Genomic DNA, 69177 nt, shown 5'->3' with positions numbered 1-69177 from the left:
GCCTCTCCCCGCTCCTCCTCTGCACACGCACCCGCCGCCCCGGGCCGAGCGAGAGGCGGTGCTGCCACCTCGCGTGGAGCCGAGCGCGAGTGGGGCCAGGGGCCATTGTGTCCGGTCGGCGAGGTAGGTGCCCCGGGCGGTAGCTCGCAGCCCCGAGCGGCAACGGGACGGGCGGAGGGGTGACGCAGGCCTCAGCTTCGCGCTCGTTGGGACGCGCAGCCCAGGGCAGCCCTCCACGTGCCGTCGGCGTTTGAGGACAAGCGCGAAGGGGACGCAGGGCGCAGCGTGCCGGGGGACGCCTGGCCTGAGGTACCTTCGCCAACCGCACGGACCCCTCCCGTCACGCCGGCTGCAGCCTACGGCAGCTCCCGAAGCCGCACGGGTTCTCGAGGAGTTGCTGAGCAGCAGCGGAGGATCAGCAAGCGCAGGTTGTGAGTAGCGGCTCGGGAGGAGCGTGAGGCTGCCGCGCTGTCACCGCTGCTGCCCAAGCCATCCCGCTTTAAACACCCGTGAGGGGAGCCTGGGCCGCTGAGTGACAAGCGGCCGCCCAGACTAGGTTGGGTACTTTGGGCCTCAGAAGAACCGCTATCAAAGGCGACTTTTAACTGTGTCAGCGGTGCTTGAAAACAAGTGCGAAGGCGACCCTGTTGTGTGTGGTGGTGTTTGCAAGAAATACAGGATAGGTAAAAAGAAGATGTCAGGTCGTCGTGTCGCCGCGGCGTGTGACAGACGTCAGCTACCACGGGGCATGGGGAGCATGGCCTCCCCCCTCCTCGACCCACGTCCACTTCGACTACCGTTTCTTGAGGCTGACGTGAGTAGGACTTTGGGGAGGGTGGCGGTGCGCCCTCGGGACAGGCTCCCAGCCTGCCCATAGCCCCCCCCACAGCTGGGCAACACGGGGCGCTGGGGAAGGCCTGCAGGCTGAGCCATGCCGCCAGCTGCTTGGCAGCCTGCTCACGGCCCCCTGTTCGGCAGCCTGCTGTCTCAGCGGAAACACCGTTTCGGAGCTTTGCCGCGGGGACACAAAAGAACCCCGGCCGGCCCCCTGCCCCCCCGCCATCAACCGCCCTCCTGCCGGGAGCCGGTGTGTCCCCGCCACCGCGGGCCGCTCGGCCACCAGGGCCTGCCGCCCGCATCCGCCCGCAGCGCGGCTCTGCCAGCCCGGGCCAAGGCCTCGGCCTCCCCGGAAGGGCGCAGGGGCAGAGGCTGCCCGTACCGGCAGCGCTGCGCGCCGCCCCTCGCGGCCTGCCCTGCCCACCCCGCCCGGCCCGGCCCGGCGCCCCCCGCCCTCCCGCCGCTCGGGGGCTCCCTGGTCGCGTCACACCGTCACGTGACAACCCCCCCACCCCCTTCTTCCCCCGCCCCGGGCCTTGGCGTTGCTCGGGCGCGCGCCCGCGGGAGGCGCCACGGTCATGTGATGCTGCGATTCTCTCCTTCAAGAGTCGCCTCCAATCGATTTGCGGGCGCTCGATGCAGCAGCCTTCGCGGAGGAGCATTCTGCGGTCCCGGCCGCCGCCGCCGCCTCCTCCCCTGCCGCCGCCGCCGCCAATCGATGCGCTCAGGGCTCCGGTCGCCATTTTAGGGGGAGAGCGAGGGAGGCAGAAGGAAGGGTCGGTAGGTACCGGGGGCCGCGCCGCGCTCGCCTTCGGCCCCCGCTGCCCGCGCCGGGCCTCGCCCCCACCACCTCCCGCAGCCCCCGCCCGCCGCTGCCCGTCCCCGCCCTCCCCCGCCGGCGGCCGCAGCCCCGCTTTCTGTGACCGGCTAAGCACTCCCCGCCCTCATTCAGTCCCTCTGCCCCACGCCCCCTCCCTGCCGCTCACTGGCCTCGCAGCCCGGCAGCGACTCGGCGGGCGGAGGCGTGGGGAGGATGCGCCCCGCCGGGCCGGAGGCGGGGGAGCGGTGTGAGGGGGCCAACCCTGGGACCGCCCCGCTCCTTCCAGCCCCGTCGCCTCGCCGGGGCCGCCGCAGACGCCGCCGGAACCATCCGGTAGCCGGGGCCGCGGAATTCCTGGCCTCTCCCGCTCCCTCCTTGAGGCGCTGGCGAGGTTTTCACCTGCCCGGCACACGAGTGCAACAGGTCTCCCTTTTTTTCCTTTTTTTTTCCCCCCTTTTTTTCTTCGTCCTGCCCGAAAGGCGGTGGGGTCCCGTGCCCGCCCCGCAGCTCCGCGGGATGGGCTTTAACGCTTCAAGGTTGCGGCTGCTCCCTGCTACTCTCTCGTATGTAATTTCTCTTCTTTCTTTATTTCAGGCCCCTCCGAGGCATTCCTTGCTCACAATGTATAGAACAAAAGTCAGTTTGAAAGACCGTCAGCAACTTTATAAACTGATAATTAGTCAGCTGCTCTATGATGGATACATAAATATAGCCAATGGCTTGATAAACGAGATAAAGCCACAGTCGGTCTGCGCGCCATCCGAACAACTGCTGCACCTCATTAAGCTAGGTAAGCTGGAATGGAAAAGCTAACTTAGGAAAGTCCAGTTTCTAAATCCCTAGCTTGTGAATCCTTGTGAATTGAGAGGTTGGTGTTACTGAGAAGACATCTTTTCGTGTGGCTGGGAACAGAGCAGCATTTTCAGGTGGTTAGATGCAGCCTTTCCTCCATGGTGTTTTTTTTTTTTCTAGTTTTACGTTTTGTTCTTTAGTATGCATCAAAACCAAACAAGATCCCTGAGTGCTGTCAGAACCTGTTTGTTTGAGCTTCTGTAACATGCAATAATACCTGTCCTGGGTGACTGGCAACCTTCTGAGGAGGCACTCGAGTACCTGGGATCACTGAGTCTGCAGACCTAAAAGAAAATTGGCCCCCATGCTTCTCTGCCAACTTCAGAAACGTTTTCTGTAAGACTCTTCCTGGCAGTGGTGGAAAGGGAACGAGCCCTTTCAGTGGCAGTTCTCACAGCCTCAAGAAGATAAGCTTCACAGTCTCGAATCTCAGCAAAGGTTGTTTGTCGCGCTCTCTATCTCTCTGGAAGTACATCTGTGCCGCAGTATGTAGGCAAAATACTTGAGCTGCTGTTGAAACAAGCTGAGGGAGTTACTGGTCTAGCCATAACATCACGTCTTCTCTGTACTGTAACTGAACTGGTTCTGCTGCCTGAACTAGTTGAGTTCCAAGTGTATAAATACGTGAAGCCCCGGGTCTGAAATGCGAAGGCTGGGCTCCCAGTTTGTAAGTGAAAGCAAGAGAAACTGTTCTGATGCGTTTGATCAGTGGATGATCACAGTTGGGCGCATAGCTGAAAATTCTTGTGTCTGTCCTGTTACTGCTTGCAGTGCTGAACTGTCTTTGCTCTATAGATACACCCTGGGAGTAAAACAAACCCACAAAAATCTGTAGAGTGGGCACAAAGAGGTGTAAAAATTTTCTTTTGCAGTGCTGGGATAGTTGGTTGTAGAGTAGGGGGGTTGCTCAATTCAGTAAAACAGAGAGGAAAAGAGTCAGTAGATGCTTCAGTTCTTTACTTTGAATCCTGTCTAATAGCGTTGGGAGTTATTTCTCCCTGTGCAAAAAGCTGACTGGAGGCCTGTCGATGGTGTTGTTAAGCAGTCATCACTGTGTTTGTCAGCACTCACTGCTCTATGCTATTTGCTGGCTGTATTTCCACAGCTCATTTTAAGAGTGGGGTTCTGCTCCAGCCTAGCACTTCAGAGTGAACCTCACGGGAGGTACTGCTGTGTGACTGACTTGCTCTGCTAGCTTAGCCCTGTTCAGTGGGGCTGTGTGTCTCAGACCCTGCCTCACAGCTGTTACAAAGTCTGTGGCACAGACCTGGCCTCGGCTGTTCCGTCCCAGGAGAAGCATATCCTGGTCTAAGTTCATCAACTTCTCTCTTTTCAGGAATGGAGAACGATGACAGTGCTGTTCAGTACGCGATTGGAAGGTCGGATACGGTGGCTCCAGGCACGGGAATTGACTTGGAATTTGATGCGGATGTACAGACCATGTCTCCTGAGGCCTCTGAATATGAGACTTGTTATGTCACCTCTCATAAAGGACCGTGTCGCGTAGCTACATACAGCAGAGATGGACAGTTAATAGCTACAGGATCTGCTGATGCCTCAATAAAAATTCTTGATACAGAGAGAATGTTGGCCAAAAGTGCAATGCCTATCGAGGTAAAATATGACTTGAATCATAACGACTTTGTGAGTTCTTGAGGTGCTGTCTGTTCGTGCCATGTCTGTGCCTTGTGGCTGGCTCAGTGGGTCGGACTAAGATCTGTCTCACCGTGTTTCCTACTCCAACAGCAGCTCATAAAGTACCCTTGAAGAAAAGGAAGAAGAAATAGGGCAAGTATACCTGCGTGACTTCTAGAGAATTGAGCCAGAAATTGCTCCTAGTGGTCGCTGATAATTGCTGTGTTGTATGAACACGGTTCGGTTTTGAACTCGCTTACCCTTCTGGCCTCCAGAGCCTCCAGTGACTGCACATTTCCAAACTGTTTCACAGAATGCATGTGTATTTACTTCAGGTTTTTATTCAATACAGTTACTGGGTAGCAATTTAGAAGTGGGTTGTTCAGGGATTTGGGGGTTTTTATGCACAGAGCACACGCCCAGTTCTCAGTGGTATCCTGCGTGAGTGGATGGTGTAGGGCCAGCTTCCCTTCATTCACATGGCAATACAGGGTTTTGATTTGGGCTCTTGGTGAAGGCAATGTGTTCTTTTGCATCAGTTCTCTGTTCCTGCAACTAGTTTGCTGTTGAGCAGGTCGGTTGACCTCTGTGGAGATACAGGGATTTTTATCTGATAATAGATAATGGGCCTTCAAGTAATTAAGGTAATAGTGATGATGTGCCTAGTTATGTGTCAGAAAGGGTAGCTGTAGTCTCCCAAAGCAAGCAAAAAACCTGCAAGTCCAAAGCCAGCGTAGCCTGTGAAAAGCATGTTCTGCTTGCTAACACTCCTAACGTGTTGAATGTTCTTTTCAGGTCATGATGAACGAGACAGCACAGCAAAACATGGAAAATCACCCCGTTATTCGGACTCTGTATGATCATGTGGATGAAGTTACATGTTTAGCTTTTCATCCAACAGAACAGATCCTAGCATCTGGTTCAAGGGACTACACACTTAAATTGTTTGATTATTCCAAACCTTCTGCCAAAAGAGCCTTCAAATACATACAGGTTAGATACCTTGCCAGTTCAGAGCAACCAGAGCTTGAATGTATAAGTACTGAAGTGTCAGTGAGAAGAAATGGGTCTTGAGTTCGTAAGCGGGTAGGTCTATAGGAGCACACAGTGACAGAATTTGCAGGCATTGCACTAATCAGATGCAAAGAGTTTGTGCATAATGTGCATTTAAATCCAGTGCCTGCCTGCTTTTTGTTAACCTAAACCAAACCTAGTGTGGGTATCTTTGAAGTCAATTACATCCTCTGTGTTTGGGAGGAGAGTGTGGGGTTAGGCAGTGGGGAGCGTGGCTGCCTGGCGAAGCCCCATCGCTTTGGAGTGATAACCTGTGAGCAGGTGCTGTGGGCTGCTGTAGGACAATCCCTACAATAAAGGTAGCCTGTTGTTACAATACTGCACAAAGCTTTTTCCATCTTGTAAATGGATAATAGGCTTTTTTAGCACTTTATTGCCCCCAGAACTGATACTTTGTTTCCAATTGCTTGTTCTTTCTTACACCCATTCTATTTTTCATCAAACAGGAAGCAGAGATGTTGCGCTCAATTTCTTTTCACCCTTCTGGAGATTTCATACTCGTTGGCACCCAGCACCCCACGTTGCGACTGTACGATATCAACACCTTCCAGTGTTTTGTGTCTTGCAACCCTCAAGATCAGCACACTGACGCGATCTGCTCCGTGAACTACAACGCAAGCGCCAACATGTACGTGACAGGAAGTAAGGATGGGTGCATCAAACTCTGGGATGGCGTCTCAAATCGCTGCATCACCACTTTTGAGAAGGCACACGATGGAGCCGAAGTCTGTTCTGCTATTTTTTCCAAAAATTCAAAGTACATCTTGTCGAGTGGAAAAGACTCTGTAGCTAAACTGTGGGAGATATCCACGGGCCGAACGCTGGTCAAGTACACAGGTATGTGGTGGGGGGGGCCTTCCAGGTACCTTCCTTTTCAGGTATGGCCCTACGGTAGGGCAGTGATGTCAGAAGAACAGTAATTCTTAAACTTTCTTAAAACGGGAGACTGCTGATTTGAGGAATGATTGCCCCAAAGTTTTGGAAACGTTTGACATGGACTAACAAATGCCAGAAGAGCAGCTGTGATCCTTGTATGTCAGTCAGTGCAAGCATACTTAGTCTGGGTAGGTTTTGGAGACTTTCCTGCCATCTTTACTCTGTGGCTTTGGAGGGAAGCTGTCACTAAATGAGGGGAAATCTAAAGGAATCCTGCCCTAAGGACCAGGATGTTTGTGCAGAGGGATTTATTCTCTAGTTTTTCTTTAGAAACTTGATTACTAAAACAGCATCATCGCTCTTAGTGCTGGTGATCATTTAGATTTGTGTGTGTTACAGGGGCACAGTTTAAACTGGAAGAGCCAAAACTAACTGCCTGATCCGTTTCCTGCAGAGTACTCAGCCAGATAGTGGGAACTGAACCTTCTTTGGGGCACTTGTAGTCATTAGACCCGAAAGATGGCTTTGGCAAAGCCAGGCAGTGTTCTGGTAACACCCACAGCTAGTTTGCTTCTGGTGTTTGGTTGACTCCTTTCTTTGAAGGCTACAGTTGGGCGCACAGGAGCTTTACTGGGAGCATGCTGACAATACCCTGCTTTGATCTCAGCAGGACTTAAGGAACAGTGAAGGGCGTGGAAGCTTTGCAGATGATAGCAGCTGTGAAACTTTTGGGTCAAGCAGGAATGTGCTTAAGCATTAGGAGTCAACAGCATAAAAGAGAGGAGGTTGGGAACTGTGTGTACTGCTTTGGGGATCTTGACTGTGCACTGGCTCTGTCTTGCCCTCAGCCAGCAGAGTGCAGCACCACCTCAATGAACCCTTGTGCAGTGTCTGGTAGGGTGCAGGTGTGTGCACAGGGAGTAAAAGCAGGGTCTGGAGGGGAGGTGTAGCAGAAGTAGGTCACATGAGGGTCTCTGTGATGCACACATTAAACCCAAGAGTTGGCACTGATAATGAGAATCTGAGTGTTGTGCTGTCTGTGGTCTTTGCCTTTGGTTACAGCTGTAAGCCTGGTACAGAAGAAATAAGATACAAGAGCTCTTGGAGTTAAGTGATTGAATCACAGAATCATTAAGGTTGGAAAAGACCTTCAAAGGTCAAGTCCAACCATCAGCCCTACACCACCGTAACCATTAAACCATCTCCCAAAACACAGCGTCTGCCTGTGTTTTGGACACCCCCAGGAATGACAGCTCCTCCACTGCCCTGGGCAGCCTATCCTAATGCTTCACCACTCTTTCAGTGAAGAATTTTTTCCTGATCTCCAATCTGAACTTCCCATGGCACAGCTTGAGGCTGTTGTGGTCATACTGAGTTCTTGGGCTTGACTGACCCAGCTGGAGTAGTCAGTCTTTCTGTCCCTCAAGACGTTTTAGAATATGCTAGGTATATACAGCTACAAAAGTATATTTGTTATGGATTCGCCTGTTGGACGTGGAAGTGTTGGGCTCGCTGGGGAAGAGGCTCCTCTGTAGACTGCAGAAAGCAATACTTGGGGGCGGTTTGTTCTCAGGACGTGGGAAGCTCCCTCATTCTGATCTTGTTTGGGTTAATGTTTTGCTCTGTGTGTTTAGGAGCTGGTTTGAGTGGACGACAAGTACACAGGACACAAGCTGTCTTCAACCACACAGAGGATTACGTGCTGCTTCCAGATGAAAGGACCATAAGCCTTTGCTGCTGGGATTCAAGAACTGCTGAACGGAGAAACCTCCTTTCTCTTGGGCACAACAGCATTGTGCGCTGTATTGTCCATTCTCCTACCAACCCCGGCTTCATGACCTGCAGTGACGACTACAGGGCTCGGTTTTGGTACCGGAGGTCGACGACAGACTAAGGACAGCATTACAAAACCGTGATTATCCAGATTCATTCTCTCATCCTGTATTGATTGTACTGCCAACAGCTGCCTAGATGAAAGCCGTGCTGTGTCTGGTTTTTAACTCTGTCAGATGGGGCAGAAAAATATCACGATACTGAGACTTGAAACTTGAGACTTGAGTGTTGCCCCGCGCTAATTTTTTGTATTAGTGTGCGTGGCGTTTGTTTTTGTAAGTCATCTCTAATTGTACTCAAGGAAAGTGGGCTGGGGGAGAATCAAAGGTTCCTTGCAGGAAGGATGAAACTTCTTCCCCTGTCCTTCTAAATCCCGCGGAAGATAATGTGACTGTGTCTTGCTCAAACTGGGCGGTATGAGCCGGTTTTGCTCTGCATTGTATCTCTGCACTCCCACTGAATCTGTGTAAAGAATGGATTACACAAGTGACTGCAGAACTTGGCAGATACTTTAATGAAGCCTTAAACTGCCTTCAGTTCTGATTCATTCTCTGTAAAGCTCTGGTTTGTATCTCTTAGTCTGGACGGGAGGGGGTGTGGATTCATTTTGTTTTTTAATTGGCCGAGTGGACCTTATTCCTGAGCTGGGCTTGTGCCATAAGATTTTGAAATGAGATCTTAAATTGTTTTCGATCAATTCATGGAATGGTGTTCTAGTGCTGGTATTAAAGCTCAGACTTGAAATCTCATTGCCTTTTGAATTTACCTTAACAAGTGGGACCCCAGAGTAAGTTCATGGTATTTTCTGGGAATACCCACACTGTGACAGCGAGGTGTGGCAGTGCTGCAGTGAATGAGAATTACTTTGCCATAGAGACCTTTAGTATCCTCTCAGTGAAAGAAACTCTTGTGCGTGATAATTTTGTGTATGTACCTCAGAAGTGTCACTTGGCTTCATTTAATTGAGAAATGGTTTTCTGCATCTCTTAAACAGCACCTAAATTATATCCTTTATTTTAATTAATCAAACCCCCAGACTCACCAATTCTTCTCCCTGTGCTCTCCACTAGTCCAGGTTTCCCAGACCTTATCCTCTACAACGGGGCACTTAAACCTTCTCTAAGTTTGAAAAAGCACAGGCCATCATCTGTGAAGTCCTGAACGTGTTGGTTTCAGGCACCCCTGCACTGCGCCCGTGGGCTCTGTGGGTGCCAGACTGCCTCATGTCACACCCCCAGTACGCACTTTCAAGAGGATTTCCAAGTGTGTAAGGTTCTTCTTGCTGCCTGATTAACTTCCTGTTACCAGTGCTGAAGGGTCATGTCAGGGATTGATGTGAGGGTACAGGTTTTGTCTGGTTTTAAATAAAGATTGCCTTTTGAAAGGTTTTTAATACAGCAAGAAGGAAGTGTATTAGTTTTCCTTTCTGTATAACAAAGGAGAAACTAATGGAATAGTGAACGGCTGGGTCGTGGTGACATGACAAGGCTGGATGAATTACCCTGCTGTGTTACGCCTGGACCTGGCACAGCTGTAGGTTTGCTGCCTGGAATCAGGGGTGTTTTCTTAGAAGAGGTAGGAAATTAAATTTAATTTTCTCTTAATACTATCAGCTCCACAAAGTGTTTCTTAGGCTTAGCACTCCTTTTCCTCCCTGGGTGTCTCTAAACCTTGAGAAACGTGGGAGGCATGAGACAGCAGTTCCGGTGGCTTTTTTTTCTTGGAGAAAGACAGAGAGCCAGAGCTTGGTGGGAGGGAAAAGGGAAGTCCTGCTACAGTTATCGAGGTGTGCTGGGCTGTGCTCGCTGGTGGCAGCTGCCCTCTGCTCTGGCAGCCGGCCCATGGGACTGATGGCTTTGTGCAGTGTCACACTGTGCTCTGCTAAAGATGCTGAAGCAACACGTTTGCTGCTGCAGTTTTAGAAAGTCTCTTTTTTTATGTGTTTAACCACTGCTGTGGTTGGTTGATCAGGTAGCAGCGTGCAAGCTTTAACCTCAGGCTTCCTTAATTGGTGTTTTACCTTGTAGTGCAGAAACAAGGGGTTTACACAGTTGACACAAACACATCCTGAGGTTGGGATCTTCCTTTCCACACTGTGTATCATCGTTTGAACTGTCTATCACTTTGATTGAGGCCAGAAGTGTGGTGGGTTCTGTTCCACACGTAAGGGTTAGAAGAAACTGAGCTCACCCTGTTTAGGTGGATAATGCAACCCCCAGGTAAAGGAGCTGAGTACTGCACTGCCCCTGGGGGCCCTCTGGGAGTTGGAAGTGGCTGCTTGGGGGGTGCAGAATAGGAGAGGACAACAAGGTTGTGCACACACATCCCATCAGAGCTGCATTTGACCAAAGGGCAATACGTCCTCCTGCTGCACAGGGCTGGAAGCACCCGAGTCCCCATCCTTTGTGTGGTCACGTGTCCGGCTGCTGTCAGAGCAGCTTCACACCTAGAAGCTTTATTTGATTATTCAAATCCCAGTGCAGCAGCTTCTCCTGGAGGAGTTTTGAAACTCAAACCTCTCAGTACCTATGTTCCAGCAAGCTGCACTGCTCTGAGAAGCGCTGTGATGCTCATGGTTTATCACACCCTCAAGGAAGTCTCTGTTGCTGGTACCTGTCTGACACATAACGTACCCTTGCCTTTCCTGGGAAGAAGCTATCACTGAAGCATTGGTCACATAATGGGCTGATGAGCCCTGCTCACGGGAGGCTCAACACCACCTTGGAGACAAATCATCACTGTGGTTTTGTGTCTTCTGGCCTTCAGCATCCCTCAAACAGTCAGTGACAGACACACGGCTCTCGGGAAGGTCTTTCCTAAACAGCTGCTACTGCAATCTGGCCAGGTCACCACCCCTGAAACAGATTGCAGACTCTGTTTCCGAGGGTCCTGGGATCAACACCTCCTGTTCCCTGGGCTCATGGGCTGACTGTCCACCAGAGCTGCCCTGTGAGACTGAATCCCAGGAAAACCTGCAGCATGACAAAGGAGAAGCAGGGGTGATTGATTATAGCTGGGGTCGGGGGGTTCTCTGTGTGGCTGCAAGGGGCCCCCAGACGTTCTGCAGCACCGTTCTACACACTGGGCAGGATGTTGCAGGGCCAAGGCCGAAGCCCACATGCTCATGTACATGTTTAAGGCTCGGTGCAGCCAGTTGGAGTGATCCCACAGTGTTCACCCTATGTATGGGCGGTGGTGATACAGGAGGGTGGCAGAAAGCCCCTTCGTAACGGAGAAATGAATCAGTGCCTGAAAAGTTGAGACAGCTTTAAAAGGCGTGAAAAACCTTGGCTGTGAGACTGCCACAAACATCCCAATTCAGGATTTCATTAGCACCGAGCAGCCCCTGTGGTACATAGTATTGTACTCATTGCAGTTCTAAAAGAGGAAATAACAGGACATGCAGCAGAAGAGAAGGGTGAGACTGTTGCCTGCGGTTAATTGCGACAAGTTTGTGACGGAGAGATCAAGGAAAATTCCACTTGCAGACAGACCTCACATTTAGACACTAGCAGAGTCTATCTGCTTTGGGTTTGCTTTCTGTTCTTTTTGATCTTATCTGTTGACAGAGAGGTTTATCTTTCATAAGAATCTTCTCCACCAATTCCTAAGTGCTCTGAGGGGCAGAGCTGTCAAATGGGCTTTCTCAGACACAGCCACTAACGCACAGGAACTGTGTGGGGCTGAGGTCTCTGTCCTCCCATAATTACCTGTACGGCTGAGTGACACGGCTGGGGAATGACAACGATGGATCAAACCCTACGGACAGACAGAGCTCCAAAGGTACGTCCAGCTTTTTGAGTGCAGCCTGCAAGGGGTTAAGGAAAAAGGGTCCTGGAGTGGGGTTTGGTGCTTGAATTCGGGCTGGTGCTGGGTGATGGGTGGGAGGTTTGGTGTTCTCACCTCGAGGCAGATGGGGGGCTCTTGGTGATGTTTGTGCACCACCCATCCCCTGGCGTGTTTTGCTCTGACAAAGCTATGAGCTGGAAGAAACATCTCAGGGTGGGCTGTGAATACAGCAGGATCCCCACAGAGTAGACACCTGTGAATATAGCTTTATTATTTCACAAGCATGTTTAATTTCAAGGCTCTGCCTGTCACTGCTCCCTGTAGTAACTTCTGAGACATGTACATTGTCAGGGACTCACAGTGACAGCCTGTGGCACGATAATCTCCCTGCATTTACACAGAGGACATTTTGAAGCACAGCATTTGTTTCTTTTGGAAGGCTGTGTCTACATCACGTTATTTTACACTTCTGTGGGTACACATATAGTACCTACTACAGTTCTATCTACGTAGATACATAGCCTAATAATGTGCTGCAGCTGTATGAATGCTGAGGTCTCGATTCAAAGTCGGCGCCTTCATTTTCCTCCTGTCTGCACTGTAATGGAATTAACACTTTCATCCCGGGTCTCAGCGTTGGCTGTGAACAAGCTGCCTCCTGGAAACCCGACACAAAGTGTGTGAGGGGGGGAACCACTCCGTACCTGCTCAATGAGTCATTTTCTTTTGCAGTCAGAATTTTCCATCAAGGCGTGTGGAGATAAGGACTCTATTTATTGCATGAGAAATTGATGTGGGACAGTTTTAATTTCCATTACAGAGAGGAGAGTTTCTATTTCTGGGGTGAAATAAATGTCACGGCAGCACGCCAACCTGTCCCGCCGCTCAATCTTCACACACCCAGTCCAGCCCAGCAGATATATTCCTGCTGCAGAATTCACATTTAAAAGGCTCCAGCAGTTCCCTTTATCACATTATTTGAAGGTTTTACTCAATGTGCAAACGCTGAGGATGCGGGTTTAGTACCGCCTGGACTTCTCAAAGCACCACGTGCCGACCCACGACAGGTCACCTCCGCGGCTGTCGCTGAGCTCCCACTATCCCAAGGAAAATCCTTGAGGAAAACCAACCCAGCGTGCGAGTGCACCCGGAGAAATGGTGTTCCCTCACGTATACACCTGCGACATCGTCTGCGCAGGAAACGCTGCGTCTCTTGGTGCAACGTAACATGCAGCAGCGCAATGGGCTGCGCTGGGGAAACAGTTCCCGTGCAGGGGGGTGGCGTTTTCTGTGTGGATGCTGAAGGAAAAGCTGGAAGTGCTCTTAAAATAGGCATTAAGTTGGTCTGAAGTTGGTCTCTCCAAAGCGTCCGGCTCACATACCCCTGTCCTGCCCGCAAACACGCGTGGAGAGTGATGTGGGATGTGTTTCTGCGAGCTCCCCTCCCTCAGGGCCGTGTGGGTGCCATGTCACCTCTAGCACCTCAGACAGGTGGGAGGGAGCGAGCTGTTTCAAAGCAGGATTTGCCAGAGCTACTACACGGAGCAGGGGTTGCCTGGAACACAGGTGGGAATGGTGAGGTCTCCGTTTCCCCAGGCGTTGGCTTTTCCCAGGGATGTGGCTGTGTGGGCACCGGCTGGATGCCTGGCTTTCCCAGGAAATCTGTGAGGTAATGGGTACAACAGGCTCCCTGGGGAACTTTCACCCCGTTTAACTTACTGCCACTTTGCACAAACTTCTGATCACCAATTGCAGCGATTGAGAAAGAATGAACCACGTGCAATTAAGTAAGCACCTTCCCTCCCCCTCCATCCCCTCAACTTGTCTTAGTTTGGGAGGAGGGGAGGTGGGGTACACTGAGTCCACCCTGGTTCCTTCAAGGAAGTGGCGTGGGATGTGGGGCTGGGGGAGAAGCTCCCGGATCACTGTCCATGTGCTCCCACGCTTCCGTCCTGCCCCAACTGGGAGCACTGGGAAGTCGCTTGGTGGCCGCAGGTTGTGGCTTTGTCACTTGTGTTTCCTGATTATTTCCAGCACCCAAAGGACCAACAAAGCTCTGGAGCAGCAAGTGAGGGGTGAGAAGGGCAGGAGGGAAGGAAGGAGCTGCTCTGCACCAGGAGTTTCTCCACCAGACCCCATTCACTGCTCATCCCAGCCCTGTGAATTTGGCATTTGCATACGAGCTGCGTTGCTCATCCAGTTATGTGATGGTGGGTTTAGGAGTGAGCAGCTAATTTCATCTTAAAGCTACTGCAGAAAGAGGAAGGAAAAGGCTTATGGCAGAGCAGAGAGGCAGTGTGTAGAAAGGCAAAACCAGGATAAATTTGCAACCTCTGAGCTGCTCAGAAGTACAGAGCCATGAACGCTCTGTGTAACCCAGGCAGAGCTTTGCTGAGCAAATAGCAGCTATGAGTTATTTTAAATAACATGGTTATTTAATAATATTAACAATTTTTTTTTAATTAATGAACAGGACAAAGCCTTTCAGCTGTGGTTAATAGTTAGCCTTTCTCCCCAGGTTTATCTGCCTCTGAAGAGTGAGATTATTTTGCAGGGATTTCTAGTGTGACAAAGGAGATCAGTTCTCCAGACACCTGGATGTGAGTGCTTCAGGGAATACCAAACCACTCCTAAGCCAAAAAAAAAACCCCAAGCCAAAAAAAAACCCCAAAAAACACCCAAACAAAACCCCTACCAAACAAAACCCCCAATCAGGAGTAAAAAGTGCTGCTGCAAAAGGAGCAAAGCTGCTCCCAATGATGCCGTCCCTTCCCGGTCCCTCCCCTCGCCCCCCGCCCCCGGTCCATCCTCCTGCTCTGTGCTGTCCTACAGCCACAGCTGTGCCGCAGTGAAGGCGTTCCTGGGGGTCTCTGAGGGGGGTGGCTGTGTGTCTGGCAGCAGCTGCGGGCCAGTCGCACCCTGGAGATCATTTTGCTGTGTAATTAGCTCCTGCTTCTCATCAGGGGCTTGCCGTGAAGGCAGCAGGAGCAGAGGGAGGTTGGGCATTCACTCTGCAGGCTCCTAGCCAGACCCACCAGCACTCCCCAACCCAGAGAGAGAAGGACTGGGAGTGATCTCCTCCTCCTCCTCGGGTGATGGAGTAAGAGGGAAACAGGAGACAGCAGAATGAAGGTCAGTGTAAGTACTAGGTTGTTTTATTTCTCTCACAGTTAACGTAAGGCTTTGCTGATTTAATTTGTAGTGGAAGTGTCTGTAGTAAAAGAGCCATGCCCAGGGGATCGCTCTCCAGGCTTTCCAGGCTTGCCGTGGACCCTCTGCATATGGACTGTCTTTAAAATACAGTCCAAAAGCAACACTCTGTCCAGAGCAGCCCCCAGGTTAAAAGGGCAAGGTCTGCACTACCAAAAATGTTCCCCTTACATGACCCTGGCTGCCAACTGGGATATCCCTCCCATTCCCTATTTTCCTGGAAATAATGACCTTAAATGATTAACACTTGAGTTATCCATTATCTGTAAAAATATGATGGGGGGGGGGAAGGGGGGGTTTACACTGATTACTAGAAAATGGGTAATGGGAGTGTTGTCACAGCTTGAGTCACTCGTTGATGAGGAAAGCGCGGAGTAATTTCAGTATGAGTCCTGTGAGCCTGGGAAAGCCTCTGTGCTCTGGGATGAGTGCTGCCCACGTCACGCTCTGCGGGCCGCAGGGAGAACTGAAGCTCAGAAGGGGAAAGGAGTGGTGTTCATCCAGGGGAAACTCTGCCCTGGGCAGGGCAGCTGGAAAAGGGCCAGGGAAATTTCAGGTCAGTGAAACTTTGTGCGAAAGGATGCTCTTCAAACAGAGCTTGTGTCTTTGGGGCGGGTAACTGGAGGCAGCGGCAGCCTTTGGGAGATGCTGTGGTGTTGCTGCAGGTTCGTTATGAATTGGAGCATCTCCCAGCCTTGCACCTCCGCCCCACTTCTGCTGCATCCAGGGAATCAGCAGGAACTCGGGATGTGGGACAGTGTCCCGTCATGCTTGGGCACCCAGGAGGAAGAGCATCCTGTGGTCACTCCCACAGAAAGAAGGTGCAATCTGTTCCTGATGACCCACCCTGGGAATTTCTTGCCTCTTCCCTGGGTAGGCAGAGGAAGGAGAGTGAGTATGCTGCTGTAAGGAGTCTGTGGAGCATCTGAGCCTTAACGGAAGGGAGAGAAAAGGAGGAAAGTTATGCTCAGAACTTTGTGTATCTTTAAATCCAGGCATGGACAGAAATGTTGTCATGAAGCGTAACTGGGGTACTAAAAAGATTAGGAAAGTCAAAAAAAGTGATTTGGTGCGTTCTGTGTGAAAACCTTGGGGTAGTGGGGGAACCTGGCCCCAGGAACACACCCATGTGTATTCCTGTTGTTAAATGTCAGGAGATGGTGGTTTATTGCTCCTTGAGCTTGGGCACAGCAGACCACGTATGTAAGGATGTGTGGAGGAGAACAGGTTTCACTGGCTAGAACGCGACTTGCTACGTCGGCGGGGAAAAGAGAATCTGGGGGAACCGAACAGAACGGGCTTGTAACTCCCCCCCGGCAGCACCAACTAACGTGGAGCCACACAACTTACCTCCCAGGTTCTGCCCAAGCCTGGAGACTGGTTGGTCTCTATCTTATCCAAAGCCCACTCCACCCTTCCAAATTTAAAAGCTGGGTATTAGCACTTGGTTCTGCCTCCAAACATCAATTAACCCATTGAGCAGGAGCTAAAAACAAGTCCTCCCATCCATTCCCTGTTGAACCTTGTACAAAAATATCTGAAATATCTGTCTGTCTGACCACAACACTTATTTTTCCCAAATATGCAAAAAGAACCCGCCAAAAATCCAGCAGAAGAACCTTCTGCGAGTCTCAGAAAGCGGGTGGTGTGAAGCCCAGGGCTAGAAGGCAGCTGTGTGGGGGTGAGAGACCTGAGGTTTAGGGCAAATTCTCTTTCTTCTCTGCACGTTGGGCCTGTGAACACTCTCTGCCATTAGCTGAATCGGGCAGGCGAGGAGCGGAACTGGGAGCAGCACTGTAAACATGTCAGAGGGAGTCACTGAGGCATGAGCATAAATAACTGTTTAGCCAACACAACCCGCTGCCTTTGGTTGTATCTCTTCCTGCTCCGCAAATATTTTAAGCCCCTTTTTCCTGCCATAAAAGTGCTTGCAGATCTCCTTTCCTGTGCAAAACGCAGCTGAGAAATACTCATCTTCATGCAGAGAAACTCCCACAACTAAGTTAAAGCTGTCTCCTTTTGTAGATTGGTTCAACAGGCTCGTTAATGAGCAAATTAAAGATAATACATTAAATGTTAGGGGCTTTTTTAATTATTTGAAATACTGTGAAGTGTTTCAAACTAGTATCTGGTAATGAACTGGAGTTTCCAAATACAAAGTGGGTGGGAAGAGGGCATGACAGCAGTTATTTCGGCAGGGTTGTGGGCAAGATGCTCCAATTATCATTTGAGGATCCTGATGGCTTTTTCTAGCAAGACTTTAATTTATTTTCTGAGGGTGGGGGTTTTTCTGCTGCGCTGTGCTATAGATGAGGGGAGGGGTGGAGACGGGAGGGATGGGGAGAGCTTGGACACGGTGGGGCTTTTGCCTTTGCTGCCGGCCTGTGGTTGTGGAATTTTGCAGTCTAGAGCTGGGTGGGTTTGTGTCATCAGCAGTTGGACTCGTAGTGGAAGGTATCCCCCTCTCCATTAATGCCCATGAGTGAACAGCTCTCATGCTGAGGACTCTCAGGGCCATTAGGTTTGGTAGTGGGACATGCAAACAGGAGAGATGTAAAGAGTCTGATTTGTAGGGAGCGTTCCCACCTCACCATCTGACCCACAGTCCAACAAAAGGAGACACATCTCCAGCTCCATGGGAACCCTGCATCACCCTCACAACACCACAGGCTCCAGGGGGCAGGGGGTGATGGCAACACAGGACGTGGTTGCAGAAGATGCAACCTCTGTTTTCTAGGTCTGTGCTCTGTCACCACCTTGTTAAAGTCTGCCCAGGGGGAGGAGAGCCACAGCGCTGGCGGGGGGAGGTTGCTTTCCCACGGAGCGATGAACTGGCTTTCACCACATCCTTGGTCCAAGGAGATTATTTATATTCTTCAGAGCTGCTGACAGAGAAGAAGCAACAAAATCAAAGAAGGAAAACCACTTTGATCTCATCTGCATTGCTGTAGTTGGTTATCGTAAGGGCACGTTGGTTCTTGTAAAGACACATTGGTTACTTCAAGGGCATGCTGGTTACTGCAAGGGAGCATTAATGGCATGGGATAACACAGGGCTGCTCGCAGCTGGCCCTAGGTGGCATTTTGTGGATGATGGCGTTAACCAGTTTCCGCTCTTCTGGTAACACAGGAGAAATGCAGATCCCAGTGGCCCCAGAGCTCAGCTTCCTCCTCACTAAGCGTCCCGTAAGGGTTCTGCAATCCTGGGAATGCAGCGCTTGTTTATGGTTAGCAGCAGGGCAGGGATGCTTTTGCTTACACAAGAGAAAGGGGCTGCTGCAGCCATTCTTTACACATGTCCTAGGCAGCTGACAGCATAGACAGGGACTGGCTTCTGACAAATCGCCCCACGCAGGATGAGCCAGGCCTGTGCTACAAATAACTTCCCTCCACGTACCTGGGAATAGTCTCAGGAGAGTTTGGCTGCCTGTGCGGTCAGGCCGAGCGCCGTAATGCTCCTGTAGCATGTCTGCAAAACTGCTCCTGCTCTTACTGGGATCGCAAAATCCGTGGGTGGGATGAGTTCTCTTACAAGTGTCTCAAAAACAGATTTTGGAAAGCAAACTGGAACAGCCTTGGCATCTGGTGGCTTCTCAGCACCCCTCCCGGTTCCTTGCCACAAGCAGATGGAGCCCTGGGATGCTGAGCTGCTCAGCCAGCTGTGGGCCGGATGCCAGTGAGGGACAGGATGCAGTGGGAGAGTGGTGGTTCCTTACCTGCCTCACAGTGCTTTGGTTGGCTCTGCGTGGCCATGTACTCTTCATGGGAGCACTGCTCAGTGCTTCATTTCAGCAGAACATGGCTATAACCACCCTGGCCTTCAGAGCCCACCCAGTTCACTGGCTCTAGTGGGTTTTTCTGGCACCACAGAATTCGGTACCACCCTAAACTCCACTAAAAACCAGCTAATCCATAGCAAGCTCTCCGCAGCCAGACCTGCAGCACTTTTAAGCACCGAAACCAGCTCGTTCAACGTGTTCTGCCTTGAGTCAGTACCTCGCTGTGGTTTACTCACCCTTGGATGTCCTCACAGCTTTACTGGCAAACCCAAAGGAACATCTGTCATGCTTCAAGCGAAGAGACACCTCTGTCAAAACTGTTTGTGACCTTCACAGTGTGAAGTCAAAGCTCCACTTTTCATCCCGCCCAGGGTGCCCTGGGCTGTCTTCATCTGACTTTGCCAAGTGAAATACAGGCCTGGCTGTCCTCTTGCTTCACCCAGCAGACCTGGAAATGTCTGGAGAAGAGAGGAGACACCAGCTGGAATTATTCCTCCTGCCAATACCTGCTGGGATCGCGTTTTATTGTTGCCCATGCATCACTGCTGGGAGGAGCAACTCCTCACTCCCCAGAATTTGGGCTGTGGACTACAGAGTTATTTGCAGGAATTCTCACTGCCATGCATGGGGCAGATTCTGCCCCAGTGACAATCAGCATATCTACTCTAGGTCAAATGAGGCTCGAAATCAGGTTCAGGTTGTTTCACACATTCATTAATCAAAGAATTAGGCCAAATAATGTACTTAGCATGCTGCTTCCATGAGAAAGAATTAGCTGGGGAAATGTCAACATTTAGATGCCTTTAAGACCATACTGTGAACCAAATTTCCCTCTTTCTCATACTGGTGCGGTGAGGAAGGATGGTTGTGATGTCCAACGTGCTGGGCAGGGGCTCAGTTCCTGAGTTCAGGCTTCCTGGCCCTGCCCATGATTTCCTCCATGACCCTGGATGAGGGTCTTCACACTCCATCCACCTCCCATGAAGGGGAGACAGTGTCCCCCTGCCCATCCTCCACAGGTCACAGGGCACAGCCTGCCTCTGAGCGCGTCCCAGCAAGAAGGGATCAAAAGTTAGGCCAGGACTGGGAGGGCTGCTGATCAATTACAGGAGGAGTTGGCTGCTTTCCATGTCTTTTCCCATCGCAGCCCACCCCAGTGGGATTCCTGGAGGTCCGACCAGCACAGCTGGTCCAGAGCTCTTGGCACTGCCCCAGTAGAGAGCCGGCTCCCGTCTTTGAGGCAAGAAGACAGCTTCAACCGGGCTATGACACAAGGTAAATGAGGCTGTTGTCTGGCTCTGGCAGCAGCTGACGGACAAGCCCACATATGATGAAAAGACCATTGTTCATGGCCACCCCGAAGAAGAAATGCGTGCTGCTGCCAGCAGGCCATGGCCATCAGCTGAGCTGCCACGCCGGCTCACTCCTGCTGCGACTTCGAGCCGGCTGTTGCTTCACAGCAAATGCTCCAAAGGCACAAAAAAGCCAAGGCGACATGTTTCCTATTGGGGTGCTATCTCTCTGGACAGTACTTGCGCTTTCTGATAAGACACCAAGTGCTGAAGTGTGGTCAGCGTCCCGCTGGCTGCAAGGCGGTCAACCCACAGTTTGAAGCTGATGGCCATGGGTATTTTGTACTGAAACACACGCTGCTGTGGTTCTACACAAACGCTTCTGGTAAATAAAGTTATGTGCTGCCCCTGCGCTTCATTCTCTTCACTGCTACTTTGCAGGGAGCCAGCAAACACCCAACAGAAATATGCTAAAAATAAAATGTGGTGACTTTTAAACAACTGCCAGAAATCCAAGGGCTCCAGCTGAGACAGGCAGGGCTGCCCAGCACTGAGGCTCCTGGGGAACAGGAATATTTCCTGTCATCTTAGGAAAATCACTTGCTCTATTGTTCCTTGGTTTCCTGCCTGAACAAAAAAAAATAGTCAGGGCTTTCTAGGAAGATGCCACAAGAAAAAACAGAGGCAGAAGTATTCAGCTATAGGTGACACCTGTGTGATGGAGAGAAGCGTGGGCACAGGTTCAGAGGAGCTTGCACAGCCCCAACCTGCAGCGAAGACTTACCAGGCAGCTCCTCCTGAGAGATGGGGTCGGTCTTACAAGGCTCTGAGGAAAGAAAAGATTTGAAGGAAAATAACCAGGGTCAGGGTTTGCCGCCTTTTGGTTTGTTTTGCTTTTTGGATAAGAGGTAATTAGTTCTTCATGTGCCGCTGAAGTCCTCAGGTAAGTCAGGCAGCAGGCAGGAAGGCGGGAGTTTTGGTTTTGGATGGATGATGCATTTTCTGTGCAGCTTCTTGCAAAGGACTCACAGAGTGCCAGCAGGAAAAATCACCTATTTTCCCTATTGGGATGTCCAGAAGTAACTAAGCATTAGTAGTGCTCAGGATAGAAAGGTGGTGAAGAAACATACTCCAGTACTACTACTATTATCACTATCAGTATCATTATTATTATTATCATTATTTTCTTTGCTGCAGCAAGTGTGGCAGACGCAGGCTGCAGACATTTGACCCTCTGAAACCAATGCTCTGAGAAATGCTGTTTAACGTGACAAGGGGTGGACCTGAATTAACTTGAAATGAAGGTGAAGATAAACGCCAAACTGGGACCGAATTAACTTCTTTGCTGGTGTAACGGGGCAGTGCTGATGGTTTTTTCCTCCCTCCAGAATACCTTGGCGAAGGCGCTGTACGACAACAAAGCGGAGTGCTCAGATGAGCTGGCCTTTCGCAAAGGAGACATCCTGACGGTTCTGGACCAAAACGTCATCGGCAGCGAGGGCTGGTGGAAATGCTCCCTCCATGGCAGGCAGGGTCTGGCCCCTGCCAACCGCCTCCAGCTCCTCGCCACCTCCCAGATTGTCCCACTGCCTCCTTCCACCCAGAGCAACTCCACAGAGGCACCCCCGGGCCAACAGAACATCTACCAGGTCCCCTCCATCCCCAAGCCTACCGTGTCGTCGTCTACCTATGAGAAGATGGAGGGGTGGGTTAAATCTCCACCCAAGGTCTCTACCCTGCCCGCCCAAAGAGTCTATCAGGTACCAGCCTTGGCTGCGCAGATCCTCAGCGAAAGGACCCAAAGCTCAACGAACCAGGTAAGAAGATAAGCAGCCCGAAAAGTAACACATGTTCTTGTTAGAACAGTTGTGGGGAGTGGGAAAGTGAGAAAGGCTGTTGGCATTTCGGTGGAATCAGCCACCAAGCTACCTGAGCAAGTGGTGTGCAGGAAACTCCCATCAGCCCTGCTACAGATTATAGCTTGATGTGGGAATGTGGCTCTGGGCAGCAGATGAGAGCCTCTATCTTCTGTACAGAGAGAATGGTGAGGTGCTGGATTAGGCTGCCCAGAGAGGGGGTGGGTGCCCCATCCCTGGGGGTGTTCAAGGCCAGGCTGGATGGGACCCTGGGCAACCTTGTGTAGATCCAGGCCTGGAGGTTGGAGCTCTGTAATCCTTGGATGTGCAGCTGCAGTGCTGTTACCAGAGCTGCACTAAAAGCTGAGCAAGAGCCACAAAAGACCCTTCTGCACTTGCTGCCATCTGATTTCTTGCATCCCTAGTCCTATGGAAGGCATCTGCTGATTGAATACATGATTCCTACAAATTTTCCATGTTGGGCCAGCAAATGGTGCTGAAAATGCCACCTATTATTCATGACCTGAGTGGACAGCCCAACAGGAGAGCTCCTCAGCTACTCCCATCTCTGCATGGCAGAGTTTATACACCTAAGCCTTGTTTACTCTAACAGAGAAAGGGAACCCCCCCGTCCTAGCCTGCTTTTATTCTTTTGAAGCTGAGCTGTGCCTTGCCTGAGGTGGCAGCTGCCAGCACACCAGCTGTACGTACAGTCGTGCCCACGAGCCCAACACAGATGCTCAGGGGTGAACAGCCCGTGCGAGCGCAGAAGGGACCGGCAGCGCCCGGCGTAGATCCCACGGGACAACTGGCAAAGTTCCTGGCATGCTCAGCTGTGCTCTGAGCAGCTGGGTAAAGCCACTGTAAGGCTTTGTGGGACTTGACTGAAAGCAATAAACCAACCCAAAAATCCCTCAAAGCCTGTGTGTGCTTTCACCATGCAGAAAAGCCTCCTTGCTCCTGCCCAATGCACGGGGCTCCTTTGTGCTTTACTGTGGTTGAAAGTACTCTAAAAAATAGGAAGATGTGACATGGAGTGAGTTTCCTTTTTGCTGTATACTCAGTAAGATTCACCCGCCTGAAAACAGCTTTCTTGGTACCACTGGTCTTTCACCCCTTCTACTCAGGCAAAATCTCTTCTGGCTCTGTCTGCACCCACAGCGGCTCATACCACAGAGCACGAAGGGGATTTCTGTCCACTCATCGTTCCCTTTCCCCAGATGAGAGCTACGAGCTTTCCCAAAGACAAAGCAAGCAGTTGTAAACCTGGAGTCCTGCTCCTCAGCTGTATTTCTCCTACATGTAGTCACCACTCCCACAAAAGAGAACACTGACTCCCATTTTCAATCCCTTATCGCAACACAGCCGTGTTTCTGGGGGCCAGTAGCTCGCAATGCTCCATTTATGAACCAGAGATCCAGGCTAGATCCATGCCAAACAGATAAAATTCCATGGTTTTGGGGTTGATTTTTAAAAAGTCTTTTTCCTAACATTCCTATTTTGGCATCTTAACTAATTGTCCCACAGATGCAGCCATCACTCTTACAACGATGGTGTAAGCAAACGGGAGAATGAGGCTGTGATGGATCTGACCAGGGTAAATTCCCACTTCAGTCATAATCATGGAGCAGTGCAGGACATGAAGGCAGCTGTTTGCTCCTACCAGTGGGTCAGACTTTCATACCTAGAGGGTCACCCACCTCAGCCTGGACCTCCGTACTGCCCGAACCCCCACTAACTAGGACTTGACCTCATGGCTTGGTGGGCATGGAGAAGTAAAAATTCCCCCCACTTGCTTTTTTTAGAGGTTCTGCTTTTGGGCAGTCTAAAGATTTAAGTGATAACTGAAGCTGGATTTTCTCCAACCCTTTTCCCTCCCTTGGTTAGTGAGGCAGCTCAGCTCTCCTTTGGATGTGCCAATTCCTACAGGAAACAAAGCAAAAACACTGGCACAGGAGAGTCAAAAGAGACAAACCCCTATGCCTGCTCCTAAGGTCACATCCTGTCTGTGTCCCATCAGTGAAGAGCTGAAAAGGTTTTTAATCCCTGGAGAGTGATAACTCCAATGGTGTCCTATTAACTCAGAGTTTTCAGAGATGTCCCGAGCATCCTGCTCACAGCTGCTTTCTCATTATTGATTTATTATTATTTTCCTCTCCCTAAAAGCACCTGCTTACTCTGCCCAGAGCGTGCCGGGCTTCTGTCCCAAACATCAGGAGGGAAGTGTACGATGTCCCATCCACACAGCGCCGGGAGTCCCTACACACGCAGGTGAGTCCTGCCATGGTCCCCCCATGCAGCTGGAACCCTGGAGCAGCTCAAAACCAGATCTGGGGTTAAATGGCAGTGCTTCCCGTTTTGTTTTTTTCAGAATTTGAAAGAAAACTGTGTCTTTTTGGGGAAGTTCAAGACGTAGCACAGTTTCCTTTTGAATTTGTTAGACATTTCAAGAAACGGGTCTTAAATTTGCTATTTTTCTAATAAACACTGTCAGTGTTACTGCTGAGCCCGGGGCACAGATGACTTCCTGGCATCAGTGTGTCAGGGTCTCACTTCAGTTTGTCCGTCAGGAAACATCCTGTGTGTCACTTGATGGGGAAGATTTCAAAGTGTTTACAGACGAGTCACTGGCACGTGTACAAAATGACCCTAAATGTCACCCACGCCACCTGCCTCCTGGGCAACAAAAAGGGACTAGATGACGTAACTGCAGCGCACCCGGGGTTGCTGCTGAAGCATCCTCTTAGGTGATGCTGCTTCTCAGACCATCCCTCCCTGGGCAGAGTGTGTCATGTCCTCTGCTCGCTGCAGCCAGCGCAGGTCCCCATGCGGGGACAGGGGCTGGGCCCAAGCCCATCACCTTTCACACAAAGGGGGCAGGGGGGGTCCAGGCCCCACACACCTTGCCCTCCCTGGCAGTGCAGGGTTGAGCCCACCCCAAGTCTTTTATTACTCAGCTATCCACAAACTTCTGTGTAGGGCTCACTATGTGTAATTGGGGGATCCCTGCTAAGCCCCCAAGCCATGCATACAGGTGGTAGCTGCCCTCTATCCCCTACTGCCAGCTGCTCCCCCCTGCAGCTCCCATGCAACCCCTGCAGCAAACCTGCAGCTCCTGTGCAGCCTCTGCAGCCATCCCACAGCTCCCACAGCCATCCCACAGCTATCCCATAACAATCCCACAGCCATCCTGCAGTTCCTGTAGCAATCCCGCAGGTCCCACGGCCACCCCGCAGCCATCCCACAGCTCCCACAGCTTTCCCACAGCTTTCCCACATCTCCCACAGCTCCCACAGCTTTCCCACATCTCCCACAGCCATCCCACAGCCACCCCATAACAATCCCACAGCCATCCTGCAGTTCCTGCAGCAATCCAACAGCTCCTGCAGCCATCCCACAGCCATCCTGCAGCTCCCGCAGCCATCCCACACCCATCCCACAGCAATCCCGCAGCTCCTGCAGCAATCCTGCAGCTCTCTGACAGGCTGGGTTTGAGCTACGCTGTCCAAACTAGGAGCTACAACCCCAAAAAGATTTTGACTCCACTGAGTCTTTGTCAGGCTCTGAAAAGGCTGGAAGCCCACCCGTGTTCTTTCCCTTTGACCAGAGCAGTGCCACTCCGCCCACCGCACGGAAAGGCTCAGCGCTGCTCAGATCCAATGAGAGTTTCCAGGAAGAGCAGAAGCAGCTTTACAACATCAGGTCTGGCCCAGAAAAGGCAGGAGCTGTTCGCCAGAAAGACTCACTGATACGCCAGGTAAGGGCTGTGTGACACAAGGGAACAACTCCCCTTCCAGCGATGCTGGGTGCCTGTGCCGAACCTCCCCTGAGGTGCGTTCCCAGGGGATAAGGCCAGCACACCTTCAGTGCAGTGCTTTGTCCTTCATGATGAAGGAACAACTATTCTTGGATAATGGGGGCACCTGGATAGTGGGGTACCTGGAGAGGGGGTGTACCTAGACAGGGGGGGTACGTGGATAGTGGGTGTACCTGCTGGGACTAAGACTGCTGCTGCGTTTGCATGCAAGTATCAGGCTGCAGGCAGCAAGTTGCTTTGGCTCTTCTTCCTTGGGCAAAGGGCGAAGCAAATCCAATACCCTGCATCCTGAAAAGTCTGATCATTTCTAATGTTTAAGCAGACAGAAGCTACCTGCTCCCGTTCCGTGCAGCACCCTCCTGGCCACCTTCTCTGGGAGTGGAGCCCACCCTGTTTAGGTGCAACCTTGGTGGGGGGTCAGGCTTCCTGTCTTGTCCCACTGCCTGAGAAGCACCACTCCTGACCAAAGGGCTGATGTGAGATTTCAGAACAAAATACCTTGGTGCAAACCCTGTGTTATCTGAGTGCCAAATATTTGGGGTTTCCTGAGCAGTTTTAGGACCCAGTAAAAGCTGACAGGCCCCTCAGCACATCTCCAGAGCCGGTGGGCCGGATCTCAAGGCAGACTATCCCAGGGGCACAGGAAATCTGAGGCTTCCTGGGTTTGTGGCTTTAAAGAGAAGCGCTGTGTAGGGTCACAGCTGCTGAGAAGCCATTCTTGCACAGGGTGTGCTCAGCAGTGATGGTAGGATGGGTGCTGCCCAGACCCGGGACGCTGGCGTGTTGATGCTGGCATTCCCAGCATCTCCAAGGCTCTTAACAATCGTAGTGACCAGCAGCCTGGGAGCAGACTTCCCTTCAGATACACATTTCATAACTGCTTCCAAAATCCCATTTTCTTAGAACTGTTTGTTCAGGGGCAAGTAGGAAGATTCTGGCTTTGGGCTGAAACACCCTTATCTGGGCTCCCCTGGTCATGCAAGTCTTCTGCAGATGGGGAAGCCTGACCTGGCCAGTTCTTTCTAAAATCTTTATTAGTCGGTGGTTCCTTCAGCTGTTTCTTGTTGCTGCAAACTCTACAGCCCCTTCCACTCCCTTGTGCTTGTGCTCTGTGTGTATAAAGCACCCCGGCACAACCTTCCCCAAAGCGCCCGTAAGGATTAATCTGGATTTTCTCACATCAGAAGTTCATGGTTTCCGGCTCAGCGACTTCAGCTGCACACAAACAGGGCAAGATCTGTGTCAGACTTAGCAAACCTAGACCAAGGAAAAATTTAAACTCGTGGCAGCTGTTTGAGAACGGTCAGTTGTATCTGTTGGTGATTTATTTTTTGGTCAGGGTGTAGATATGAATGTGGGTGAGGCTACCAGAAAAAAAAGTGTTTTCTTAAGCAGAGGCCGATGAAATCGTAACCCCATCGGCCTGTAAATCTGAGTTTGACATTACCTGCTAATAAACAGGCATTTCACTTTTCTTGTTGCCCTTTCAGAAAGCTAGGACAGCCTCCCACCCCAAAGGAGCCAGGGAAGAGCCCCCAGGTTTCACTGGCTGGGGTTACTGCTGTGAGTTAATCACCTGTGTGCAAAGTGGTTTAACCTTGGCCTGTGCAGCTTGTGCACTGTAGAAAGACAATAAACGCTACAGGCTCAGGTTTTCACAGCGTGGTCCCACTGGCACTGCTGGGGTTGCACACATTTACGAGCTCCAGGAATTCAGTTTTGGTCCTTAGCTCTTGTTTAAAACCACTGTTCATAAACCCTGTGTGCTCTGTTGCAGTTATATGATGTCCCTCCCAAAAGAGAAACTGATGGTTCCGAAAATGAATCTCAGAAAAAGCTCTGGGGCCACTACAATACCTTGCCAAATCCCCAAAAGTCTGAGTGGATTTATGATATTCCGGTGTCACCTGAAAACCTGGGGTTAAAACAAAACCCTTCTGGCCATTCCTTGGAGAACCGGGTGCTGTACGATGTACCTCCAGCCAGGTACAAGGCGCTGGCAGCAAATACTGAAACCCAAGTTTTAAACCCACAATTATACGATATTCCACCAGCACAACGGAAATTAACGCTCCCAGATATCCATCTCTACGACGTTCCATCCTCACGGGACATGCTCCTTTTCTCACAAAACGGTAGCTGTGACGTACCCCCAGGTCTCCTGGCTCTAAAGGCTGAGAGTCAGATTTCGGAAGGGTATGTTTATGATATTCCAAAAGGTTTGCCCACCGCTTTGCAGTCCAAGAAAGAGATGGAAAAAACCAGCGATAGTTCTGGAGACCAAGCACACAGTGCTCCTCCACAGCTCTCGAGAGATGCCAAAGTAGAACAAGACAGGCTACCCGTTTCTAGCATGGAGAGCAGAAGCAGCACACTCTCTACCTCCTCAAACTCTGATGCTGAGCCTTTTTCTACGCCACCATCAGAACAGCCTGCCAAAGAAATTAAAATGGACCTTGATGTAGCCATAGAGACACTGACCAAGTTGCAGCACAGCGTATCCAGCTCGGTGGCGAGTTTGATGATCTTTGTGAGCAGTAAGTGGAGATTACAAGAGCACCTAGAGAAAAGCATTGAAGAAATCCACAGAGCTGTCGACCACATAAAAGTATCACTGGGGGAATTCCTGACCTTTGCTCAAGTCATAAAGGTAAATGCCTCCTACCTCACTGATAACAATCTTCAGACCAGAATTAAAAAGCAGCTAGAAATCCTTATGAACTCATTCAAAATCTTAACAGAAACAAGAGAAGCTCTGAACAACTGCAGCTGGTCACTAGAGGCTTTGGTCCTCAGGGCACCCCAGAGCAACCCAGATGATCTGGATCGCTTTGTTATGGTAGCCCGCACGATTCCGGATGACATCAAGAGGTTTGCATCCATTGTCATTGCCAATGGAAAGCTGCTCTTCAGAAAGAATGAGGAGGAGCAAGAAATGAAGCAATCTAAAGCAAACCCAGAGTACAAAATGGCAAAACAAATCACGGTGCCGAGGAGAATAGAAATCGAGTCACTTCAAAGGAATACTCCTGATAAGCCCAACCAAAGTCAGGTCTCTTCTGAGAGACCAAAGGAACACGCCCCTGAGGACTGTGACTATGTTCAGCTACAGGTCAGTACAGCTGGATTTTACCATCTAGATTCCCGATCCTTTGCAGATGTTAATCCATTGGCACTGTTCTTCTCCTTGCACGAGTGCCAAATTCAGCTTGCACTGCTTCCTATGGTCCAGTTGTTGTGAATTCGGGATCCTGTGAGAGTGTGGGATGGCACATGTAGGATGCTTGGTAACTTTGAGAATTTACCCAGGCAGTGACACTGAGGAAAAAAATTATCATGCTCTCTTAAATTCATCTGAGAGACAGCGTGCAGCTGGGCCCAGCAATTCATTTCTTTTCTTCTGATAGTTCCCTCCTTGCCAGTACATTTTCTTTGCTTGACTCTGGCACGACCACACAAGAGATGGTAACTTTCTATCTCAGGGAAGCATGCTTTGGTGCAACATTTTTATTTAACAAGTTAAATTCTTTCTGTGAGTTGTCAAATCTATTTGTTAGTATAATTTTGGACATTTGTTAGGATCGTTCTCCTCAGAATCGCTGAAATGTCTCAGAAAATAACTCTTGGGTTCACAAAGATACACTGGCCTGTCCTTAGTATTGAGGAAATGTTGTGTTTTGTTGATGTCAGTTTCACCCTCAGATTTTGCAGGATCAGACACTAAAGTTTTAGTAGGAATAAACCTGCAGTTGCTTTTAATAAATATACTGTTGTCAGCCATAACATGAAGGTACTGAACAGCAAGGAGTTGTTTCCCCCTGAAATAAAAGCATATTTATATCTAGATACTTTATGGAAACCATCTCAACTCTGCTTTCCTTTTGATTTGTAACAGGCACAGAAAATCATTCCAGGTAAAGAAGCAGCAAAGGAGAACACAGATTCAAAACCAAAGGTATTTCTGATTTTGAAGGCTATTGCTGATGAGGAGTTCTGGTCTCTGATATCTGTGCTTGCTCAAATTCAAGTGTGCATGAAGGGCAGTCCAGTACTTTAAGGGAAGAGACTCCTGGGCTGGGGCAATCTGGAGACCATTAACTTACAAAATCTCCCTGTGCTTGTGTCACCAAGACAAGTCTAGTTTTATTTTATTTTTTTAATACTTTTCCAGGTTTTGCCATCTGCAAAAAAGACTGTAATTCAAAGCAAGGACTCTGCAAAGAAGATCACTCTCCCAGAACACTGTAAGCTGTGCTTCAGTGCACTTCACAAGGCAATCGGCGTATTTACTAACAGTCTGAGCAACAACCAGCCACCTGAAGTCTTCATATCCCACAGCAAGTTGATCATTATGGTGGGACAAAAGCTGGTGGATTGTCTCTGCCAGGAAACTCATGAGAGGGATGCTCGGAACGACATTCTCCACAGCAGTAGCCGGTTTTGCAGCCTCTTGAAGAAGCTGGCTCTGGCCACCAAAAACGCTGCAATCCAATATCCAAACGCAGATGCCATGAGGGAACTTCAGGATCAAACCAAGGAGCTGTCCAAGTACACGCAGCAGTTTAGAGCGATGATGGAATGAAAGCCACTTCGCTGCTTTTACAAAGACTCTATCGTTGTGACTCTCTTTGCTCCCTAAGCACGTGGTAGCTGAGGGGGGCAAATGCAGCTGAGTGGCACCAGCTTTGCCAGCCCTAAGGACTCTAGGCAGGCAGCTCCCCAGCTGCTGGTGCACCTGTAGCAGGTGAAGATCCGCACAGCAGAGTGCAGGATTAAATCTGTACATACTTCTCCCTTGTTCAGATCCTGCTGGGAAAAGTCAGTAACTTAGTGGCTGGGCAGGAGTGTTTGCTGTGTATTAGAGCAAAGTTATTTTATTATCTGGCTGATTTTTTTTCTTTTTTTTTTTTTTTATCTAGGTCAGATAAATATGTTTTCCTTTTTTCTTTGTTTATTTAGGTATGCAAAGTCTCTCTTTAAATTTTGCCACACGCTGTCCTCTAAGTTATGATATGCCCGTCACCGAACTTCACACAGAATTTGTAATTACAATGTTATTTAACAGCTGTGAAGCCAACTGTTGTTCTTGGTGTACAGATGTGATGAGCGTGTCCCAGGACACACTCTGACAGGTACTATACAGAGCCCAGAGGTTAACGGGAAACACTCCACCCGGTACCTGAGCACAGAGAAAACTAAGTCAGAGGAGTCCTGGCTCCCAAAAAATCTCTGGGGAGCGCACCACAGCCGTGCTCTGTCACAGCTCAGAGCACTGCTCCAACCAAAGCAGCACTTAGTCACTGAATGTACCGAGGCTTTGGACGAGCTCTGCCTGCAAACTGGGAACGGGGTGTTATTTCTCACCCACATTGTCCCACCCCAGCTGTTGCTTGCACATTGGTTTTACACCCACATCACCTGGACCTGGCGTAGCACAGCAGTGGAGGCCTTGCTTGTATGCCTGCGGTGTTTGTGGGTTTCCTAATTAATTTATTTTAAGGTTTTAACTGAACTTTCAAAGCCCAGTGGCGCTGGGCCAACATGGTACCTGTGTCTTCATCTCGAAAATGGACAGTTAGTGTCGTGAGTGGCTGGGTGTGGTGGTTTGATCCTGGCTGGAGGGCAGACGCCCACCAAAGTCGCTCTGTCACTCTGCCTTTTCAACTGGACAGGGGAGGAAATATATATTGAGAAGCTCAGGAGCCAAGATAAGGGCGGGGAGAGATCATTCCACAATCAGCATCACATGCTCAACACAGAATAAAGAAAACTTTATTACACTGCCCTGCACCCCCAGTGACACCAGAGTCAGATAATGAGAAGTGCGACCAGACCTTAAAGCACCTCCCCCCGCCCCTCCCTTCTTCACAGGCTTCACTTTAGTCACCGTTTCGCTCCCTTCTTCCCCACGGGGAGGAGCAGGGACTGGGGGAACGGGGTTCTCGATCAGTTCCTCATGAGTTGTTCTCCTTACCCCGGGTGATGGGCATTCCTGACCCCCTTCCCCTGCCGCACCGTGGGGTCCCACCCACAGCAGATACTCCTCTGTGAACATCTCCCACGTGAGTCCTTTCCCACGGGGCTTCAGCTCTTCCCCAGCTGCCCCGGCGTGGGTCACCGCTACGGGTGCAGCCATCAGTCACAACGTCTCTCAGCCTCTCGGGCCCAGACTGCTCCAGCCCCCGTGGAGTCACAAGCCCGCCCCGCGAAGATGCTCCGGCTTGGGTCTCTCTCACTCATCTCCGGCAATGGGGCGGGGCGGGCAGGGCCAGAGGCTTCACCCTAACCCAGCCCCCGCCCGCTCGGCCCCCGCCCCCGGGGCCTTCGTTTGGGCAGCAGCCCCCTGGAGCGGAGCCCTCGGCAGGCGCCTCCTCGCGGGGCCGCCTGAGGCGCGGCGGGGCGGGGGCGCTGTGGGCCGCCCTGCGCGTGGTGGTACGTTCCTCACCGCCCCCGTCCCGGCGCGATGGACTCGCCCGCCCCGCCTCTGGTAGTCGCGCCCCCAGCCGGCTGGTCGCTAGGGAATGGCGATTACGTCCTCAGGGCACGCCGGAAGTTCTTGGCTCTGCAGGAAGTGCGTGACCCGCCGGCGGGGCGCGGACCCGGAAGCGCAGAGCTGCGGGGGAGAGATGGGGTGCGATGGCGGCACCATCCCCAAGCGGCACGAGCTGGTCAAGGGGCCCCGCAAAGTCGAGAAGGTCGGAGGGGGCGGTGGGAGCGCGGCCGGGAGAGCCGGGGCCCGCGGCTGGAGGGAGGGGCCCCACGGAGGCCCGGCCGGGCCTGCCCGTTCCGCGGTGCCTGCGAGCCGGGCCCGCTGTTCCGGCTGCTCCCGGTGCTGGCGGCCCCGAGGAGAGCGCCGTCCTGCGCGGCTCCGCGCCGCTATCCCCACGGGTTGGCCGCGGCTGGCGGGACTGGCGGGTGCGGTGAGGCCTCGGGATCCTCGGGGGGGCTGCCAGGGCAGCAGTCGGTCCGCCGAGCGGGGTGCGAGGGCCTCAGGAGCGGCGGCCTCGGGAGCGGCGTGTGCTGCTGGCGCTTTGACTGCCCCGTTGTGTGACCGGGCTGCCGGTGGTGTCAAACGCGACCGTTTCTGTATCCCGACTGCTTGTGTTCAGTGTGGGTTGGGCTCTGCGTTTAGGGTGATGGATGAATGGCAGCAGCACAGTCTGTGGATAAAGGTTGGGAAAAGCATCACAGCAGGTGGCAGAAAGCTTGGGCAGATTGCTCTTGCTGATGGAAAATAAACAAATAAAGTCCATTTCCTCCCCCTGGCTGCCTGAGTAGCTGTGGTCCTCGGCCTAACATGCGGTACAATTCATGGGTTTAGACCAAAGCTTTGGGTCCTCTCAGATCTGCGTTCTTGTTCTCATGTTCCTTACAGGGAGTGGAACTGATAGTTAACCCAAGCAGGGATAAAATGTGGAATTAGGAGAAGAGGGTAGTGAAGAGCAAAAATAAGAACAAAGAGGGAAGGGGACAGGTGGAAGTGGCAAAAAAATAAGGAAACCGAGTTAGAATTAGGAAGATGGATCCCAAGGTGCAGAAACATCTTCAATAGAGGCAGACACTTAAAACTGCTCATGAATTATGCTAAAAGGTTTTGCTAAAGTTATTTTATGGAATAGCTTTGAGTGCAGAAAGTAGGTTTAGTGAGGTAACCTGGGGGGTTGATTAATGCTTAAAGTACTGCTTCATTCTGTGGCTAAACAATTTTCAAATATGAAAGCTGTTGTAAAATCGTGAGTAATTTTTTTCTGCAGGTTGACAAAAATGCTGAGTTAGTGGCAAGGTGGAACTACTGCACTCTGAGTCAAGAGAAGCTGTGTCGGCCAATTGTCGCCTGTGAGCTGGGCAGGTATGAACATTTCCATAAACACCTTGTGTTACAAGGGGCTGATTTATAAATCCGAGCACATTATGAGGATCGAATGTGACCACTGAAAATTGTGTTGCAGGTTGTATAATAAAGATGCTGTCATTGAATTTTTGTTGGACAAATCGGCTGATAAAACTCCTGTGGAAGCTGCATCACATATCAAAAGCATTAAGGTAAGCAGGTTGTCTCTAATGTTAGTTTGCTGTGAAGGTTAAAGGGTGCAACAGAGCCTCAGTCTGCTTGTGTTCCCCTCACTATGTACTAAAGGGGTTAAAAATAGTAACTACAGCATACACAAAAACCAGAGGGAATGTTGTCATGCCTCAGAAATCATCAGTAAATAGCTTAAGGCTTGTGTTCTTGTTCTGCAGAATGTAACAGAACTAAACCTTGTGGATAATCCAGCTTGGAGTGGTGATAAAGAGAGTATAAAAGGTGACAAATACGATGACATCCAGTCTGCACGCTTTATATGCCCTGTGGTGGGATTGGAAATGAATGGAAGACATAGGTCAGTATGCTTTTGGTTTTCATTTTTAGAGGCCAAAGCTGTGCTAAACTGAACCTAGACTGGGTAAATGTGTTTGGAATTGATGATGTTGCCAATCATTAATGTCCTTGAGCCTTTGTGAGGAATATTTGTCTGTTCAGGAGGGAATCCAGGACATAGCAAAGTGTTGGTTCATTTCACACCAAAAAGGAAAGATAAAAAGTTCCCCCTTTCCTGAATGACTGTATATGTAAAATGAAGAGGTGGAGGACAGCGTTTGCAGAGTAGAGGTGACTGCAGGTTGTTTGAGGGATAAACCACAGGAGGTTGGGATGGGCAAGCAGAGGGAGGTGGGATGAGATGTCTCTGTGTCTCATCAAGCAGTTTTACCTCCCACTGTGTTAGGCTGAGAGTGGAGATGGATTCTATGTCTATTCTAATCCTGCCATAGTGTCCTTTCATGACTGGTTTTTATTGGGCTGAGGAAGGATGTTTCTTTGCATTCTGGTTTGGGCAAATTAGCCAATTTTTTTTCTGCTGAGTGAGGAGAGGCCGGGTTCACAGTTTGATAGGTGCATGTTATTTCTCCTCCAGAGAGTAATTAGCCAGGAGATACTCGGCCCAGGTGGCCAAGAAGGCCAAGGAGCATCCTGGCTTGTATCAGCAGTGGTGTGGCATGCAGGACCAGGGCAGTCTGTCCCCTGTCCCGGGCACTGGTGAGGCCGCCCCTCGCCACCAGGAGGACGTTGAGGTGCTGGAGTGTGTCCAGAGAGGGGCAGCAGAGAGGTGCAGGGTGTGGAGCACAAGTCTGATGAGGAGCAGCTGAGGGAACTGGGGCTGGGCTGGTCAGTCTGGAGGAGGCTGAGAGGAGACCTGATCACTCTCTACAGCTGCCTGTAAGGAGCGTGTGGCCAGGTGAGGAGGGGTCTCTTCTTTCAAGTAACAAGCAGCAGGACAAGAGGAAATGGCCTCAAGTTTTGCCAGGGGAGGTTTAGGTTGGGTATCAGGAAAAGTTCCTTAACTGAAAGGGTTGTCGGGCACGGAAACAGGCTGCCCAGGGATGTGGTGGAGTCACCATCCCCAGTGGGATATAGAAGATGTGGAGACATGGGGCTTGGGGACATGGTTTAGTGGTGCTGGGTTAACAGGTGGACTTAATGATCTTAAAGGTCTCTTCCAACCTAAATGACTGTATGATTCAGGTGGAATCAAAGAAAGAACCTGAAAAGCAAACCCATTTTTACCAGAACTACCTTAGTATTTCTTTCATTTGTTTGAGGCTGATGGAGAGGAAATGATTAACAGTAGCTCTCAGGAAGGGGAGGTCACATGAAGCACAGGCCTTGTTGCTTCACTCAGTCTTGCAAGAATGGTCATGTGGACAGGAGAGACATGGGAGAGTAGAGCTAAGGTCACTTGGGACAGCTTTGCTGGAGAGCTGGAATAAGTGAAACTGATAATCTTGGTGGAGGATGGAACCACTCAAATAGTACAACTTTTGTAGTAAACCAGATTGTGGTGATTCCAGAGAAGCCAGTGTAAACCTATAGCAAATGTAAAAAAAATTTCAAGAGCTACTGTTTTGCTAAGAGCCCCTTGAGAGATTGTCATAAACCTATGCTGAATTACATGGAGAATGAAAGAACAAAATAAATGGTGTGCTTTAATATACCAAGTGCTTTTCATTCAGTACATTCTGCAAACTGGTAAGTGCTGCTACCACTTTGATTAGCTGCAAGAATTTGTAATGAGGAAGCTGAGTGTGTCCTGCAAGCCTGTTGCAGCATTGTTCCTATGTTAAAGCAGAACTGCACACTTGTTTCTTAGACACAGGTTTTCTTAAAAATGATTGTATGTCTTTTCTTGGAAGGTTTTGCTTCTTGAGAAACTGTGGCTGTGTGTTCTCTGAACGTGCTCTCAAAGAAATAAAATCAGAAGTGTGTCACAAGGTAAGCTTTCCTTCAGCATCAGTAGTAGTGGGGTCACACATGACCCCCACAAATAGGTGTACAGAGACATGCACATCCCTGTATGTGTGTATATACAATTGCATTGTTATTAAGTGGGGTTTTTATCGCTGTTGTTAAGTGGGTTTTCTTATCTGGATATGCAAATGGAAACTGACCTTGTAAAAGTTCTGCTCTGTGATGGCCTGAAGTAATTTTTTAATACATATGTGTTTCTGAGTAGGTACAAAAATGAGTATTTTTTGTTCTCAGGCAGTTTGATGTTGCAGTGACTACTTTAAGAATTTTTTTTTTCCTCAACACTTGGTTATAATTTCAGCTTAAGAAAAAGTGATTGGTTTTGGTTTGGGATTTTGGGTGTTTGGGGTCATTGATTGGTTTTTCTTCCTGAGTGTGTATGGTTTGTGCTTTCTCCACTGGGTTCAAACTGATTACACTTTCGAGTTATCTTTTGATCCCTGTGTTTTTAAAAGACGTCTGCTGTTGGGATTGGTGGGGGCAGAGGGGCAATTCTTCATAGAATTTTCAGCTATTACAGAAATTATTGCAGAAAATACTGACTGTGTATGTTACAGGGCTGGCTTGATCTCATTGTGTTCGTTTCTTGGTAATTGGGATCAATGAGAAAAGTTGCAAGTACTCTCTCTTTTCCTATCACTACCTTTACTATCAGCAGGATTTGTGGCAATAGTTACCACATTTAGGCAGAATTCTTTTTCAGCAAACACCCTGATATTAGTTAAAACATACAGTTTATTTTAACCAAGACCTGTGGAGGAAAAGCTTTCTTGCCGAGTTGGTGCAAGTGACCTGGAATATGGTTGGTTAGGTTTGGGCTTGTGGCTGTGTTCAGTGTTTGTTCTGTTCTGGAGAATTCTGGTTTGGTTCTAATGGCTCTGCTTTCCTCATGGCTTATACTGATTTATTTTTAATGAGGTTTTTTTGTTTGTGTCTAAATTTCTGTTGATAGATGGATGTAACTTGATTACTAGATGCAGGAATGAGATGTTTTGACCGTGGTTTGCCTAGTCTGATCTTATAAAATCTAAATAAATCCTACATGTTATCTGGATTTTTAAATAATCAGTATTTACCACAGCTTCATATTTGCATGCAGCTGTTTTCATACACATGTGATTTCTTTGTGATATTCAGAAGGATGCTTCTAGAAATAATGAAGTGGATATAGTATCTAGGCTGTCATTTTTTCCTTGTGGGATTTTGGTGTAACGAGCTGGGAGAACAAGTTTCAGCCCATATATTCTTCAACTGAGGTCAAAGAGCGATTTGGTAGATATTTTTTGATATATGCTGATGATGTCCTGCTTCTGTATTCAGAATCAAGAAGGGGACCAGAACTTTTCTAAATGGGATCATGGGGAGCTGTTGCCATGCTTTCTGGTAGCTACTGGTTTGTTTATAGCCAAAGCGCTAATTAGCAGCGTTCCCACAGCACGTTCTGTCTTTGTGCAGCAATGGGGCACATGGTAAAATGAACTAATGCAGAAGGAAAACAGTGAGGTGTTGTGTATTGTACACATCCAAGAATTAAAGGTTTTTATAAATAAAGTCCTGTGCTGATACATGCTCTTTTAAACTGAAAAATATTTCAAAGTACAGAATGCTTGAATGTTGTGAACAGTCATACGTGTGTTCCTACTAGTGCTACCTGCTGTATTTTAAGTATTACGATATGTTTTTTGCACTAAAATCCAACCTATGGCATCTGTGTGGGGCACAGCATATTTTCTTATGGTCTTGCCACCTCCTGTCTGCCAGTATGTGCCCAGATGCCAAGCCTTGTGTACAGAGGCGTTGGCATGTAATTTCGGAGAGTGGCACAATGAGAGTAGCTCAAAAAGACTCACCCTGTACTTGCTGGTTCCTGCTGTGTGTTCAGTCCCTCTTCCAGCAAGCTGAATGCATATTTTCATTCCATCCCAGGGACTGAGGTTTAGCATGAATGTAAACTGGAGATATGTCAGTCTGGGAGCAGTGTGGCAGTTCTCTTTACCACTACTGTGAAATTCAAGCAAGCTCTTTCAAAACAAGCTGTTCTTGTGTATTAATGTTGCCTGTGAGCCTACAGAGGAGTCGTGATAGTCTGCTAAATTGTAAACAGCAACAGTTTCCCAAAGGACTGTGTCAAACAAAAGATGCTGTAATGATGCAGTGAAAACGTTCACCAGAGAATACAGATAGCCAGCAGCCCAAACAACAGTTCTGCAGTCCTCCCCTTCATACTCAAGTAGTTTCAACTAGACTGGCTGAACTAGATAATGAATGAGTATTTGTGTACAAGATGCATGTTGCAAAGCGATGACCTTCCTGGAGCTGTAGGAAATGACTCCTGTGCTCAGAGCAAGAGGGCTGCTTCCGGTCCAGACCTCTGCCCTGGCTCGTGGGAATGATTACTGCTCTGGGGGAAGTCCCACAGACAGTTGTTTCACTGCTCAGTTTTCTTCTCAGTTTTTTTTCTGTAGCAGCTTATACAAGAAGCAGAGCAATCTGTTTGCCCAGTGATATGCAGATAAAGGGAAAATTAAATGCATATGCAGATTTTATATACTGCAAGGAAATGGAAAACCCCAGGATGAAGAGTTCAGTGATTCAGTGTTCCTGGGTTTATCTCAACAGTATTTGCTGTAGTACTAGGTTGGAAAGGCTTTATGGAGTCTGGGTACAGGAGGATGAAGGAGTCTTTCAGTTCTCTTCCAAAAACTGTGATTTGCCTCAAAAGAAACTTTACACAAAGAGCTGATAATATTAAATACATGTATTTATCTGCTTTTACTGGAAAAGTTAAAAATCTTTATTGGTACTAGAGAAAGGCACAAGAACCTGAGGGCCAGCTCATGGATGGAGGGCTTTGAGTCAGGCAGCTAATTAATGTGAGGACTTTTTCTGACTTAGATCCCTTCCAAGTAAACTTCTTTCTTGCTTCAGGTTTAAAGTAGCAGTATACTGAAGGAGTCAAGTTGAAAAGTAACATTGAGATGTGAAAACTTGAAGGCAGACGCTGTAGCAGTGTTGAGGTTGTCTCTTACTGCCCAGAGGGTGAATGCCTTGACCTGCCTTGCTAAAATACCAACCACCCAGCCAAAGAGCTTTGACAGAGCAATGAGAATTTCTTAGTAGTGGTTTATGTTGGAGAGAAGCTCTTAAGATGAAGTGTGTGGGACAAGTTTCAAAGCTTCTAGCTATTTAGACTGAGAAAGGTTGGGAAAAAGCTCTGAAACAGAGCAATTTATGAATAGAAATAAAACTTAAGAGTCCCTTTGAACAGAAGTGTGCTTTGTTTGAGCTGTATTTTTCAGGTTTTGCACCATAAGAAAAGAAAAATTATCGTCCTGGGTCACATGTTAAAAAGTGCAGGAAAGGCCTTTCAGGCAGCAGGAAGAGAAACAGCTTTGGTTCCTGATAATGGAGTTTGGGGATGTGTATTCTGTCACGGAAGCCCAGGGGATCAGGAGTTTGCTTATGCCTCCTGCTTCCTCTTCGGGAAGAATTACATGTGACATGGAAATGATCAGCTTAAAATTTGCACTTTTGAATAGGATGTTCTCATCTCTAGTCATGCTTAATTCTCCACCAGACTACCAAACAACCAAGCAAGACTTTGGACTCTTTTGATGGGATTGTGTAGATTGGGAGTTAGTGCTAATCTGTGGATGTTAGTGGGGCCCAAGCAATTAAATGTTTTGGACTTTCTGTTCTAACTGGCTTTCTGATTCTTGCTTAGTGACTGCTTGCTTGGAAGCCTGCTATTTGACAAAAGTGATGGTTGTAGGGAATAAAAGAATTGCCAGGCAGTGTGCAGCATCTATTTAACCTCACTTTTGGGGGGTTGAAAGAACCACCATTGCCAGTTTTTGATGTTGGGTCTCCAGAGAAGTTACTATTGGTGTAATAGTGTGCTAAAAGTAGTTTGGAGACAGGATAGTGGCCATTGAATCTGTCGTGGAAGTCTTTGGAGTTCGGGTAGTCACTCTAGAAGTTAAGGACAAGGTTGCATTTGAATATGTAATTTCTTATATCACTTTAAAATTTAGTTTGGAATTGTTTGCAGAGTCAACAGCCTGTAAGACACATTTGAAATAGTGCCCCAGCTATTAAAGGCTGTGCCATACATATAAAACACTTAATCAAATGTTTAACTTAGATATAGAGCTATTAAACGTGTGCCTCAGGCTTTTTGAACTGGGAATTGCACATACATCTCCCAGTTGGTGTGAGTGCAGTGTGCTACAGAGCAGTGTCTCCTTGAATGAGGTCACACCAACACTGTGCTCTTTGATCAATGGGCACCAAGAGTTAGGTAATGTTGGGTTGCTGTGATCTGAAAGTTGTGATCAATCTCCTCATAACATAATGCATGCAGAACTTGATCAATGCTTTTTATGTGTTTAAATGCTCTCAGCTTTCAGGAGTTACTTCACTTTTACTGTTGTTAGACGTAAAAAAAAACCCTTTCAAGAATATAATGTGGTTTGGGTTACTCAGAACCATGAGCAGAATACTGTTCTTAGTGATTGAGTAGTTTACTTATGAGTTTCCAGGGGGCAAGAGGGTATTTTTTCAGAATTTTTTATTTAAAATACAGAATCCTTTAAGGAAGGAGGATCCCACTCCAGTACTTTTCCTGCATTGATGTGGGTGAAGTTAGACTGAAGTTATATTTTAAGAGGGGAGTTTATGCAGACACCTTTTCCCCTGGTTTGGTTCTCTTTCTGCAGCACAAGCCTGTGTTACACAGTGCCTTGCTGGTGAGTTTATCCTCAATATCACACAATTGTTCTGAAGGTGAAAGCTGGACTTGCTGCAGTGGCAGTAACGAGGAACCCACCATCCACATTTCAAGACAGCATGGAGTGGCTAAGTGCTTGGCAGTGCCCTGCAGTGAATTGGGTGTGGCTTGGAGAGAAATTAATTATGAATATTGCTATGATTAATACATGCCAGAGACCCATTAGGCTCAGTAACGTTTTCAGAGGGACTGTCAACAAGATGAGTGTGAACAAGCTGTATGGCGTTTTTTTTCCCCTTCCTTTATTCCCCTCCATAACAAGGCATCGCCAGCAGTATGGAGCCATGAGATAAGTCCTGGGTTATCCACAAAACCAAGTACGGGCCTTTGGGTTGAGTTTCTGTAAATAAATAGGGGCCAGATGTCTGTCTTTTAGGTTAAAGTTCATTTGAAAGAAATTATGTTTCCAAGAAACTTGTGTGGGAAAATGAGCAGTACAGTTCCAGGAACCTGGGAGTAAGTTGGTAATAAACTTTTGTGTTCTATTGTTGGGTTATTTGTTGATTCATTTGATTTTTTGGAAAAATGCTTAATCTGTACATCAGTTTTCCTGTAAAAATGGACTGATATTTTGGGCTCATCTTGAAGCTTAAATCTAAATTTCTCTTAGACATTTATTTATAATTTGTGAGCTTATAAGTAACATGATCTATTTTATTAGCTCCCATTGGAGCTCATATAAAATAATTGGAAGTTTATTTGGATTTACTGGAGTGAAACTATCTGTGTTCTTGCCAAAATGCTTCTAGAAGAGGACAAACAGTTTGAAATGACTTCTCACAATTCAGGTTTCCTGTTTCCCTCAGTAGCACCTAAATAAAGACTTTTGGAGACAGGGTGTGGAGGATTAATCCTGTGAAAGAGTTGTCTTCTGTGGAAGCCCACCACCTATATCCTCTCTGTTCCCTTGTATTCCCTCAGTCTGTTTGGTTGCACAAGTGAAAGGATTAATTTAGGAGTCCTGAAGAGGAAAGAGGACCTCTTGCCTGAAAAGGGGCTGGATCCTTGTTGTTTTTTCATTGCTGTTCCCTTGTTTAGCCTGTGTTGAAAGCTGCTTCCTTGCTGTAGACCAGCGACCACTGGGTTTGGTCTGCAGGGGGTTTGAGAAATGAGATGTTTTTCCTGGTTCTGTTGGGTGTTCTCTCCAGTTGCTGCAGACTGTTGTGAGGTGCAGGGAAGTTGTGTTTTCCCTCTGGCAGGTACACTGGGATTGAAAGATGACTTTTTCCACTGATTTTTCCTTTGTTCCTTGGCCTTATATTTCCCAGGTCTCTTTGCCCTGATCTCCTGCAGACTCAGAAACAGGGACTTTGCCTTTAAGTCCTGTGAGGCAGGACCCTCACTACTGTTAGTGGCACTAATGTTCCTTTTCATCAGGAACAGAGCCTGAGCAATGCAAGAGTGATGTTGCCATGCTGCACAACGAAATTAGAGACGCGTCTGGCTACAGGGAGAAAAAACCAAAACCAGGGACTCCGGACTGTCTGAAACTGGTGTCACATGCTTATGTACAAGCTCTGACATTTTAGCATAACTTCAATGTGCAGAATAATTATTTCATAAGACATACAGTAGACATGACTAACTTGTGCTCTTCATGTTTTATCTTTGCTCAGTCACTGCTTCCATTTTATTTTCATACCAGTTAGTCTTTTTTTGGCTACAAATTTGAGGAATAAGTATTTTTCCAGTTAAAGTCACTTAAAGGATTATGGACTTTCCCCTTGTCTTCAGTAAATTATAGGATTAGACATGTCACTTTCTTTGAATTAACCCATTAATGGCTGATGCACTTTATCATGCTGTAATAAATAAACCCCATTTATTTCAGTGTCAGACCAGTAGTACAGTGTTGTGCTTACCCTCATGCTGTAGTGCACAGAGTGAAGTCTATGGCTAAACACATTAATGGCATTCATCAGTATCCAGAGCACTTGTTTAGGTGTTTGTTAAACATTGAGCTTCATGTTGAAGTAGTTCTCTTGCTGGAAATGCCAGTCGTCTTCGATTGGGACCTGTGCCTGGCGCAGTGCTCTGAGCCTGTGGCGTCTCTCTAGGCAGTCCATAACAAGTGGGTATGTCGCGGGCTCAAATTTGTTGGCAAACAAATGAGGTGACTCAATAATCCACTGCAAATCCCCTAGTCCGTAGACACAAATGTCTCTGATGTAATGACCTGCAGAGGCAAATGGAAGGGACGTGAGAGCAGCAGAAAGCTGAACAGAATCATTTTTAGAAACGCTTTCACTCTGCAGTGTTACTACCAACAGCTACCTCTGGATTTCACGTAGAGCATCAGTGAAGTCTAGCTGGAGGATATGCTAGATTTTAAACATAAAGGCAAAGGATAGGCTTTGGTTTTCACACAAGTGAAACCCCCAGCAGCTGCACTGTCATGTTGCTCTGCTTAGTGCTGTGTCGTGTAGCTGTGCATGCTGGACTTCTGCTCCACTTCTATTCTGACTCGTTAAGTCACACAGTGCTTTACTGTGCTCAGTTTATACAGTTACATATGTAACTTCTTTTTTGCATGCTTTCCATGTGATCAGCACTATTCTCCCTTTTTATTCTTGTTCAAATTGAAGAGATTTAACGTGGTATAGATGGAAGTAACCTGACAAACACGCTTGTCAAGTAAAGCCCCACTCTTCACTGAAAACTGAGCAGTCAAGTTAATGCATCGGTAGCTGAGGTTGAATGAACTGTTGTCAGTGTATGGATACTGTGACCATCTTTGCAAGAAAAGATCAGAAACTCTTTAGGTTGGATACAGTGGAGTAATTTAGTCAGATGGCTTGCTGTTTTATTTGATACTTCCAAAATAAAATATGTATGACCACTATGGCACACTTAATAGCTAGTTTAAAGCATAATACGTAATTTGCAGTGAGCATTCATCAGTAAATCATCACAATGAATGTTCTGATGGGTCCATGACCAGAACTCCCATTACCTTTGCAGCCTTTGTGTACAGTTCCCTCTTGGTCTTTCCATTTAACAGCTCTTATGTTTCCTTCCCAGTCTGCGTTGGGTGTAGCCCCTGGAGCATCTTTAAAAACATAAGCTTCCGATAAGGTTTCTTTCTACTTACTACAGGCAAAGTTTTCACTGCTGAAGATACTTTAAATACAACCATGTTAAGTTTTTCTTTACAGATATTTACGTCATAAGGACAGATGCTGTTCTCAGTTTTACTGCTGCTGCTTTTTTTAGTTCATTGAGAGTGAGCTTTTGCATAGCAGAAAAATTACTTTTTAAATGAGCATGTCTCTAGCCTTGTAGCTAAGGGTCTGCACCACAAGTAGTGCTTTTCTGGAATGAAGTTGGGTTTCTCAGCTGTCGAGAGATGTGACTGTTTGGAAAGGCAGCATCAAGGCCAAAAAACCCAGCATATTTATGCAATGCAACTGAGTCAAGTGGTGGCATTAAGCTCTGATTCAGAGCTCGCTAGGGCTCTGTGTCAGAGACCTCACAGTGCTGCAGGTCCAGAGGTATTCATAGTAGAAATAACATACATCTTACCATTTAAACGATTCAGTGTGACCCAGTAGTGTTCATCCGGACTGTACGTGTCTCTTGACCATTCAAGCAAATCTTTTGCACGTGCATCAGTCAATACAAACTCTACAAATTCTTTAGTGAGTATGTAATAGGCACTACCAAAATATATTGTCAAATTATATGGAGGTTTAGCTTTTCTAGTCTTTGTTGGATACACATATGACATTCCGGAATGTACATATTCTCTGTAACTAACCTGCGTCCGGTGTTTCACATGAAGTGGTTGGACTACCCCAGGAGTCATATTTTTACCATTCCATTTACTTTTGATGTATTGTATAATGTCTTTGTTTGTCTTAATGGGATAATCTTGACCACACAGATTAATAACGTAATTCCACTGAATTTTGGAATGAACTAGGTCTCTCATGCAATTAATATCAGCTTGTAATCTTGAAAATCCTGCATAAACAACACTTTCTCTTTTTGAGGAAATAAAAATATTTTCAAAGCAGTTAACAATGTTTTGTACAGCAGCTTTGTAATCTTTCGGTGACTTTTCATCAACGTGGATGCAGTAAATATTCTGAGGCATATAAATAGCCCTTAGCAGCTTTATGAACATCTCCAGCTCCTTGTGAATTGTGATAATGTATGCCAATGAGAAATTTCCTTCTTCATCTGACAGTGGTCTTGTGATGAAATGCAGAGTTTTCAAAACTGTGGAGCAGTTGCAGGGAGTCTGAATGCAGCTGAGTGGTTTATACTGGTGGGTATTCTGACAAATGTTTCCAATTCTAAAGGAAGCCGGTTTCCCCACAAAAAGAGCTGAACAAAGTTCATCTGGGTAAAAACCACACTCTGCTATATTTGCATTAATTTTTTGTTCCCTTGGCTCCTCAGAAAGTATATCCTTTAAGTAGATAAAAGTGTAGATGAACGTACAGACAGCAATGCACACTAAAAATCCTGATTTTGTTACATTAAGTGGGTTCATCTTTTATTTTCCAGGTACCGTCCTCTTCTCATCATAGTTTCATTAAGTGTTCAGATTGTCTGAAAGGAAAAAAGAGAGAGGGAGAGAATGTTTTTGAGTTCTTTTTTAATAGATGACACATTAGTGGTGCATTTATAAATGGTGAGATGACTCTTTCCAACGTCTAGGAGGGATTGTGTGTGCCCACGTGCACGCTCATTCTGCACATGCTACTGGAAATGGCACTCACAAACCCATGAAGCAGTCTTTCTAGGATAAACAAAATTATCCAAAAACCCCAAAGTGGCCTTTATTATATGAGCAAAGGGAGGGAGAAATTTCATCCTTTGAGGCAGCATGTGTGCACTGGTGAGTCCAGTGCTGCAGGCTGGCCGAGGTCTAGCTTTGGAATCGGGGTGATGTGCAGGCACTGTGTGCTAAAGCAGAGCTGCTGCTGAGATGTCCTTAAGGCCTGGGAAGCCTTAAGTTCTGCTGGAAGACCAGAATCCAGTAAATTAAATCAGCAGAAAATTTATTAAATAAACAAAAGGAAGAGACAAAAACGTAATCCACAAAATACGCTGGTTTTTATCCTTATAAAGTCAGCGAATGTCTCTAACTCTTTGAGAGGGTTGTGGGGTTTTTTTTTCCTCTGACATCTTTTTATAAGGGCTTTGGAAAACAGAACCTGGGGACAGCACTCACTTCAGATTTGTATATCCTGAGATAACTACGCTACTGCCAGCGTTAGCGTTGAGATGACTCTGCCATTTACATCCCTGCTGGCATGGGAATATCTCCATTAGGATTTTTTTTCTTATGTAGACCTTGCTCAAAAGTCAGAAGAATGAGAATGCAGCAGTCCCAGACTCCACAGCAATTACATGAAGTCTCGACTTTCAGGATAAAGAACTTCCTGGAGAAAATTCCAGGGTTGGGGGAAGGGTCCAGCTTCTGCCATTAAGCTTAATAATTAAATTAAGATATTATTTTTATTTAAAAAAGAAAATGAACTTTCTCTTATTCAATTAATTTGTTTTTTTTACAAAATCTGTATTTCACCTATAAGTAATTTATGCTTTGCAGCTGTCAACATCCCAGCATGTTTGTTATTACGTAGAATATGTGTATTTTTACACAGGTAGTTTCTGTTGTGGTTAGAAGGCTCTATGTTTTCATTAGAAAAAAAAGTGGAAAATGCTTTTTTTTTTTAAAGGAAAACTCAGTATACATCTGTCTTAGCAGCTTGAGAATAAAGAGAGCATTGTGGTTAAAGGAGAAGTGAGACACTGAATTCTAAAAGTACTAAAAATACAGAATTTGCACCAACAGAATGGTGCGAATATAAAATATCCCGATTTTTAAAATCTTATTAAGCTTTTGGGAAAGAATGTATTTATCTTACTGTCCTTACTGGTATGCACTGGATTTCATGCTGGAAGAATGCCTCTTTTCCACTTAGCATTCCGGAAAGCAGAGCTGGAGGTTAGTTAGGTGGAGGGTTCGTCCATTTGTCCTGGTTCTGTTCCGTAAGCAGAGTGCCTCCGTCTGCATCAAATCACAGGCCAGAGACAAACATTAGGCAATCAGGTCCCAGAAGAATATTTTCTTCTTCGCAGCTCCTGAGGGATACGTTCACTGGGTAAACAAGCTTGATGTCTTTCCTCCCTTTGAACGAAAATCTTAAGCAAATCAAATCCACACCAACCTTTCAGTATTGGAGGAGAAAAGGAAAGCTGCTGAGAGGTGGGAGCCAGGGTTCTCAGAGTCAAAAGGAAATCGTCCTGTGCAGCAGCCTGCTACCAGCTGCCTCCCAGAGCTGAGATTTGCATAAGGACAGTAGTACCCAGTAGCAGAAGTTAGGGAGAAAGGAGTGTCTGATGGAAGCACTGCTTTTTGCAGACAGTAAAGCAAAAAAGCTGTTCTATTTCTGAGTCAGTAATTACAGGAAAGACATTGAGGCTGCTCTGAATTAGTGAATGTGATGTGGTCTCTGTGGTACATCACAGGGAAGGTTCATCCTGGACAGAAGAGTTACGAAGGAGACACTGGGCAGATACAGAAATATTTGGGACTTTACCTGCATAGAGTATACAATGTCTGTACAGAATGAGTGTGCTCACCAGTTGGCTTGCTGTTTTTTTTGGTGGTGGGCTTCTGTTTTAATTAAATATATCTTCATGGACAGTTTCGCTAGGGACCCAAGCTATAACCTCTTTGCTTCATAAACTTTAACCTCTTTGCTTCATAAACATAATTTTTTTATTGTGCTTCAGAGAATAGCTTCTAGGGGACATTTCAGGTTGTTGAGTGTCTACTGTGGAATTTGCCTCTTGAATGGCATGCTATCTAGAAGCTGTATTTTATATGGCAGCATAAGAGTACACAAAACACCCTGTTTTCTGGTAAGAAGAAGCAATTCTTTCCCCAGTATTAACATGTTTATGGGGAGTGAGTAAATGATGAAGCCTTACCTATGAGAACAGAATCTGACGTCTTTCAGCCTCAGGGTATATTATAAAATTACAGTGGCTTTTGGTTAGCATTTTACTGGAATTAGACTCAGATCTGCAGCTCTTAGTCCCACTGTATGAAATTTGCCACTCAGGAGAATCCTCAAGCCCTTGTGCTATTGTCTGCTATCAAGGACCGTGCTACCCTACCTCCTTCTGTCCTTGAAGAGCAAAATAACCTACTGTTGAGAAAATCTACTGTCCAGGCATAACCCAGTCTGTTCCTATCTTCCGGTTTAGGTTTATTATGTAAGAGTGAAATTATAGGTATTGATTGCAATCAGAACATCTCTCTGAAATTCAACCTTTTCTGTGTTATTGATAGGTTTTGGTAAATCCAGAGGTTGAAATTGCCTTAATTTTTAAAAGTGCCAAGAGTATTTGACATTCTTCAAAGCACAACCTGCTTGTAGGGATTTTCAAGCACTTTTGTGGCTGCTTTTATGGATATTGCTTATACAGAACATAGTTGTTGTAAGCTAAGCTCTTCCATCTCAATTAAAAAGGTGAACTCTAGAGAAAAGTGGAATTGTGTTTATGCCTGAAAATAATAAGCCTGTGAAATACTGTCTCAGTTCCTCGAGACCCCATTAGCTGTATCCTCTGCTGTGCATTTTGCAGTAACAAATGCTTGTACCATTCACTGTGTTTTTCCTACAACAGGATTTTGGGGTGCGTCACTGCCCCTCTAACTATCCTGGTTTGTCTGTGCTCTTTGCATTTGCTTGATATTAATGTCCAGATAAAATTTAGTTTGTGTGACTTCATAATGCAGTGAAGCAAATGACTTAGGAATACTTAATCTTCCAACGGAATGGTTAAAAAGCATTAACTCCTGTTTTCTAAATCTTTCTGGTTTTGTCTGAAAGGTGTTTCTGCAGGCATTACTGTAGCCATTTTATAAGCAAGTGAGTACTCAGTCCTCTAAAAACTGAATGTTAAAATCAGTGCTTTTAACTGCTTTTTCCTTTCCTTTTCCCATAAACCTGCTAAGTGTGAGGAGGCTGCGTAGCTGTTGTGACATGCATCAAGTAAAAGAAAACATTTCTTCATCAAGCCCAATTAATGCTGCCTTAGGAAATACAAATCATTTTACTTAAAAATACTGGGTTGGTATTTACTGATAAATATTAAACAGATTTATGGAGGTTTACATGTTCATCCTTGCTGTTTTCTTCTGGTTCACTGTGTTGTTTTGGTTTTTTCTTGCATAGTGTATTTGACCTCACAACATTTTTAAACAAATACTATGAAAGCTATTTAAACCATTACATTATAGGGCTCTGAAAAATTAAGTAGCCTGTAACAGAGCATAACAAGCATTCATACCAGTTATTGGGATTTTTATGATAAAAACAACACTAGTAGCAGTGACCTCCACCCTACTGTACATCTATGACAAAGTAAAAATATATATATATATTTTACCCTTATTGGAGATTTGAATATTTTTAAGTGCAGTGGTCTTTCTGAAGTGAAAATATTCGTCACCTTACAAAAATTAAAGCACGTTGTGTTTTCATAAAGGGAAAGCAAAAACCTGAAGTCCTACAATCTAATTTATTCAAGCTTACCTTGTGCAAAATTAGCCAGGAGACGGCAGCATAATAAAAATAACTAGAGAGTCCCATTGTCCTTCAGCAGAATTCAGACACCGTTCTTCATTCCGTCGCTTGTGTGGAGATCTCATGGAAATAAAAGGGGTTAAACATTAACGTGAATGTTTTTTCGTTTAAGGCTTCATCTGGGTTCCCGCAATGCTTAGCATATTTATCCTGCAGTAATTCTGTTTAGCCTCAGAAATGTCCTCTGCTTCACAGTAATGAGAGAAAACTTGAGCTTCTCCAAATTTCCCTTGCCACTCTTCAGAGACAGCCTTTAAAGGACTGAAATCAGACTTTCAAATATGTAGAGTATATTGCTGATGATTATAAATAGTACTGCTTTACCTCAGAGGCTTTAACCTCTGCATTGCTAACGGAGCATGCTGGCTGATGAGAACTGGGAAGGAAACGAACCCTCTCCTCCTCCTCCTCCTCCCCCCCTGGTTCTTAACTGTTTGCCTGCTGAAACTTTCCAATTTGCAGCAAATAAGTATAGCAAAGAATTGCCTCTGGTCATTTCTGGTAGCTGGAAACTTACACCAAATGAAGTATCTCCTTCTGAAACAAAATGTTCACCGTGTAACTATTTTGAGGAAGGTTTCTAGTTAGTGAAAAGTTAGCAGCTTAAATTTAGTGGAATTGGGATCCTAGAAATGAGTAAGGAGGCTGATCTATTTTGAATGCTTTCAGATAGAAATAGCATGTTAGTCAATTAGAGAGAAAACCTCAAAGTAAATTGAGGCACAGCTGCAGGTATGGAGATACAGAGCTTCCCTGAGCAGCAATACCAGCTTTGTAAATAGAGGCTTCTGCTTGGATGGGGAGTTGCAGTAGGTGCTACAGCTCCAGAGCTGAAGTTCCTGTGAATTAGGATGTTGGAAACTTTCCACTCTTCCCATGTTACCAGTTACTCTTTGCCCCAGTGTATACATGAGCAGAGTGGCAATGTCAAATCCTACCCTACTGAACATGCAGTGAGTAAACAAGAGGAGTAGGTCTCTCCAAACATGCTTTTAGTTAACTCTTACAAGAGACAAGCTTTAATGCATCAGCTGGTGCGGGTGGGAAATGGATAGTCCTTAGTTGAATGGGATGTCTGTTCAGCCCTCTCTCTAAATACTGCCCCTCTTAAAGAGGGATGGTCAGGTCCTGGTTGTATGTGTTCCATAATCTGTAGGGAACTGGTGTGGGGAAGTATTCGTGGCTTTGTGCATTGCCTAGTAATGGTTGTGTTTAGGAGGACTGCAGGAGTTAACTCACTGTTTATAATTTGGGAAAGAAGTTTCAGGTTTCTCCTCAGATGTTAAACTGTAACATTGCTGTAAACATTTAGATACGGAAATGTACTTGCCTGTTGTTTATTTGTGTTAAGACTGGAGTAGTCACCCTGTCTTAGGTTCTGTGCAAAAAAAAAATCACTGTCAAAAATAGTTTAAACAAGAAATAAGGTACAACCATTGTCTTATGTAACAAACTTAACAAGAAATTGTGAACTTTACAATTCATGAAATCATCTGGAGCTATGATTTTGTTATTACTAAACCAACAAAAAACCTGACAACCTCTTGTATTTTATTTACTAAGAAAGGTAAGAAATGATCCTGTCACATTAGAATGACAGGAAATTTAAAAGAACTTTATCTGGCAATTTTGCTATTTCTTTTATTGGTTTAAGTTTAGATGATTATATTTATCCCTATGCTAATGCAGCTTTTATAGCTCATGATACCCTTACTGTTCTTTGCATTTTAGGTCTTCAGGTTGGTTTTGGTTCTTTCTTTGTAGAGGTCATTTGTGTGTATGTATGGAATACACACATGGGATAGGAAGGGTATGTAATTTTATGAGGATTGGGTTTTGAAGATTTTTTGATCATATCTGCACACCCTTAAATAATTACTTGACGCAAGCATGTTAAGCCATTCAGATATAAACAGATCTGAATCAGATTTTCTAATTGACCTCTGAAAGGGCTTTTAGACAAAAATGATGCTGCTTGTCCAGCCTTTCCTTCAGTTAACATCCCATTGTTCTTTAATTACTGCTTGGCTCTTGCATTGAGATGTGGAAGCTGCTGTTGTAATGCTTTTGTCCCTTTCAGAACAGTTCTCAAGTTCAATGTCATGTAGGAACGTCATCTGTTCAGGGTGCTGCAAAGACATCAAGGAACTACAGCAGCACTTTCATGTGTATCTAAAGTCCCAGTATAAGCAGGGTATGGCACAGGGGACACTGTGATGCCATAAAACAGACATCTGCCCCAGAAGACCTTAATGTGGAGGAACAATCTTTCTGAATTTACAAAACTGAAATTTATTTCTGCTTTTCATCTCCATGCCTCTAAATATTAGGATAAAAAATCTCTCCTTTTGTTCCTGAAGGGATAGTGAGTTTTTTAAAAAGGTTGGAATTCAAGCTCTGCATCCAACAGCACTGATGCTTTAAAAATGTTTGATGCACACGTATGATGCAACAGCAGATTGCAGCTGCTGGAGTTGGTGCAACCTGGGAAGGTGGAGTTGGCTCTGTGTACGTAGGTATGGTTGAAGGGTATGGTCTCTAACGTAACCTGCCTGTTGTCATGGCCAAAACAATACCTGTTTCAGTAAGTGGAAGGAGGACGCTGTCTTTATTTCTTGTAAATACTTTTCATTCTAGAGCAGTTCCCGCTCTGCCCTCCCCGGTGTTTTCCCCATGAGAACCTGGGTTTCCTTGCTTTGTCAAAATGCAACATTTATTGAAATTAAAGTCCTTTGACAAACATTTTTTTTAGAGGAAACATCCACTTACTTTTGTTTGCTTAACAGATTATGTTTGGAAAAAAAAAAATCCTACAGAAATTCCTTGTTTTAAGCGACCATCCTGTAGCTTTTCATGCTGGTTTCAGGAAACACCCTGCTAGAAATGAATGTGTGGGGCTCTTCAGAATCAAGACAAGTGCAAGGCTCTCCTGCCTTGTCTGAAGAGCGATGGTCTGTCTTAGTTTTCTAAACTCACTCATGGGTGTCTGAGATCAGACTGAGCTGGTGTTCCTAATGCTAACTCATTGAGGAGCAATGGGAAAATAGAGGCTGCTCTCCTGTTTCTTGTGTGTCATGTATTCTGCTGACATTGTTAAAATACACCTCTCTAATCCTTGCTTCTCCTTCATGGTATCTCTGACCGCTTGTGTTCAGAATCAGTGTTGAACTGAGCTCATCGCTTGAGCAGACTGTAGTAAAAGTCCTGTCCATATGTCCTTTCACTTGTTTAATTCCTGCTGCAAATGCATGAGTAACCTTTCTGAACCTTTGTTTAGAAAACAGAAGAGTTAATGGCAAAGGCAGGATTATAAACTAATCTTGCAGATTAATGGAAAGCTCCTGGATTTAACAAAAAAACCCAAACAAAATAAAGAAATAGAGATCTTAGAAAAGAAAACATCACAGTCGGTGTGTTGCCTTCACCAGATTGAAACTGTGTGCAGTGAAACATCTGTGTCTCCAACCAGAAAACAACTGTGGAATTACATGAAGCACATTACATGCATTATCCAGATTAATTTATAAATGTACTTGGAAATTGGTAGCATTTACTAAATCAGGTGAAGGACAATGAGAAGGCAAGGCTGGGTTAATGAATAATGATGCTTCTCTGACCCCTTTTTACCCCCTTAGTCTAATAATAATAATGATAGTGCAAAGCTGGTTTTCCTATCTAGCTGCTGGGGAGGAAAAAGTCCCTGGTGCTGTTTGTTCTATGTGTAGACGAGTCACGCAGCAAACACCACCCTTGGTGATGTTCCTGGTCAGGGGAGAGGATCCTGTCACTTGTTGTTTCTTGTATTACTAAGTTGGAAGACAGATTCTAGAGGAGCATGAGATAATGGTTGGATCTTATCAAAAACGTTTGTAACTAAAAAAGCCCCAGGAAGTAGCTGTGGGGCTCAGAAATTTGAGTGGCTTCAACTGAGGGCTACTTTGTTAAATCTAATTGCTGCACATTTCCTGCGGGTTAAACAGGGAGCCTGTGAACAGAAAGTGGCTTTTCTTTAAAGAACTTTTTAAAATTCATTAAAAGTGTTGTTTATAGTGAGTGATAATGAAATAAATATGCAATTTCCATAGCTGTGTTACATGGAATCAGGCTCTGAAGAACAACAAAGTATTTTCCTGTTTCTGAACTTTTCTAATTTGCTGTGTGGATTGATGCATGAGCTACTTTTAAATGGAGTTATCAGAAGCTCACAATTCACTACTAGGATGAGTATTTATTCTCCTTTTTGTGAAGGAAAACACCTTTGGCCAGCTTGGCTCACCTGTGCTGGCTCCTTGTGAACATTAGCTCTCCTAGTGGAAACCAGGACAACTGTCAGCCAGGACAACTGTCAGTCAGGCTTATTCTGCTCGGTGGTAAAAGCAACAGAGATGTTCACTTTGACATTTTAGGTGAGCAAAGAGAAAGAATTGTTGAACAAGACACCGTAGAAAGAAGGAGGAATGGAGAGCTTAAACAAAATATTCTAACAAATGTTTAACAGCACAAAGATCTTGAAAAGACACTTTTGTCTTTTTTTGTTTCTTGAAGTGTGGTGTGCCTTTTCAAGAAGAAGATGTGATTATCCTTAATGGAAATAAAGAAGATGTGGAAGTATTGAAGAAAAGAATGGAGGACAGACGGCTTAAGAGTAAATTAGAAAAGGTAATATTTTTATACATTGCTTGTAACAAAATTACAGACAAGAATTCTTTCAATGAGCTTTCTTAAATGGACCTGCTGACCATCCCTCACCCCATTTATTGGGGACGGGGTGTCCAGTTTCCCATCCCAAGTCCTTTTCAGGGGCAGTAGGTGCCTTTGGGGCAGTTACCACCAAGTTGACAGATTGGAGTTCAGCCCTCATACTCTCATGAGTGGGCTGCTCAGTTTGGGGGGGGCACCTTCCTTTTGTTTCCACACTGGAATGAGCTTTTCTAGGGACACAGTAGGTATGCCATCCACTAAATCCCTGGGAATCCCCTTTTTTATTCCCTCTGCCCATAACAGGTTTCTTTTTGCCTCAGAGGATTGTGAGGGTGGGCAGGGGGTCAATTTTTCCCACCATTTCCCTCTTCACACAGTAGTCTTTGATTTTATAGCTCCCCCCATGATCCCTATCCTTCTACCAGAATCTATTAACTCACGTGCTCCCTCTGCCAGAGTCCTTAGCCCTCCTCCTTGGGTCCATCTCCTTCCTCGTGGGGTAATGTGTCCCACAGTCTTGTAGTTGTACTGTGTGTAGCTTCAAAGAATCAGGTAGGCCCTGAATCCAGGGAGTCGTTCTGTCAGTTAGCAATCAAAAGCATGTGGGAAGGATGCTGAGGGACTAAACGCCTGTCATGTGTTAATTGAAGACAAGCAGCTTTCCGCAAACCTTTGGTCAAATGGTTTATATATGGGGTCTCAATTCAGACTGGATCCCTTGTTGCCAAGGGATCCAGACCCCCTGCCCAGCAGGCAGCTCATTAACAACCACAGCTCTCTTGGGTCATCAATTGTTAGGAAGGCCCCTGGCCCCCAGTATGCCCGGGCCTTGTCTTCCAACAGCAAAACGTATGGGATTCAGGGGGAAATGGGCAGCCCCTTTTCAGTGCTCTGTGGAGACAGGACAAGGGGCAATGGCTGCAAGTTGGAGCACAGGAAGTTCCACACCAACGTGTGGAAGAACTTTTTCACAGTGAGGTTGACAGAGCCCTGGGACAGGCTGCCCAGGGAGGTGGTGGAGTCTCCATCTCTGGAGATATTCCAGACCCGTCTGGACGCCGCCCTGTGCAATATGAGCTGGGGAGCTGCTTTGGCAGGGGAGTTGCACCCAATGATCTCTCGAGGTCCCTGCCAACCCCTATGATTCTATGATCGCCACCCATCAGTGATACTCTCCATATGTACTTGGTCTCAGTTTCTTGAGCTAGCCTGGTATATTTTTCTTGGGTTTTGACATTTTGGTCACCCAGTATGGCACCATCTAGATAATAACTTGGGATGCTTCCCCACCTTGGCCATTATCTGAGGCGATCTGGATCTTAATTAGTGGCATTATCACCATTTCCTCTTTCTCACGGTAAAAATATTTCTCAGCTAATTTCCGATTTCTTAGTCAGATGCAAGAATCTTAGACCCTGTTTCTCAGCCAGCTGTGCCAAGCTTGTAAATCCTGGTTCAGTATCCAGAACAGAATCAAGATCTGTCCAATCAGGTGAACCACGTCCCCCTTTCTGCAATTTGGACCCTTTCTCTAACTCAAATTCTTCTCTTGGTCCAGTGCATCTGACAGAGCTGCGTGGAGTTGCAGAGCAGTATTAGGTTCAGCGGTTAGTTGGCTTTGCAGGGGTTTTCTTTGTTCTTACAAGGATTCAGCCATTTCATCATTAGTTTGCTTACTCTCCTGGGTGGTGGCCTCTCCTGGGCTGCCACTAGTGCCGTTCCCAACACAGCACACACCATGGCTTTTCCTTTGCCCCACTGCACTTCTTGCTCCTTCTTAAGTGTTGTAATTCTATCTGCCATAGCTTTTGGATCATGCCGTTTAACCTGGGCCCATCCCAGTCCTGGTGGGAAAGGGCATGCCTTGTATTCCTTCACCTTTGCAATGAGAGGGGAGCAGTCAAGCCCTGGCATTTCCCAGGCAGCAGTGCCTTGCCACTGCTGCCCTCTCACAGCCACATCTGCCTAGGCCATACAGCTTGCTGGGAAAGGAACTCAGGCCTTGTGTTGCTTAGCGGCTTTGAGGGAAAGGATGGGGGTGGGGGGGAGGAAAGAAAGACAAATCACCACTCCTGGGTCCAGCGTTGGACCTGCTGATGGGGGTAGTGGGTGTAGAGCGAGTCCCCCTGCATATTTGTACGTGTCCCTGTTTGTTGGCCCCGTAAGGTGCAAGGTGACCTTTTTAGGGCAAAATCAAGATGAGTGACACCAAGCCCCTCCCCATGACTTCCTTTGCCATGTCTCAGGGTGGTCGGGCTCGCAGTACAGTCACGCAAGTGCCTTGCACCTGCTCTGAACTAGAGGTGGTTCTGTGGTCCAGATCTATCAAACGATGGGTTTGCACATGAGACCTGGTTTTTTTCTGAACTCGCATTGCTATTTGGGAGGATGACAAAGCAAGCAAAAACTTCAGTGAATCTCAAGAGCATGAATCATCGTTGTCTGACACTTTGAGCAACTGAGACTTCAGATGGAGGTTCATCATCTCACCCCTATTACTGCACTTGATATTTGTCTGCCAGGAGGATTAGATGACATAAAAATGTTTTCCTAGATCATTTTCAAACAAATAGTTGTTTACTTACATGTGGGCATGTGATGACTCCTCATCGTAGGGTCTTTGCTCATCCACACCAATACAGCATCATTGGGCCTGGGCAGTAAAAGGAAAGGAAGGTTACCCATAGAAATCCAACTATTCTGCCTCCTCTATGTTCGTAGCCTCAGCACTAAAAGCAATACTGTAAATCTTATGCTGTCTCTTCAGATGTCTGGGGCTCTTTTGTTTTTTCATTACCTTGTAAATAAATGTTTAAAACAATTTTAAAGATAATTTGATGCTAAAACACTGCAGATCTTAGCAGATGAGTAATCAGCCCCAAAATAGTGGTTGTTTGCACTTGATTTCCATTAGGAATGTGGCCCTAACAAAGCATCTGTCCTTTTGGTTCAAATAATTTGGAATAGTCTGAAAACTGGTGCTGTCCTCAATGTCTGCACTGTAAAGAACTAATAACCTAAACCTAAGTGTACTGAGCACTTCAGTCTTGCGGTGTGACCACAGTTGCTCACAGAGGCAGAGGAAAGGAAACCATGCTTTGGTCTGTGGGCTCTTCATACTTAGGGAAATATACAAACAGTTTCTGTTTGTTTGGTGGGGACTTAGGTTACAGGAGGTCCAGATTTTGCAAGTCTCTGTTGGCCTCAAATTCTGATCCCTTTTTGCAGCACTGCTTCATCTTGCCACACCAGACAATCTTTCTGCAGGTAGAACCGCTCTTCTCTGCTGTCACTGGCACAGTGTGAGATCTGTGAGCTCCAGTCCCAATATCAGGAGACAGTTTCTAGTTTGAGGTCTGGGTGCTGCTGTTAAGACCTGTTCCTCAGTTCCTTCTTTCAGCGAGGGAAGCAGTCTAAGCAGACCTGCTGTGCTTGGAGCAGGAAGCACAAAGCATAAGGAAGATGCAGCTAGTGCTAGTAAACAAAATTTCAAGTTCAACTATGCCCATAATGAAAGACATATATATTCCTGACCTGGTTTCGGTCAGGATGGAGTTAACTTCTTCTGTAGCAGCGGATGGAATGCTGTGTTTGGCTGTTAAAATGGAAGCAGTGCTGATAACACCCTGATGTTCTTAGTTCTTGTCAAGCAGTCAAGGACTTTTCCAGTTCTTCGTATTTCTCTATTAATGAGAAAGGCGGGGATGAAGCCAGGACAGGTGACCCAAACTGGCCAAAGAGGGTATTCCATGCCAATTACATCCTGCTCAGTTACGTCATGCCCCTGGGCTGGGGGCAGGAGGAACAGGGAGCACCAGGACGCGTGGGTTTTTGAGGGGGACGGTCGGGTTCCAGGACGTTGCATGGCCTGAGTTGTGTGGGTTCAGTGAGAAGCTGCATTGTGTATCAACACTTTCATATATTTTTTGCTCTAAAGTCCTGTTAGCATTGTTATATTTTATCTTTCTGCTATTCTAGTGAACTATCCTTATCCCAACCCACAGGTTTTTGGTTTCTTGGTTTTGGGTTGTTATTTGTCCCTTCCTTTTCCCTTCCCTTGCCTCACCCCACACACACTTCTCCCCCTCCTCTTTTCCTTTAAAGAGCAGGCAGCTGTGTGGATCTCTGCTCTCAGCCAGGGTAAAACCACGACAATTCCTTATGTATAATATCACCGAATCACAAGGTTGGAAAAGACCTTTAAGATCATCGAGTCCAACCATAACTGTCCTGTACTAAGCTTTATCTCTAAGTACCTCATCTACCTGTCTGTTAAACACACCCAGGGTTGGTGACTCAACCCCCTCCCTCAGCAGCCTGTTCCACAGCCCCACAACTCTTTCAGGGAAGAACTTTTCCTAACATCTGATCTGACCCTGCCCTGGCGCAGCTTGAGGCCATTTCCCTTGTCCCATCATCTGTCCCCTGGCTGAAGAGACCATTCCCCACCTCTCTGCACCCTCCTGTCAGGTCACTGTAGGTGGTGATAAGGTCTCCTCTCAGCCTCCTCTTCTCCAGGCTGAACACCCCCAGCTCCCTCAGCTGCTCCTCGTATGATTTGCAATATATAAGCATAGATAATTATATATAAGCATCTATAAGTATTTACAAGCATCTCACTTGTAAAAACCACCCATGATAACAAAGATGGAAGCACCCTGAAAAGAGTTTTTTCACCAGTGCTGAAGGATACCAGGAGAGCCAAGTTTACTTTCAGTGTGGTAACCCTCTGCCACCACCTCCTGGCTGAGCTTTGCAGCAACATGTGGTAAAGCCTTTTTTCCTTAAGCATTAATCAAATGGGTTCTCCGAATCTTTATAACTCATTTAAAGATACTTATTTCCTTTGAGTTTGTGTAACTTTCTTGAAATACACACACCCTTCTGAATACATTCAGGGTCATCTCTTCTGGTGGTAACACCAAGGGCAGTTTTAGTACAGCTTTCTTTTTCAGCTTGGTGTTTATATAATCAAAGCCAGTAACAGGATTCTTTCTGCTGTTGTCTGTTTTGTTGTGTGCTTTAATCTGGACAAACATAAACCAACTTGGAAAATCTGGTTCACAGATGCTTTAAAAAATTAACTATTTGCATCTTTTCTTCTCAACCAACCCTGCAACAAAGGACCCAGTTGTTGAAAGTTACCTAGGAGGGATTTTTTAATTAACTAAATAAAATCAAGTGGATGTGAGATGCAGGATTATTCTGAAATTTTTATTGTAAGATGTCTCTATTGATTACAGCTAACGTGTCCTGTTTAATGTTGTGCAATTCCCTGTCCTGTGGGTGGGTTCAGAGTATCAGATTACCTTAACAATGGTACCACACATCCCCCTGCAAGGCATACAGACCAAAATGCTGATTCCAGACAGTTTGGTTTTGGCCTGTGGGATTGTCTTAAGGTACCTTCAAGGTTGCCACAGTCAGTGTTTTGCCATGTAGAAATAACACCGAAAGCAGGGAGCAACACTGTGAAAGGAAGAGTGCTGCTGTGTGAGGCATCAAAGTGTACTGCGTGGAATTGTGTATTGGATACAAGCTGGGAATTGTGTGTCTGTTCAGTACCTTACCAGATTTCTGCTTGTGTTGTTTCAGAAATCAAAGAAGTGCAAGTCAGCAGAGTCAGCTGCTCGGCAAGATACCGCTGAAGGTAATGTCACAGCCACCAACGCTGTGCAGACCCGACCCGTGAAGCAGATTCAGTATTTCATCTCTTTTCTTTTTTTTTTTTCTTCCTTTCATAGATTTTCCAGGTCCATCAAAGGCTAAGAATGGAAAGGATTCTTCTCTCAGTTCCAGCTCTGGGGAAAAGAGGCAGATTATCTTCACCAAAAGCTCAGGTTGGTGTTTATTCTTTAATCTCAGTGTGAGAAACAGGAACAAATAGCTCTGCTTTGAAAAGTATTGTAGGGGAGAGATCGTTCTCTGGCTATTTTGTATCATATTTTTCAGAAGCTACCCTTGCATTTCCTCTTTTTTTTTATCTTAGTAATAAAAGGTCAATTCCTGTCTTCAAAAAAGCCATAATGTCATGGCTTGCTTTTTCAAAGAACCCTCTTTCAAAAGCCTGTCCTAAACGGCTGCCCTTCCAAGCTGGAGTAGGAAGCTGCCTCATGAACACGCACAAAGCTCCTTGTTCAATAGAAACTGTAGTCAATTTAACTTTTATTAAAACAGATCTTTGTTTTACAGTCTGCAAAATCTACAACTCTGACTCTGCAGAAAGTGTGCAAGGGCGTCTGTTTGTCTGGTTTTCCACAGTCTGCCCAGTTTGCCTTCATCCCATCTGCTATCCATCATCCTATCCTTGGAGTAAATAGCCCACAGAGTAGAGGCTGACTTCTTGCTATGGTTTCACAAATACCAAAAACAACAGGGTCTCTGCTCACACTTGTGGCTGGCAAGTGCTGCAGTGATGCAGATAACTAATAAAAAATAATAAACATCCTACACTGCAGGTTTTTTTGCTGTGAAATAAGATAGATTTGCTTCTTTATGTCATTCCAGTATTGCTGTGCTTCAGGTTGGTGGGAGCCAACATGAGTGAGTGAGGTTGAAGATTCTTATGCCCACAGTGACAATAGTCAAGGGCTTGGTATCTCTGTTCTCTTGGCAAGGCGGCAGCATGAGGAGAATTAGTTGTTGTTTCCCTGACATACAAGTGGTCAAAAAAACCCTGTTTGTGGTGGTTTATTTCACTGAAGTGCATTAAAATGTCCCAAGCTGTGACTTGACTGATTCCAGGGTGTGCTGCTGGACCTACAGGAGTCAGGCAGCTGTAAGTAAACCTGGCAATATCCTTTAGTCCGAAGGATGGTGCCCTCCCATTATTTAATGTCTCTAATTCATATCTCCAGAGAAGGAGACTCCACCACCTCCCTGGGCAGCCTGTCCCAGGGCTCTGTCGCCCTCACTGGGAAAAAGTTCTTCTACCTGTTGGTGTGGAACTTCCTGTGCTCCAACTTGCAGCCATTGCCCCTTGTCCTGTCTCCACAGAGCACTGAAAAGGGGCTGGCCATTTCTCCCTGCATTCCATACTTATGATATTTATAGACATTAATAAGGTCCCTCCTTAGTCGTCTTTTCTCCAGGCTGAACAGTCCCAGCTCATTCAGCCTTTCCTCATAGGGGAGATGCTCCAGGTATCTGTTGAGATGTGGGAGATGCTCCAGGCCTGTTGAATTGTCAGGTAACTGGTTCATGTTCCTGGCAGCAGTTTTACTGACCAGCAAGAGACTGAGAGAGGGGAAAATAAAGGGAAATCATAGACTGAGAAATGCCAGTAGCATTGGAATTAATTTACAAACACGACACCCGAAGGTTTCTGGACTCACAGCATACATATTCATTCTTCAAATCCAGTGTTTGGTAATTCCATCCAGACAACTGTTGGTGACATTAAAAGCAACATTCCCCAAATATAAAAAGGGTCTGATCTGCAAGGATTAGGGACTGCATGTACAATTCCCATGACTACGCACAGTGCATTTTCAGCCAGGCTCCCTACAAGCTATTTACGTGCCGTTGTCCCTAAGAAACTAAATACACAGAGTTTCTGCAGGCTTCTCTGTACTCATTTCTTTGCACAAGAGACTCAGCACATGCTTTTTAGAGCTCTGTCCTTCACCTTTGGAGAAGGTAGTTGTTAAGATAGAGGGATTTTTGTAGCAGATGTAATAGACTGAGAGGGATGGGCATTTTCCTACCCCAAATACAAAATGATGCAGAGCATTGTTATTGGTTGTAAATGACTTTGCAGAGAATAAAGGGAGGAGATGGATTCCCTGGGGGATGCTGTGTTGCAAGTTTGGCTTTTGGCATTTGATAGCTAATTTCTAAACAATACTTCAGGGTGGTGGGATCCTTTCATGGTTCTTAAGTCTGGAGTTCGGAGCCGTTTTTCACTGAGAGAAATAAATGTTGTCGTACTGAATTACAGTGCAAAGGATTTACCCAAGTAGGAAAGAATTCCTCTCTCACCAAGATTTCTAAATGCATTTTGGGCCTAAATTGTAACAGCTAGGAACAATCACAGGGTAGATTTGCTATAACCATGGAAAAAATGTATATACCTCATCTCTGCACATGTTATTTTTAAATACTTTTATCCATCCTTATTTAAATATTTCTATCAGTTGTAAACTGTTATGCATGCTTCATCCTGTTCCTTTTTCTCTATCAGATAATGGAAATTCTTCTGTACCAGGAAAAGTCAATAAGGCTGCTTCTACCACCAAGAGATCCATCGCAGACAGCGAGGAGAAATCGGAGGCGTACAAATCTATTTTTACATCACACAGCTCAGCAAAACGTTCAAAGGAGGAGTGTTCCAATTGGGTTACTCACACGGCATACTATTTCTGAAACAATGAGGAGCCTGATTGTAGCATTCATCACAGCTTTCCTCCAGCTTTCCTCCCCTAAGGCTTTTTTCTGTACAACTCCGATACAGAACTTTGGTTGTAATCTGATGTTATCTGAAATTATTCCGTTTATAAACTAGGGAATAGCTAATGAACTTGTGTTAGCTGCAGCTTCTGTTAATTAAGAAATAGATGGCCAGAATCCATGTTGTATCAGCAGACCTCATTCTACAACGATGGGTTATTTTCCTTTCCTTCTCCCTGTTGGATGCTGTCATCCTTAGTCACGCTAACTCCCATCCTCGGTAGCAGGAGTAAGGAGAGAAGGGTCTTCCTGCTGTCCTCTTCTGTTGATCCTGGACCTGCAATGGAATTTCTGGGTTTCACCATATTAGTACAGAAATTCAAACTGTCTGACAGTAAAAAGAGCAATAATGCTTTTCTTTAGTCATATGGGCCCTCAGTAGAGCTAATACTTGTTTCTTAAGGGTTCCATAGGTATTTTCAAGTACTTTACCTTTTGGTGGAATATGTTAAAGTATAATTGTGAAAATGTGTGTACCACATTCTTGTACATATTGTTGTAGCCTGGTTTTAATAACAGTATTGACTTGTAAGCTGATATCTATAAAGATGATGCTGGGTTATTTTCCCAAAAAAAGTTTTGAGGGGTTTCTTTGTGGGAGGGTGTTTTGAAGTTAAATCACCTTTTGTGAAAATTCTACAGCTCACACAAACAGGAGCATTTGCACAGGGCCAGAGAAGAACGGGGTGTTAGCAGAATAGAAGCAAGTGGATCTTAACAGCCTGTTTAGGAGTCAAAGCTGTTGGTGGCTGATGGAGAGAACCCTGTGAGGCTGGAGTCACCTTCTGGGGAAGTTTCTCCTCAGCTTTGTGGCGCTCTCAACATCTGGTAGGTTTGTTTTCTGACTGAGTTACTTAACAGCAAACAACCATTTGCCTGTTAATTGTGTGGTACAGAGGGATGCTAAGCACAGTTTTTCACTGGCTTTTGCTTTTTGTATTTCTGCTTTTTATCCCTGTGATGTTGATTTAAATAAAACGTCCTCCTGTCATATGATCATAGCACTTCATGTTTGGTTGGACAGATAGACAAGTGCTTATTTTGTCAGTGTTAGGACAGATTAACTTCTTGCAGGTTTTTCTTTGGCCCTTCTCAGCTTCTTTCCAAGCACAGGGATCCTTTTAAAATGTTAATGTTCCATAGCAATGATTTAGTGGCTGAATATTTGAATCCAGTAATACCTACATTAAATGTCCAGAGGGAGGGATGGAAGCTTTCACCTTCCTTTCTTCCTTTTTTAAAATTCAAATAGGCTTCTATAATTTTGGCACAAACCAACCAGAATAGAAATGCAGACAGTAGGAGGCTTTTAAAACCGCTGCGTGATGTTACCTTGTTACCTTTGTGTGTGAAAATGATTAATTATCATCATAATTCCTTTTTTAAAGTGTCCCCATTTATAGTTTGCAATAGCTAAGTGGAGATTCAGATGCTGTGTTTTTATTTGCGTAGGTGGTCTCCATGATTCAAGCACAGTGAATGAATCTGCAAGGGTTTTATTATTATTTTGATAGGTATAATTAAAAATTGGCTGCTTGTAGAATTTATATGGTGGTAAGCACTTTTGTCTTCCAAAGATGGGAGTGAGTATATACATCACATCAAACGGTTTGAGGTTTACTTGAGCTTCCAGGAAGCGCTCAGCCACGTTTTGTATGCATGTCTGGTAATCAGCTTTGTTCTCCCTGTTCTGTATTCTTTTCCTCTTCGTTATTATCCTGTATTATTTGTTAGTTACAGATAATGAAATTACTGCACTAGAAGATAGGCTATGGTAGGCCCTTTATTTGCAGTCTAATTCTGATTTGACAATACGCATCGAAGTCCTATTAGGGTTTCGTAGGAATGTATTTTCCTTCTATTTAAATCAGGTATAAATCCCAAGGGGAATTAACACTTTTGAGTGAGCTATTACTTTCCTGAAGAACGTGAGAAAATGTCATGTGCAGTTTTGCTCTTCCCTCTTCCTGATGATGATGGGGGTTGGACCCAGTGATCTCTCAAGATCCCTTCCAACCCCTACTATTGTGTGATTCTGTGATGATGTGTTAGGCAAAGTCCAGCCCGCTGACTGGGAATGGGCTTTCCTGCTCCTTGGGGTGAACAGGGATGCATTCATGGCAGCAGTGATTTGGCTACCATACAGATTGCTCAGACACACTTCAGTTTATTACCTGGATCCAACAGTTTGTGCTGTTGGGATTTTCTTTGGGAGTTTACCATCTTGGCTCTGGTTTAGGATGGATGGAGTTCAAATGCGTATGGTTTATAGAAGCCTTGTCAGTGACTGATGAGGTCTTTTTCTTCCCTTTACAAAAACCAGCTGTGCAGGAATGTGATATATTGTTGGCATGTGATGCAATTCATCGCCACAATTGACTTTTGTTAATGTGAAATAGAGGAGCAAAAAAACTGACACTTGGGCTGTTGGCAGGCTGGGTTGTGCAGTTGAGGCTGGAACGTTGACTTGGCAAGTTTTAATGGATTCAAGCGAATAGTTTGCTGGAGGATGTTTGCTTTGTTGTGGTTTGCTTTTTGTGGGGGAGGGCAATTTAATTTTCTTTTAATGTAGGTGAATTTGAATGTTGGTGAAAGTTGAAGGCTGCAAAAGCCTTAGAATCTAAACCCTATATTTTTTTGAGATGCCACAAGGTCTCCCACAGTGCTGCATCATCCATGTGTCTCTTCTGGGGGGTTCACAGAACAGTTAGTTCTGTTTCCATGATGTTCAAACCTTGGCCTCTCTTCTGAAGAGCTTAAAAAGGATCCAAATTAGCGTCAGTTGTATAATAGGGGGATTTTTTTTGTGTGTGTGTGATGTGGAACCTGCCTACTGGGAACCAAACTGAAATTCAGCATCTTCCTTCACATAGCCCAGTAATCAAATGCTGGACCTGAACCCTGGCCTGAACATGCAGCAGTGAAAAGGGGCTGTAGAGCTGTACCCCATCAACCGCCTCTTCCTGCCCACCTGCTGATACCGGTACCTCGAAACCCAACACCTGAGGCTGTTCACACACACACACAGACTCAGTGAGATCAGTCTGGTATCAGTGTTTGGTGCCGTGGTTAATTCCAAAATCACAGCAGATCCTGCTGTTCCTCAGGACAGTCCTGTGAACTATCCCCATGTAAACTTTAACCCCTGTCCCAGATGATCCTTAAGGGCACCTGCAGCCTCTCACACTGTGGAGCAGCTGCAATGCCCTTCTGCAGCTGGGGAACCCCTTCTGCTGGTTGGTGCCATGTGCTGCTCTGCAGAGAGGACCAGAGGTGCTGACACTCTGGCTTGTTGCCTTCCTGGAGGACAGTGAGCCTCGTTACACCTTCAGCCCTGCAGGCCCCGTGTCCTGGAGCTGCCAAAGGTGGATTTGGGGTAGGTCGCTCTCTCCTGTCTCCCCCACCCTGCAGTAACAGGTGACTTTCCTCCTTCAATCCCTGACCTGTACCTCTGCTGTTTGTGTGTTGCTGTTGGAGGTCTTATCTGTCCAGCCATTCTTTCTGCGGGACATCTGGGAGCTGCTGGAGTGAGTCCTGAGGAGCCACGGAGATGATGCTAGGGCTGGAGCCCCTCTGCTCTGGAGCCAGTCTGGGAGAGCTGGGCTGGCTCAGCCCTGAAAAGAGAAGGCTGCTTCTGGGGAGAGCTCCGAGCCCCTTCTCATCCCTCAAGGGGCTCCAGGAGAGCTGGAGAGGGGCTGGTGCTGAGGGCAAGGAGGACCAGGCCCAGGGGAATGGCCTTTAGCTGCAGGAGGGCAGATGGAGAGGGGCCGGGGACAGAAATCCTTCCTGGGGAAGGGGGAGGTCCCAGGATCCCTGGCAGGGTTCAAGGCCAGGACGGATGGGGCTTGGGGCACCCTGGACTGGGAATGTGTCCTTGCCCATGGCAATGGTGGCACTGGGGGGTCTGAGGGCCCTGCCCACCCAGACCAGTTTGGGGACCCTGTAGCTTTATATCCCTGAATCTTAGTTGAAATTAAACATCAGTTTATAATGTTGTTGATCTGACAGTGAGTGTAGCAGCCCTGAATATCTACAAAATCAGACAAAAATCCTTGAGAGAAGCAGCAGCACCCCCAACAGCCACAGGAAGGCAGAGCTGGGGAGGAGGAACACGTCTCTCCTGGAAAGCCTGGAATTCCGTGACTGATAAAACTCTGTAGGTAGTGAGCAATAAGCTTCAAGGGATGGAGTTCATTCTGTAAGGACACATTAAATTTAATTTCCCTTGACTCTTTTTCAGAAGTAGCCATAGAACTGCTTTCCCTGTAACAGGAACGCAGCCGGAGAGGCGTGTGGTGGGAAAACCCGTGTGGCTTGTGACAGTGGGTAGAGGTTTTATTGAAATCCCAGATCCTGTCTGCTCCAGCCCCCGACTTCCACACCATGAGATCATCACATGCCTGTCAAATTGACCAAGAAAAGCTTCGAGTTCCCTTTAAAACATGATGATTCCTTATTAATGTCCTATTCTTAGCGAAGCTGAACGAAGGCAATTGTCTGTAAGGGTCCTGCCTCGCTCGCTGTGCAGCCTGAGACGCCAGTTGCAGTTGGTATATTTTGCTCAGGATTCAGAACTGCAGTGACCCTGCCAAATGGCTTCTTAGTTTCATTTCAAAAATAAAAAGGGCTGTTTATACATTACAATCCACAGAGGGTCTGAAATCAGTATGTCCTAAGATGAATACAAATCATAGACAAAAAGTGTTTTGTTGGGAGTCTTCACAAATATGGAACTGATTACTGCTAGACAGCACGGATTTCCTCCCATAAGATGGAACTGATATCATTCCTTCCTGACAGCTAGAAATTATAATTGAGTTGGGGTTTTTTTCTGCATTTTAAACTTTACTGACTTTCCAAATGAGCAAGAGGGATGGAATCCTGATCCATCTGTGACCGATGGGAATTCTGCTGTAAACCAGGATTTTAATCTAAGTACCCACTCAACTGCCCAGTTACTGTGGAGGGGCTGCTGCCAGTCTCACAGCCGTGGTCTTGCCGAGCATTTGACTTTGTGTGTGTTAAAATATCTCTTTCAGGTCAGCAGCAGGATTCAATGTGTAAATTGACCAGAGATCCTTTTTTGGAGAGGAGTTGATTTTGATGACACTGAGTAAAATGAAATTCTCCTTTTACTCCGTTCCCCTCCCAGCTCTCCGTTCCACATCAAGTAGAACCCAACCTTTGTGTGGCATTCATGACATCCCAGAGAGCTCTTCTCAAACAGGACGGGCCTGAGTTGGTGAAAAACATCAACTCCCTTGCCCCAGTAGAAGCATTCATCTGTCTGACAGACCCACTAATCTTCTCACCAAGTTTTTCCCTTGTTCCTTCTCATTTCCCACCTCCACTGCTGCTGCTTACGGAACTGGGAGAGCCGTGCTTGGCTGATGGTTGGGAGAGCAGGGAAAAGGGAAGGGTCGGGGGCTGATGCTCTGGTTTGGCAGCCCCGCTGTCTGGTTTGCGTTTGTTCTGCAGCCAAGCTGGCTGCTTCACCCAGCTTTCTCCATCTTCCAGGCCAAGTCCTGAACTCGAAGGCAGTTTGTGCCAGGACAGGCTGGTAGCTCATGGCTGTACAGCTCATTTGCTTTGCTCTCTGCATGGCAGAGCAGAGCTTTATCCCCAGTGGAGAACATCAAGATGTTCGGTCTCTCTCCATGTTGTGGGTAAGAAGGTGCTTCCCTCTCCCTTCTGCTGCCTGGATGTCCAATCCTTCGCTCTGCTCTCTCCCATGTAAGTTATTCCCCCACTGTGTGAGGATGCTTTAAAATTTGGGGTCAGAAGATGTCTGTGGTGGGGTACAGGGTCATCTGTAAACCCAAGTCAAGGAATGCTCTTCAGTGGGCTGTCTTGGCTCTGGAAAGAAGTCTGTTCTTAGCCTAAAACAAATGATTTTGCAGTACAAACGTTCCTAACGGTCCCGAATTTCACATTTTTATGCCATGAGTTCCCTCTTTTAATTAAATGGTTAATCTCCTCCTTCGCAGTGGTAAGTGGCATTGGCTGCACTGAGCTCCCTACAGAAGTGCAACGCAGCCCATTGCTGGGTTATGCTGACTGTGGCAGCCAGGCAGGACGATTAAAAGAAGAAAAAGGGAATATCTAGTCTCAACCTGGGTGTTTAATGGGTCCTGAAATGTGCTGAACTCTTTAGTGTGGTGTCAAGCGAGTTAAAAAGCGAGGGAGCTTTGCAAAGCTGCCTTCAGTTGTTTCAACTTGTTTCGCTCATGTTAAGGCTGATGTGCATTTATTCAGACTGACAAAGTGCTGAATTTACACAACAGGGGCAGTAATAATTAGGTCAGATCTTTTTTTTAAATAGCGGGGGGGTGGGGGGGTGGGAATACCTGGCTCTTGCGTGCTTATGAATGGTGATGGTTAAGAGGAGGGGCTGAGGCCAACCGCAGAACCTGCATGTGCTCTGCTCGCCCCTCGCGGACACACAGACTCCCCCCCACCCCTCCCAACCCCCCCGAGCTGCCGTCGAGCCCCTGGGAAGTGGCTCCCCCCCCACCCCCGGCTGGATCACCCCGATAAGGATGGAAACCCGGCCGTTAAACCCGCACCGCCTGCCCAAGCCTTGGGAAGCCGAACCCTCCCGCTTCCCGGC

General features: G+C 46.6%; 4 protein-coding genes across 4 annotated transcripts in view; 3 read left to right on the top strand and 1 right to left on the bottom strand.

Moving 5' to 3' along the window:
- Positions 1–9103, top strand: part of CSTF1 (cleavage stimulation factor subunit 1) — a 9187-nt gene extending 84 nt beyond the window's left edge. The window contains exons 1-7 of the mRNA XM_084271684.1: positions 1–814; positions 1444–1617; positions 2252–2447; positions 3846–4123; positions 4940–5137; positions 5665–6055; positions 7729–9103. The exon at positions 1–814 is cut by the window's left edge and continues 84 nt beyond it. Of these exons, the coding sequence (XP_084127810.1) occupies positions 695–814; positions 1444–1617; positions 2252–2447; positions 3846–4123; positions 4940–5137; positions 5665–6055; positions 7729–7988 (1617 nt within the window). The 5' untranslated portion in view covers positions 1–694 and the 3' untranslated portion in view covers positions 7989–9103. The remainder of the gene's footprint in view (positions 815–1443; positions 1618–2251; positions 2448–3845; positions 4124–4939; positions 5138–5664; positions 6056–7728) is intronic.
- Positions 9104–21363: 12260 nt separating this feature from the next.
- On the top strand, positions 21364–30733 carry CASS4 (Cas scaffold protein family member 4; the record flags this gene model as incomplete). The annotated part of the gene is made up of 6 exons (XM_084271506.1): positions 21364–21813; positions 24019–24123; positions 25460–25609; positions 27447–28781; positions 29565–29624; positions 29841–30733. The coding sequence occupies 6 exons, from the start codon at positions 21364–21366 to the stop codon at positions 30249–30251; spliced, it is 2511 nt and encodes an 836-aa protein (XP_084127632.1). The 3' UTR covers positions 30252–30733.
- A 1527-nt stretch (positions 30734–32260) lies between these two features.
- Positions 32261–63563, top strand: RTF2 (replication termination factor 2). The gene is made up of 9 exons (XM_084271533.1): positions 32261–32364; positions 33424–33518; positions 33619–33712; positions 33911–34050; positions 35900–35978; positions 53964–54077; positions 59715–59769; positions 59864–59959; positions 62302–63563. The coding sequence occupies exons 1-9, from the start codon at positions 32296–32298 to the stop codon at positions 62481–62483; spliced, it is 924 nt and encodes a 307-aa protein (XP_084127659.1). The 5' UTR covers positions 32261–32295; the 3' UTR covers positions 62484–63563.
- Positions 42163–49460, bottom strand: LOC311197620 (beta-1,3-galactosyl-O-glycosyl-glycoprotein beta-1,6-N-acetylglucosaminyltransferase 7-like). The gene is made up of 5 exons (XM_084271401.1): positions 49368–49460; positions 46695–46828; positions 44326–45360; positions 43757–43852; positions 42163–42979 (listed from the first exon to the last, which is right to left on the bottom strand). Exons 3-5 carry the CDS (start codon positions 45299–45301, stop codon positions 42753–42755), a joined length of 1299 nt encoding a protein of 432 aa, XP_084127527.1. The 5' UTR covers positions 45302–45360; positions 46695–46828; positions 49368–49460; the 3' UTR covers positions 42163–42752.
- Positions 63564–69177: the final 5614 nt, after the last annotated feature.

The sequence above is a fragment of the Gallinula chloropus genome, assembly GCF_964237585.1.
Source record: "Gallinula chloropus genome assembly, chromosome: 16".
NCBI classification, from domain to species: domain Eukaryota; kingdom Metazoa; phylum Chordata; class Aves; order Gruiformes; family Rallidae; genus Gallinula; species Gallinula chloropus.
The sequence above is the reverse complement of the archived record's forward strand: the minus strand, read 5'-3'. Positions and strand labels throughout refer to the sequence as shown.

What these genes read in the sequence shown, in the direction of transcription:
- RTF2 (XM_084271533.1), top strand. Translation starts at nt 32,296, where the DNA reads ATGGGGTGCGATGGCGGCACCATCCCCAAGCGGCACGAGCTGGTCAAG. An exon ending in AATCAGAAGTGTGTCACAAG is followed by an intron (nt 35,979 to 53,963) that starts GTAAGCTTTCCT and finishes TGTTTCTTGAAG; the next exon opens with TGTGGTGTGCCTTTTCAAGA. An exon ending in TATCTTCACCAAAAGCTCAG is followed by an intron (nt 59,960 to 62,301) that starts GTTGGTGTTTAT and finishes TTTCTCTATCAG; the next exon opens with ATAATGGAAATTCTTCTGTA.
- LOC311197620 (XM_084271401.1), bottom strand. Translation starts at nt 45,301, where the DNA reads ATGAACCCACTTAATGTAACAAAATCAGGATTTTTAGTGTGCATTGCT. An exon ending in CACACTGAATCGTTTAAATG is followed by an intron (nt 43,853 to 44,325) that starts GTAAGATGTATG and finishes ATGTTTTTAAAG; the next exon opens with ATGCTCCAGGGGCTACACCC. An exon ending in TGTACACAAAGGCTGCAAAG is followed by an intron (nt 42,980 to 43,756) that starts GTAATGGGAGTT and finishes TTGCCTCTGCAG; the next exon opens with GTCATTACATCAGAGACATT.